The 72,089-nt window shown below is 42.3% G+C and overlaps 2 long non-coding RNA genes across 4 annotated transcripts; both read left to right on the plus strand.

Moving 5' to 3' along the window:
• The first annotated feature begins 2,453 nt into the window (after positions 1-2,453).
• LOC140456916 (uncharacterized) lies at positions 2,454-25,066 on the plus strand. 2 transcript variants are annotated; one of them, XR_011953203.1, is made up of 6 exons: positions 2,454-2,573; positions 5,888-5,970; positions 11,642-11,722; positions 15,439-15,543; positions 22,935-23,060; positions 24,892-25,066. It is a non-coding gene; the product is annotated as an uncharacterized lncRNA (long non-coding RNA). The 2 variants fall into 2 exon arrangements; XR_011953202.1 differs by lacking the exon at positions 22,935-23,060.
• A 13,696-nt stretch (positions 25,067-38,762) lies between these two features.
• LOC140456917 (uncharacterized) lies at positions 38,763-58,453 on the plus strand. Of its 2 annotated transcripts, XR_011953205.1 has the most exons (4): positions 38,763-38,838; positions 40,542-41,106; positions 57,833-57,902; positions 58,326-58,453. It is a non-coding gene; the product is annotated as an uncharacterized lncRNA (long non-coding RNA). The 2 variants fall into 2 exon arrangements; XR_011953204.1 differs by lacking the exon at positions 58,326-58,453 and having other exon boundaries at positions 57,833-58,179.
• The last annotated feature ends 13,636 nt before the right edge of the window (positions 58,454-72,089 follow it).

The raw sequence follows: 72,089 nt of genomic DNA on the forward strand, positions 1-72,089 counted from the left end.
GAGTGGCAGATGGAGCTTCATTTAGATTAATGGGAGGTGCTGAATTTTGGGAAAGCAACTCTTCGCAGGACTGATACACTTAATGTTAAGGTCCCAGGGAGTGTTTCTGAACAAAGAGACCTTGGAGTGCAGGTTCATTGTTCCTTGAAAGGAGAATTGTGGGTCGATAGGATAGTGAAGAAGGTGTTTGGTATGGTTGTGTTTACTGATCAGTGCATTGAGTAGAGGAGTTGGGAGGTCATGTTGTGGCTGTACAGGACATTGGATAAGCCAGTTTTGGAATATTGCGTGCAATTCTAGTCTCCTCCCTATCGGAATGATGTTGTGTAAATTGAAAGGGTTCAGAAAAGATTTGCAAAGACACTGACAGGATTGGAGGATTTGAGCTAAAGGGAGAGGTGAAATGGGCTGGGGATGTTTTCCCGAGAATGTCTGAGGCCGAGGGGTAACCCATATGGAGGTTTATAAAGCTATGAGAGGCATGGATAGGATTAACAGACAAGATCTTTTCCCTGGGGTGGGATAGTCCAGAACTGGAGGGCCTAGGTTCAGGATGAGAGGGGAAAGATATAAAAGGAACGTAAGGGACAACGTTTTGATGTGGAGGGTGTTGCGTGTATGGAATGACCTGCCAGATGAAGTGGTGGAGACTGATACAATGACTGCATTTAAAAGGCATCTGGATGGGTATACGAACAGGAAGGGTTGAGAGGGATTTGGGCCAAGTGCTGGCAAATATGACAAGATTATGTTAGGATATGTGGGTGGTGTGGATGAGTTGGACCGAAGGCCCTGTTTCTGTGCTGTCCATCTCTCTGACTGTAAATGTTTTGTACTGTCCATTTCCAGCCATACACTTCACTGTTTCCCCTGTTTACCTTGGTCAGTTCCCCTCTCAAACACATGTCAATGGCTTTGGTTGTGATTGTAGGGTGTGTTTTATGGTCACTTTAACAATCCATCATCTCGCTGAATTCCACTACACTACAATTTCCCAGAGGATATCTCAGTGGGACATTACTCCTTCACTCAGCGTCATCACCGAACGGTCGATCTGAGATAGTCACCTCCCTGGCCGTTTGCACAACGTGTTATTCAAAGAAACAATGACAGAAACATTCAAAGAGGAGTTCGGAGAACATCACTTTTGCCGATGTGACTGTCCCAGATTATACAAAGACTGAAGTCTCCCAAAATGATCACAGTGCCTTTGTATTACACAGGAATACATTGGAATGTGTAACAGGGTCTGAGCAATGAAATGCTGTTAGGCAGCCTCTAAACTGTTATCCTGCTTGTGTTTTTGACACGTGTTACCCAGAATCTCCATTCGGACTGATTCAGCTTCATCATCTGAGGCCAAATGCTTTCTCTGTTATGCCTTTGTTCCCCATTACTGTCAGGGTTACCCATCCTGCACTCCCTGAGACCCCTCAAGGAGGTGTGCAATAAAATATTCATGTTCCACCTTTTGTTCACCCTGTCACCACTGAATCTCATTTATCTCTGTGCCCCAGTCCATCCACCTTATTGCAGAGACTTTGCCCATTCCAAAAAAGAACATTACAATTGACTCTTTCCACAATTTCTTGTCACAGTCCAATTCACTGATGTACAGTTTCAGCTAAACTCTGTCTCTTCCTGTTCCTTTCTGCTTGTCTTCAGCTACATTGCCATTTCTGTTTGGATTTGGAAAGTTCCTTTCACCTGAACCCTGGCCCTGCATCCTCTCTGTCAGTTTAAAGTCCTTTCCATAAGCTTACCGACATGATTGACCAGGACACTGCTCCCAGCAGTGTTGTGTTTAATTCACTCATGGGATGTTGCTGTCTCTGGCTGGCCAGCATCGCATGCCCACCCACAGCTGCCCTTGAGCTGAGTGCCTTGCTGGATCATTACAGAGATCAGTTTAGAGTCAACCCCATCGCTCTGGGTCTGGATCATATGTAGGCCAGACCCGCTGCCTATAACAGATTTCCATTCGGAAAGAATATTAGGCAGTTAGATGGGTTATACTGGACACCAGCATTAACATCTGGATGAACAGTCAGGTGAGAATAGCACGAGGCCATCACCTGTCCCACTCGTAGCTCACCTGTCACTGAGTACGGATCCCCGTGCACCATGAATCCCAACCCTTTCATCATGACCATTGTGTGATCCTGATACCTTCCTGCACTCTGGTGATATCACTCAGTACCTCTCCATGTGGTATCCCTCCCTGTGTGGGTCTAATTGCTGCCTCTGTCAGTGTCTCTCACTCTTGCAGCTACTCCAGATCCTGACCCAACAGCATTCTCCATTCCAGAGGGACACAGCAGCACAGGCCAGGGATGGAGACTGGGATTTTCCAGATCTCTGTGGGACTCAGTGCCATTCTCCATGTGTAACCCTCACTGCATCAGTCTAATTTCCCATTCTGTCTGTTTCTCTGTCTCCTGTAGGTCATCAGGATGTTCCTGTCTCAGCCGAATTCCTAACTCTTGTCTCATCCATAACCACATCAAAGACGGTTGGTCAGTCAGAGAGACATGAAGAGGGAGGTCTGGAGCCTTCAGTAAATCCTGCAGTCGGTAAGATCACTCACAGTAAACAGCACAGGGAGGGGTTAGTGACCTTCTGTATTCAGACCTGGAAGACAGGACATAGACACAGAGCTGGGGAAGGAAAAGCAACATTCTAGGCTTCATTCACATCATCTTGTGAGGGACCTGCTCAGAGCTGGGGAAGGAAAAGCAACATTCTAGGCTTCATTCACATCATCTTGTGAGGGACCTGCTCTTCACCTCTGCTGTCCTGGTCCTCACTGAGACATCTCTCTCTGACTCTCTCTCTCACCCCCTCACTCTCATTCTTTCTTTCTCACCCTCTCTTTCTCTCTCACCCCCTCACTCACTCTCCACCCAAACTCTCTCTCACCCGACTTCTCTCTCCCTCGCATCCCTCTCTCTCTCATCCCTCTATCACTGGATTGCCCTCTATCTCTCCCTATCAGCTTTGCCTCCTCGATATCTATCTCTCTCTCTCTCTCTCGCTCGCTCTCTCTCTCTCGTCCCCTTCTCGTGCACTCTCTTGCTCTCAGACTCTCTGTCTCATTTCCTTCCCCTCCCTCCCACTCATTTGCACCTCTCTCTCTCTTGCCCCCCCCTCTTGCCCCCCTCGGTCTCGCGCTCTCGCTCGCCCCCCTCTCACTCACTCACCCCTCTCTCTCACCCCCTCGCCCCTCTCTCTCACCCCTCCTCACTCTCAACCCATCTCTCTCTCACCCTCTCTCTCCCTTCCCCTCTTATGCTCTCTTCCCCCTCTCTCACTCACCCCTCTCTCCCCTTTTCTCACCCCCTTGCTCTCATTCCCCCTCTCAACAGTTTGTATTTCTATTATCATGCTTATAATTTCACAAAAATCCTATTGAGAACTTTAGACCTCAGGCCAGAGATGGAGATATTAGGTCATTGCCAAAGCATTTCCAAAAAGCAGGTTTTGAGGGATGTCTTAAAGGTGGAAAGCAGACCTGTGAGGTTTTGGCTGCGAATTTCAGACCATGCTGCTTCAGCAAGTGTACAAACAGCCACACAGATGAACTAATGAATTAACAAATGGTTTGGAGTCTCGAAGAAAATGGGTTGTCCAGGTCTCAAAGTGTGTGTGGTGCAGGGAGTTAGGGACTATGACAGCCAGGAATTAAATCAAGTGTGAGAATTTTAAATTGAGGGATATTGGCCAGGTGCTGGCAGGTGAGACTAGATTGGGTTGGGGTATCTGGTCGGCATGGACGGGTTGGACCGAAGGGTCTGTTTCCTTGCTGTACATCTCTATGGCTGTATGCTGTTGATTCTAATTAGGAGCCTTTTGATGAATCAACAAGCAGAGATTTAGACTTTCTTGAGATTACAGGGAGATTGAATGTTGGAAGCTGGCCCTGAGTATGTTTGGATAATGAAGTCTGGAGATAACACACAACGGATGAGAGTTTCAGTATATGAGCTGAGACAAGGGTAGAATCAGCTAGAAATAGTGATCTTGTAGTGGGACTGGGCTGTCACCCTCACCTCACCTCTGGGATTCAGTTAGTTGTCAGGTTGTTAATCAGGGCAATAACACAATCGGGAGCTGGGTGGCCCTGGTGGAGCCTAAAATGAGTGTCACTCAGCTGGCTGTTGCTGAGCAGCTGCTGCTTGGTAGCCCTGTTGATGACATCTTCCATCACTTTACTGTTGGTCGAGTGTGGACTGATAGATGGAAATTGCCTGGGTTGGGTTGCCCTGTGTTTTTGTGTTGAACATCCCTGGGCAATGTTCCACATTGTCGATAGATGCCAGTGCTGGAGTGGTACTTGGCTTGGTGGGTGGCAAGTTCTGGAGCACAAACCATCAGTATTATTGCCAGAATATTGGCAGGGCCCATAGCCTTTGCACTATTTAACCATTTCTTGATGTTATTCAAACTGAATCGAACTGGCTTAAAACTCGCATCTGTGATGTTGGAAACCACTGGAGAAGGCTGAGATGGATCATCCCACTTTGCACTTCTGGCTGAAGATTGCTGCAAATGCTGTCATCTTATCTGGTGAATGGATGTGTGAGGCCCCTCCATCAGTAAGGGTGGGGATATATGTGATGCTTCCTCCAGTGAGTTGTTTAATTGTCCATCACCGTTCACAACTGGGTGTGGCAGAACTGCAGAGCTCCGATCTGTTCCACTGGACGTAGGATCACTTAGCTTTACAGATTGTGCTGGAGTACAGTTCTGCTGCTGTTGATGTCCCACAGTGCCTTCGAGATATCCAGTTTGAGATCCTACATCTCTTCAAAGTCTGTCCCATTTAGAACGGTGATAGTGTCACTCAACACAATGGAGGTTTTTCTCAACTTTAAGGCAAGACTTTGTCTCCAAAAGGAATGTGTGATGGTCGCTCTTACTGATACTGTCATGGACAGATGTATCTGCAGCTGGTCAAATCATAACAATGAGATCAAGTATGTTTTTCCCTCTTGTTGGTTCCCTCACCACCCGCTGCAGACTCAGTTGAGCAGCTATACCCTTTAGGACCTGGCCAGCTCAGTCAGTAATTCTGTTGCAGAGCAAGTCTCGATCATGGACATTGAAATCCTGTACCCAGAGTACATTTGACATCATTTTATTGCCTCAGTGCTTCCTCCAAATGTTGTTCAACATGAAGGAGAACTGATCCATCAGCCAAGGGAGGATGGTATGTGGTAATCAGCAGGAGCCATGAAACCTACTGGTCTCCGGAGCCAATGCTGTGTACTCCCAGGACAAATCCTCCCTGTCTGTACACCACTGTGCCACCACCTCTGCCTGGTCTGTCCTGCCGGTGGGACAGGACGTATCAGAGATTTCAGGAGAAAGTGAAGACTGCAGATGCTGGAGATCAGAGTCAAGAGTCTGGTGCTGGAAAAGCACAACGGTCAGGCAGCATCCGAGGAGCAGGAGAATCGACGTTTCAAGCCTAAGCCCTTCATCAGCCTGACCTGCTGTGCTTTTCCAGCACCACACTCTCGATATCTAGGGATGGTGATGGTGGTGTCTGGTTATCTTTGTAAGGGATGATTCCATGAGTATGACTATGTCAGGCTGTTCCTTGACTAGTCTGTGAGACAGCTCTCCACGTTTTGGCACCAAAAACCATATGTTAGTTAGGAGGACGTTGCACCATCGAGAGGGCTGATTCTGTGGTTGTAATTTCTGGTGCCTTGTTAGTTGCCAACTGGTCCATCCAGTTTCATTCCTGTGTTGAGACTTTGCAGTGATTAGTACAGTGAGTAGCTGGCTGGGCCGCTGTCAGGTTGGCAGGATTTTTTTCGCCATTGACAATGGTTTCATGGAGTTCAGATTTCTAATACGTTATTCTTTTTCTTGAATTCAGATTCCACCATCTGCCAAGATGGGATTCGAATCAGGACTTCAGCCGTTTGTTTTAATATTCTGGATAAAAGCTAAATACATCAGGTTTGTTCACTCATTTTAAATATCACTAACCCTGGTTTTGTTTCTTTCTAAAACACTGTCCATCGTCCTGTCTCCTCCATCCTCCTCTCCAACAACGAGTGAGGAGCACATGGGGTTTCCCTGTCACTAAGACTGAGATAATCCGATCTGCTGTTTCTCTCCCTCCCACTAGCCTACTGAGTCAAACTGCCTCACGTGGTGTTCCTGGTTTTTGTCCTAAACCTACATCTTTCTCCAGTGTCTTGTCAAGCCTTATCAGAGCTCACCTTGACCCTTTACCCTAATCTCGCTAAACTCACTTTCCAACTCTCTTTCCTCTGCTGCCGCCTCATCACTCCCCCTCGCCAATTTATAGATATTGTTCCTTGTTCTGTCTGTTGGTCTTTTCTGGTTATGTCCTTCTCTCCCATTCTGTGAAAAACTAATATTTGACCTCACCGTTGTTGGAAAACCCTGCTCCATCTCCACTCTCCTTTTCCTTTCTGAATTCCTTGCATTTGGTGTCCCTCAATGATCCATCCTTGGTCTCTCCTGTATCTCACGTACATAGTGCCGGGAGGTGATATCATCCAAAAACACTGTGTTAGGTTTGACATGTACACTGACGATGCCCAGCTCGCCCTCCCCATCATCCCTCTCCATTACTCCACTGTTACTCAGTTATCAAACTGCTTATCACATTCCCACTACTCAATTAGCTGCAATTTCCTCCAATGAAACATTGTCAAGGTTAAACCCATTGCCTTACTGCTGAGCCCCTCCCTCCCACTGGGAACTCTGAGGCAGAACGACACTCTCAACAATATTGCTGTTCTATCTGACCCCAAGGTGACCTTCTGATCAGACATCCACACAATCACAGCACCAGGAAATCCAATCTTTTAAAAGTTGCTTTTCTCCACCTCACCCCAGCTCCATTGCTACTGAAACCCCTTACCCGCGTCTGTGTTCCCTTGTAGAACATAGAACATAGAACAATACAGCACAGAACAGGCCCTTCGGCCCACGATGTTGTGCCGAACTTCTAACCTAGATTAAGCACCCATCCATGTACCTATCCAAATGCTGCTTAAAGGTCGCCAATGATTCTGACTCTACCACTCCCATGGGCAGCGCATTCCATGCCCCCACCACTCTCTGGGTAAAGAGCCAACCCCTGACATCTCCCCTATACCTTCCACCCTTCACCTTAAATTTATGTCCCCTTGTAACACTCTGTTGTACCCGGGGAAAAAGTTTCTGACTGTCTACTCTATCTATTCCTCTGATCATCTTATAAACCTCTATCAAGTCACCCCTCATCCTTCGCCGTTCCAACGAGAAAAGGCCGAGAACTCTCAACCTATCCTCGTACGACCTACTCTCCATTCCAGGCAACATCCTGGTAAATCTTCTCTGCACCCTCTCCAAAGCTTCCACATCTTTCCTAAAGTGAGGCGACCAAAACTGCACACAGTACTCCAACTGTGGCCTAACCAAAGTCCTGTACAGCTGCAACATCACTTCACGACTCTTGAATTCAATCCCTCTGCTAATGAACGATAATACTCCATAGGCCTTCTTACAAACTCTATCCACCTGAGTGGCAACATTCAAAGATCTATGTACATAGACCCCAAGATCCCTCTGTTCCTCCACCTGACTAAGAACCCTACCATTAACCCTGTATTCCGCATTCTTATTTGTTCTTCCGAAATGGACAACCTCACACTTGGCAGGGTTGAACTCCATCTGCCACTCCTCAGCCCAGCTCTGCATCATATCTAAGTCCCTCTGCAGCCCTCCTCACTGTCCACAACTCCACCTATCTTTGTATCATCTGCAAATTTACTGACCCACCCTTCGACTCCCTCATCTAAGTCATTAATAAAAATTACAAACAGCAGAGGACCCAGAACTGAACCCTGCGGAACTCCACTTGTAACTGGGCTCCAGGCTGAATATTTACCATCTACCACCACTCTCTGCCTTCGACCGGTTAGCCAGTTTTCTATCCAATTGGCCAAATTTCCCTCTATCCCATGCCTCCTGACTTTCCGCATAAGCCTACCATGGGGAACCTTATCATGGGGCGGCACGGTGGCACAGTGGTTAGCACTGCTGCCTCACAGCACCAGAGACCTGGTGCTGGGTTCAATTCCTGCCTCAGGCGACTGACTGTGTGGAGTTTGCACATTCTCCCCGTGTCTGCATGGGTTTCTTCCGAGTGCTCCGGTTTCCTCCCACAGTCCAAAGATGTGCAGGTCAGGTGAATTGGCCATGCTAAATTGCCTGTAGTGTTAGGTATGGGGTAGATGTAGGGGTATGGGTGGGTTGCGCTTCGGCGGGGCGGTGTGGACTTGTTGGGCCGAAGGGCCTGTTTCCACACTGTAAGTAATCTAATCTAATCTAATCTAAATGCCTTACTAAAATCCATGTACACTACATCCACTGCTCTACCCTCATCCACATGCTTGGTCACCTCCTCGAAGAATTCAATAAGACTTGTAACGCAAGACCTACCCTTCACAAATCCGTGCTGGCTGTCCCTAATCAAGCAGTGTCTTTCCAGATACTCGTAAATCCTATCCCTCAGTACCCTTTCCATTACTTTGCCTACCACAGAAGTAAGACTAACTGGCCTGTAATTCCCGGGGTTATCCCTCTTCCCTTTTTTGAACAGGGGCACAACATTCGCTACTCTCCAGTCCCCTGGTACCACCCCCGTTGCCAGTGAAGACGAGAAGATCATTGCCAACGGTACTGCAATTTCCTCTCTTGCTTCCCACATAATCCTAGGATATATCCCGTCAGGGCCGGGGGACTTGTCTATCCTCAAGTTGTTCAAAATGTCCAACACATCTTCCTTCCTAACAGGTATCTCTTCTAGCTTATCAGTCTGTTTCACACTCTCCTCTTCAACAATACAGTCCCTCTCGTTCGTAAATACTGAAGAGAAGTACTTGTTCAAGACCTCTCCTATCTCTTCCGACTCAATACACAGTCTCCCACTACTGTCCTTGATCGGACCTACCCTCGTTCTCGTCATTCTCAGGTTTCTCACATACGCATAGAATGCCTTGGGGTTATCCTTGATCCTATCCACCAAGGATTTTTCATGCCCTCTCTTAGCTCTCCTAATCCCTTTCTTCAGGTCCCTTCTGGCTATCCTGTATCCCTCCACTGCTCTGTCTGAACTTTGTTTCCTCAACCTTATGTAAGCCTCCTTCTTCCTCTTTACTAGACATTCAACCTCCCTCGTCAACCAAGGCTCCCTCACACGACCATTTCTTTCCTGCCTGATAGGTACATACATATCAAGGACACGTCGTATCTGCTCCTTGAAAAAGTTCCACATTTCCACCACATCCTTCCCTGACAGCCTATGCTCCCAACGTATGCTTCTCAAATCCTGTCTTACAGCATCGTAATTTCCCTTCCACCAATTGTAAAATCTTCCTTGTTGTGCGCACCTATCTCTCTCCATAACTTGAATCCAAGACAGAACTCTTGATTCTGTAACTCAGAATCTTGTTTCAGACTCCCCTCTCAGTATTTACCCTCGGACACATCCTCTCAGTATTTATCTTGTCAAACCCCTTAAGAATCCCATCTGTCTCAATGAGATCACCTCTCTTTCTCCAAAATCCAGTGAGTAGAGTCCCAACCTTTTCAGCCTTTATTTAAATGATAATCCCTCCAAACCAGGGATCATCTCATTGAATCTTCCCTGAAATGCCTCCAATAAAGTGACACATTTCCTTCTCTAAAGGGACCAAATCTGCTCTCATTCCTGCAGATATGGTGGTCTCACCAGCACAGCCACACGTTACTCTCAGGTAGAGACGCCAAACTCTAATACTGAAAACCTTTGAAACAAAACATTCGATTCCCCTTCCTGATTCCCTATTGTAACTGTGTGGTAGCTTTCTGTGTTTCCTGAACAATTACCCCTGGTCCCTTTGTGGTTCAGCTTTCTACAGTTTCCACCATTTAAATAGTACTTTGTTCTTTTATTATCTCCTCCAAAATGAGCAACTTCCCATTTTCACGAGTTACACCCCATCTGGCAACTTGTTACCCCCTTCTCCTGTGCATCTCTCTCTCTTCATAATTCTCTTAGACCTTTACAGTTATGCCTTTTCTAGGAGATATTCCTCTCCTCCCCCCCCCCCCCCCATCCCATTCTTACAAACATTTACTGGGGGCCCTGGGCAGTGGGGAGCAGAAAGAGTTGCTATCTTTTTAGGGATACGCTTTGGAGTGATTGAGAGGATCTTCCTACCCATTGGTCAGGATGGAGACAACTTGCCCATCGTTAGGCATTAGCCTTTCACACCCATGTCTTATTGATGAGGCAGAGCGGCAGCACGGAAGGAAAGAAAAGAAAGTCATTCTTGTTCCCCATATCTCACTGACCCTTGGATCATTTTCTCCAATGTGTCAAAGAACAGCTGTGTTCAGTCACATGAGATCTCAAGTTGGAATCTCCTAGAAACCCACAGATTTCCCCCTGAGTTGACTGCTGATGTCCTCAAGGGTAATATGTACAGTAATCCTGGGCCACAAGGAGGGGATGGTGTGAGTTTCTAACTTGAACTGATAGTGACAGATTTTATAAACTTGTATTAAGGGATATTACAGGTGGACATTCAGATGGTAATCTCAGTAAATATTCTGCTAAACTCTGATTGAATTACTCAGTATATCAGGATCTGGATATTCACATTGTGTGTGTGAGTATTGTGTTCCAGATCAATCCCATTTGCTGCTTAAATATTCTCCTTTGAATCATCGCATTCTCTCAAAAGGTCTCCCCAAACCTTCAATGTGTCCTGTAATCCTTTTATGCTGACCTGATGAGTGTAAGGTTTATTATTCGAATGTGTAATTTTTGTATAAGGATGTTTCAGAGAGGGAGCAGAATATTCTTAAAGGGGAGAATAACCATTTTGAGGGGAGGCTGTTGTTTATTGTTGTCAATGACATAGGAATAGAAGAGTTCACATTATTGGATCATTGGAATCTCTTGTGGGGTAGAATTGACCTCCATCAGAAGGTTGGATTGCACTGGCACTGGAAGGGAACAGTTGCTAGTGCTATTCAGGAGGCATTAAACCAGTGAAGGAATGTGGGTAAACCCAGAGAGAGAGAGTGAGGGAAGAGCTCAGTCCGACGCTGGTACAGTTCAGACGTCAAACAGTCAAGGCAGACAAGGGCAAGGCACAGAATGAGCAGCTACACTGCATTTATTTCAATGCAGGAGGCCCGATAGGTCAGGCAGAGGAGCTCCGGGGGATGGTTTTGAACATCGCACTGGGGTATTATAGCAATTACAGAAGCATGACTTAATGATGGATAGGACCAGCAGCTTAATGTTTCACTGTATAGATGCTATAACAAAGATAGAAAGGGTGCAACAGAGCAGGGGGAGAGGTATTTTTGATAAGGGATAACATCACAGCTGGGCTTCAAGAGGGTATTCCTGGGAGTACATCCAGGCAGGTTATACAGGTGGAACTGAGAAATAAGAAAGGGATGATCTCCTTATTGGGATGCTAATGTTGACCCCCCCCCCCACTTCCCCAATAGTCAGCAGGGAGTTGAGAATCAAATTTACGAAGAGATCACTTATCTGTAAGAACAGTATGGTTGGGTACAAGACTTGACCTTCTTTGTTATTCATTCACAGGATGAGGGTGTCACTGGCTGGGCCCAAAGGGCAGTAAAGAGTCATTGCTGTGGGTCTGGAGTCACATGTAGGCCAGACCAGGTAAGGATGGCAGATTCCTTCCCTGAAGGATATTGGTGAATCTGATGAGGTTATTTTTTGCAATAATCAACAATGGATTCATGGTCTTTAATAGATTCTTAATTCCAAATTTTTATTGAATTCACATTCCACTGTCTGCCGTGACGGGATCCAAACCCTGGGCCCCAGAACGTTATCTGGGTGTCTGGGTTATCCATCTAGTGATAATCTCACTAGGCCATTTGGCAGGGTGAGTGACTGAGGTATCCGTGGGGCAGCACATCAGCACCAAAGATCCCATGGTCTCTGCGGAAGATAGAAAGGGCTGGGGAGGGAGATATATCCCTGGTGGTGGGGTCTGACTGTAGGTAGCAGACATTGCAGAGGTTAATGGAGATTAGTGGGTGGCAGGTGAGGAGTGGGGGATTATATTCTTATTGTGGTTGGAGGGGTGGGGGGAAGGCGGAGGTACAGGAAGTGGAGGATATGCGTTGGAGTGCATTGTTGATCAAATGGGAGGTAAATGCGGTCCTTGAAAGAGGAAACCTTTCTGGGATGTCCTGGAGTGGAATTGCTTCTCCTGGGAGCAGATATGGCAGAGGCGGAGGAATTGGGAGTACAGGATCACGTTTTTACAGGAATATACTCGAGGGTAATCAGGAGAGCAAAAAGGGGACTTGAAATATCTCTAGGAAATAGTTTAAGGAGAATCCAAAGAGATTCTACAAATACATTAAGGATAAAATAATAACCAGACACAGAATAGGACCCCTTAACGATCAACAAGGCCATCTATGGAACAACAGGAGGTGGGAGAAATACTATGCTATTCTATTCTGGAGAGTTTGGAGAAATAAATAGTGATAACTTGAAAAGTGTCTATATTACAGAGTAGGAAGTACTGGAAGTCTTAAACAGTAGCAAGGTGGATAAATCCCTGGGACCTGATCAGGTGTATCCCAGAAATTTGTGGAAAGCTAGGAAGGTGATGGCAGTGCCCCTCCCTGAGGTATTTATATCATTGTTTGTGACAGGTGAGGTGCTGGAAGATGGGTGCCATTATTTAAAAAAGGTGGTAAGGAAAGGCCAGGGAACAAGAGAACAGTCAACCTAACGTCAGTGGTAGGTAAGTTGTTGGAAGGGATTCTGAGGGACTGGATTTACATGTATTTGGAAAGAAGAGGATTGATTAGGGATAGTCAACATGACTTTGTGTGTGGGAAATTCTCTCTCTCTGACTTGATTGAGGTTTTTTTGAAGATGTGACAAAGATGATTGATGAAGGCAGACTGTGGACGTTGTCTATATTGACACTGAACGATGTTCCACAAAGCAGACTGGTTAGCAAGGTTAGATAACATGAACTGTTGGGAGAACCAGACATTTGGATACAAAACTGGCTTGAAGGTAGGAGGCAGAGGGTGGTGATGGAGGGTTGCTTTGCGGACTGGAGGCCTATGAGCAGCAGTGTGCTGCAGGAATGGATATTGGGTCCTTAAATAAGTGAATTGGATGTGAATATATGAGATATGGGCATTGGGTTTACAGAAGACACCAAAATTGGAGTTGTATTGGACAATGAAGAAGGTTAGTTCAGAATGCAACAGTATCTTGACCAGATGGGCCATTGGAGCAAGGAATGGAAGACTGGATTCAATTTAGACAAATGTAAGCTGTTGGATTTTGGAAAGGCAAATCAGAGCAGGACTTGTACACTTCATGGTAAAGTACTTGGGAATGTTGCTGAACATAGAGACCATGGAGTGCAGGTTCATTGTTCCTTGAAAGTAGAGTCGCAGGTCGGCAGACTAGTGAAGGTGGTGTTTGGTATGCTTATATTTATTGGTCAATGCATTGAGTACAGAAGCTGGGACGTCAAATTGTGGTTGGACAGGACATTGATTAAGCCATTTCAGGAATTATGTTTTAAGTTTGAAATTCCCTGTTCTGGAAAGGATATTGTGAATCTTGAAAGAGTTCAGACAAGATTTACAAAGACGATGCTCGGGTTAGAGGATTGGGGCTGCAGGGAGAGGGTGAATAGGCTAGGGGTAATTTCCCTGGAGAGTCAAAGACTGAGAGGTGACTTCATGGAGATTTATAAAATCATGAAGGGCATGGATAAGGTGAACAGCCAGGGTCTTTTCCCCCAAGTTATGTGGGTTCAAAACAAGATCACATGGGCTTATGTTGAGAGGGCAAAGATTTAAAATGGATCTAAGGGGCAAAGTTTTCAAGCTGTGTGTGGTGTATGTGTGGAATGAGCTGCCAGATGAAGTAGTGGAGGCTGATACATTTACAACATTTGAAAGGCATCCGATTGGGTACGTGAATAGGAAGAGTTTCCAATGATACGGACCAATAGCTGGCAAATGGGGTTCCATTTGTTGAGGATTCCTCGTTGTCATGGACCAATTGGACCAAAGGTCTGTTTCTGTGCTGTACATCTCTATGACACTAATAAATGAAAATAAGATGTGTTCCTCTTTTGTGGAGAGCTAACAGAAGCACAGATAATTGTCCTTGGAGCTGAGAAGGTTAAGCAGTGATTTTGACCAGGTGCAAATTTGTTTCTAGGATATCTAATCTGCAGGGAGAGGGGAATTGTTAACAATGTCACAATTTTAGTAACTATTTTCAGGTAACTGGCAAATAATGTGAATATGTGAACATTATTTTATTCAGTAAGTTCTGAGTATCTGGAACAGTCTGAATGGCAGCTGGAGACAGACTCAGCAGTTATTCATAAACAGATTTGGAATTTTACTTTTTAAGGGAAGATTTGGGGGTCTATGGGCAAATGGGAAGGGAATTGGGACAGATTTGCAGCATCTCCAGAGGGAGAGGGTACATCCCAAATGGGCCGAATAGCCCCAGCCCCTGTGCTCTGTGATACTGCCCCATTGACTGTGAATTTTGAAGCTCATCCCAGGGCAGAGAGAGGGAGGATCCCACCACTCACCTCACAATGGGCCCCGATGATTGATGTCAGCGCAGGCCAATGGGGCAGAGGGTAGTACTAGAGGACCCGGTCGTACCAGTTTGTCCTCCAACCAATCGGAGTGAATGAGGGCATCCTCAAGGCTGGAACTAAAGAAAGGCACATATCGCAGAGATTTGAGAAACTGGAGGACATGAGATAGGGAGCGTTCTGTGGCTGGTGAGGAATTCTATAAATAAGGAAGAGTTGTGAGGCTGGATGAAGTGACAGTGATCGGGAGAGTTGAGGATGGAGGAATTTAGAGTTAGTGAGGATTAGAGTCATAATGTTATACAGCAAGGAAACAGGCCCTGTGGTCCAACCAGTCCATGCCAACCATAATTCCAAACTGAACTAATTGTACCTGCCTCCGCTTGGTCCACATCCATCCAAATATTTAAGGTCTTTTAAATATTGTAATTGTATTCACAGCTACCACTTTCTCTGGAAGTTCATTCCAGTGTGTAAATTTTTTTTAAAAAACCCTAATGTCTTTCCCCTCAAATCTTTCTCATTTCTTCTCAAAACGAATGCACCCGAGTTTTGAATCTCCCTCTCCCCCAGCTATTCACCTTATCTACACTCTTTCTGATTTTGTAAACCTCAGTTAAGGTCACCCCTTAACTCGTGCACGCCAGTGAAAAAAATTCCCAGCCTATCCAGCCTCTCCTTAGAACACAATCCCTCCATTCATGGCAACATGCTGGTAAATCTCTTCTGAACCTGCTCCAATTTAATAATATCCTTCTTATAACAGCACAACCAGAACTGGACAGAGTATTCCAGAAGAGGCCTCCCCAACGTCCTGTACATCCTCAACATAACGTCCCAACTCCTGGACTCAAAGGTCTGAACAATGAAGGTAGGTGTGCTAAGCAAAGCACCTTCTTCACCACCCTGTCTACATGTAACACAAACTTCAAAGACGTGAAGCTCTCAGTCTCTTTGTTCCCACATCACTGCTCAAGGCCCTACTTTTATTGAGTGTAAGTCCTACCCTCGTTTGTTTTGTCAGGATGTTATATTTTGCTTTTATTCCAATCCAAAAAATTTTCGAATATAATTAAAAGGGAAATCAGGAGGGAAAAAAGGGGCGTGAGATAGCTTTGGCGCATCGGGTTAAGGATAATCCAAAGGGCTTTTGTAAATACATGAGGAACAAAAGGCTAACTAGGGAGAAAATAGAGACCCTCAAAGATCAGCAAGGCAGCCATTGTGTGGAGCTGCAGGCGATGGGCGAGATAGGAAACAAGTATTTTGCATCAGTGTTTACTGTGAAGAAGTATATGGGAGATATAGAATGTGGGGAAATAAATGGTGACATCTTGAAAAATGTCCATATTACAGAGGAGGAGGAGGAGGTGCTTAATGAGTGGCTAAGGAGCTGGTGCAGGGGAAAAGGATTCACGTTTTTTGGATCGTTGTGATCTCCTGGAGTAGAGTTGACCTTCATAAGAAGGATGGATTGTACCTGAATTGGAAGGTGTCTAATATCGAGGCAGGGAGACTTGCTGGTGATACTCGGGAGGCATTAAACCAGTGAGGGAGTGGGTGTAAACCCAAGAAGATAGTGAGTAAAGAGATATGTCTGTGGCTGGTACAGTTCAGAAGTCAAATAGTCAAGGCAGGCAAGGGCAAGGCACAGAATGAAGTCGGACTGAGCAGTTGCACTGCATTTACTTCAATAGAAGAGGCCTGACAGGGAAAGCAGATGAGCTCAGGGTATGGTTTTGAACATGGCACTGGGATATTATAGCAATTACAGAGGCATCACTCAGGGATGGATAGGACTGGCAGCTTAATGTTCCAGGGTATGGATGCTATAGGAAGAATAGAAAGGGGGAGAAGGAAGGAGGGGGAGTGGCATTTTTGATTCGAGACAGCATTATGTTTTTGCTTAGGGAGGATATTCCTGGGAGTACGCCCAGTGAAGGTATTTAGGTGGAACTGGGAAATAAGAAAGGGGTGATCACCTTATTGGGGATTTCTGCATGGATCTCGTCTGGGTCCTCTGGTTTCCTCCCACAGTCCAAAGATGTGTAGGGTAGGTTGGATTATCCAGGCTGAATTGCCCACAGTGTTGTGGGATGTGCACGTTGGGGGGATTATGCAGGCTGAATTACCCATAATGTTCAGGGATGTGTAGGTTGGGTGGCCTTGGGAAATGCAATGTTATAGGGGGAAGTTTGGAGGCTCTCAGGGTCAGTAGTAATATGATGGGCTGAATGACCTGAAAACACAGTTTGGAATTCTGACATTTCTACTAGTTTTAAAATATAGAACATAGAACATAGAAGAATACAGCACAGTAAAGGCCCTTCAGCCCTCGATGTTGCGCCGATCAAAGCCCACCTAACCTACACTAACCCACTATCCTCCATATACCTATCCAATGCCCGTTTAAATACCCATAAAGAGGGAGAGTCCACTACTGCTACTGGCAGGGCATTCCATGAACTTACGACTCGCTGAGTGAAGAACCTACCCCTAACATCAGTCCTATATCTACCCCCCCTTAATTTAAAGCTATGCCCCCTTGTAATAGCTGACTCCATACGTGGAAAAAGGTTCTCACTGTCAACCCTATCTAACCCCCTAATCATCTTGTACACCTCTATCAAATCACCCCTAAACCTTCTTTTCTCCAATGAAAACAACCCCAAGTGCCTCAGCCTTTCCTCATAGGATTTTCCTACCATACCAGGCAACATCCTGGTAAACTTCCTCTGCACCCGTTCCAGTGCCTCCACATCCTTCCTACAGTATGGCGACCAAAACTGCACACAATATTCCAGATGCGGCCGCACCAGAGTCTTATACAACTGCAGCATGACCTCAGGACTCCGGAACTCAATTCCTCTACCAATAAAAGCCAGTACGCCATATGCCTTCTTCACTGCACTATTTACCTGGGTGGCAACTTTCAGAGATCTGTGTACATGGACACCAAGATCCCTCTGCTCTTCCACACTACCAAGTAGTCTACCATTAGCCCAGTAATCCATCTTTTTATTACTCTTACCAAAGTGAATCACTTCACACTTAGCTACATTGAACTCCATTTGCCACCTTTCTGCCCAGCTCTGCAGCTTCTCTATATCCCGCTGTAACCTGCCATATCCTTCCTCACTGTCTACAACTCCTCCGACTTTCGTATCATCCGCAAACTTGCTCACCCAACCTTCTAACCCTTCCTCCAAGGTCATTTATAAAAATGACAAACAGCAATGGTCCCAAAACAGATCCTTGCAGAACACCGCTAGTGACGGCACTCCAAGATGAACCTTTGCCATCAACTACTACCCTCTGTCTTCTTCCAGAGAGCCAATTCCTAATCCAAACCTCCAACTCACCCTCAATGCCATATCTCTGTATTTTCTGCAGTAGCCTACCATGGGGGACCTTATCAAACGCCTTACTAAAATCCATATATACCACATCTACCGCTTTCCCCTCATCTACCTCCTTAGTCACCTTCTCAAAGAATTCAATAAGGTTTGTGAGGCACGACCTGCCCTTCACAAAACCATGCTGACTATCCTTGATCATATCATTCTTATCCAGATGTGCATAAATCCTATCCCTTACAATTCTCTCTAAGACTTTGCCCACAACAGAAGTGAGACTCACTGGCCTATAGTTACTAGGATTATCCCTACTCCCCTTCTTGAACAAGGGAACCACGTTTGCTAGCCTCCAGTCCTCTGGCACTACTCCTGTCGACAAAGAGGACACAAAAATCAAGGCCAATGGCTCTGCAATCTCCTCCCTTGCTTCCCAGAGAATCCTAGGATAAATGCCATCAGGCCCAGGGGACTTATCTATTTTCACCCTTGCCAGAATTTCCAACACCTCTTCTCTACATTTCTCAAAGCCATCCATTCTACTTATTCGTGCCTCAGTATTCATATCGACAACAATGTCCTGTTCCTGAGTGAATACTGACGAAAAGTATTCATTCAGCACCTCCCCAATCTCTTCAGCCTCCACACGCAACTTCCCATTACTATCCTTGATTGGACCTATTCCTTCCCTAGTCATTCTTTTATTCCTAACATACCTATAGAAAGCCTTAGGGTTTTCCCTCATCCTACCAACTAAGGACCTTTCATGTCCCCTCCTCGCTGCTCTTAGCTCTCTCTTCAGGTCCTTCCGGGCTACCTTATAACTCTCAATTGCCCCTATTGAACCTTCACGCCTCATCTTTACAAAGGCCGCCCTCTTCCATTTAACAAGGGATTCCAACTCCTTATTAAACCACGGCTCCCTCACACGACCCTTTCCTCCCTGCCTGATAGGTACGTATTTATCAAGGACACTCAATAGTTGCTCCTTGAACAAGTTCCACATATCAATTACGCTCTTGCCTTGGAATCTACTTTTCCAATCCACACATCCTAAGTCATGCCTCAACGCATCATAATTTCCCTGCCCCCAGCTATAACTCTTGCCCTGTAGTACACACTTATCCCTCTCCATCACTGGAGTAAAAATCACCGAATTGTGGTCACTGTCCCCAAAGTGCTCACCTACCTCTAGTTCTAATACCTGGCCTGGTTCGTTACCCAGAACCAAATCCAGTATGGCCTCACCTCGTGTTGGCTTATCTACATATTGTGTCAGGAAACTCTCCTGCACACATTGCACAAACACTGACCCATCTAACGAACTTGAGCTATAGCTTTCCCAATCAATATCAGGAAAGTTAAAGTCTCCCATAACAATCACCCTATTACTGTCACTCTTCTCCTGAATCATCTTCGCAATCCTTTCTTCAACGATTCTAGGACTATTAGGAGGCCTGTAAAAGACTCCTAACAGGGTGACCTCACCTCTCCTATTCCTAACCTCAACCCAAACTACCTCAGATGGCAAATCTTCGTCCATCTTCCTTTCCACCGCTGTAATACTATCTTTGACAAGCAAAGCCACACCCCCCCCTCTTTTGCCCCCACCTCTGACCCGACTAAAACATTTAAACCCTGGAACCTGCAACAGCCAATCCTGTCCCTGATCTAGCCACGTCTCCGTAATAGCCACAATATCGAAGTCCCAGGTACCAACCCACGCTGCGAGTTCACCTACCTTATTTCGTATACTTCTGGCATTAAAGTATACACACTTCAAGCCACTCTTCTGTTTACAGGCACCCTCCTTTAAGATTGATGCCATATTCCTAACCTCCCTACACTCCAGGTCCTGCACCCTAAAGCTACAGTCTGGGTTCCCATGCCCCTGCAGAGTTAGTTTAACCCCCCCACCAAGAGCACTAGCAAACCTCCCCCCAAGGATACTGGTGCCCCTCAGGTTCAGGTGCAGACCATACTGTTTATAGAGGTCCCACCTTCCCCAGAAAGAACCCCAGTTATCCAAGTACCGAAATCCCTCCCTCCTGCACCATCCCTGTAGCCACGCATTTAACTCTTCTCTCTCCCTATTCCTCGACTCTCTCTCACGTGGCACGGGTAACAAACCAGAGACAACAACTCTGTTCGTTCTAACTCTGAGCTTCCAACCTAGCTCCCTAAAAGCCTATCTAACATCCTCAGCACTCCTCCTACCTATGTCATTGGTGCCAATATGGACCACGACTTCAGGCTGCTCCCCCTCCCCCTTAAGGACCCGGAAAACACGATCAGAGACATCACGTACCCTTGCACCTGGGAGGCAACATACCAAACGTGAGTCTCTCTCGTTCCCACAAAACCGCCTATCTGTGCCCCGAACTATCGAGTCCCCAATTATTATTGCTCTGCTCTTCTCCACCCTTCCCTTCTGAGTAGCGGGGACAGGCTCCGTGCCAGAGGCCTGAGCCCCGTTACTTACCCCTGGTAAGTCGTCCCCCCCACAAGTATCCAAAACGGTATACTTGTTCTTGAGGGGAACGACCACAGGGGGTCCCTGCACTGGCTGCTTCCTCCCAGTCCCCCTCACTGTCACCCATCTATCTGCCATCTTTGGAGTTACTACTTCCCTATAGCTCCGATCTATGACCCCCTCTGCCTCCCGAATGATCCGAAGTTCATCCAACTCCAGCTCCAGTTCCCTAACACGGTCTTGGAGGAGCTGGAGATGGGTGCACTTCCTGCAAGTGTAATCAGCAGGGACGTCCATGGCATCCCTCACCTCATACATGTTGCAGGAGGAACATTGCACTGCCTTCACTGCCATCCCTCTAAAGCTAACCTTTATTTTGCACAAAAAACTGGGTCTAAAGAATACAACAAGCAAAATTCGGCACTTGCCTCCTTACCACAACGGATCTTATTATTAGGTTAGAGGAGGAGGGCGGGTGGGAGGCACTACCTCCGTAGTGCCTCGGGTTCTTCAGCTGTTACAGAAAATAATACACCAGATCTAAACGTTAAGGTTCTGAATTGGACAAAGGCCAATTTTGATGGCACAAGGCAAGAACTTTCATCTATCCCCTCAAGCCTGCTCTGCCATTCAATAAGATCAGGCCTGAGCTTTTCATGGTCTCAGCTCCACATTCCTGCTCTCTCACCATAACCCTTAATTCTTTTCCTGTTCACAAATCTACCTTTTCCCTTAAAGGCATTCAAGTTGATAACGTCAAATGCTGCACTCGGCAGGGAATTCCACAGATGCACAACCCTTTAGCTGAAGAAGCTCCTCCTGAACTCAGTCCTAAACCTGCTCCCCCTTATTTTAAGGTTATGCTCTAGTTTGACCCGCCCCCAGAGGAAATAGCCTCCCTGCTCCAAGCTTATCCACTCCCTTCATAATTTTATTTTTTCCTCTCCAACCTCCTATTCTTCTAAATTACAATGACTGTCAAACCAGTTTTCTCAATCTCTCCACATATACCAATTCTCTCAACTCCCAACTCAAACTAGTGAACCTCCTCTGTACTCCCTCCAGTGCCAGTACATCCTTGCTAATGTAAGGGGACCAAACCTGTACACAGTACTCCAGGTGTGGCCTCCCCAGCACCCTGTACAGCTACAGCAGAACCATCCCTCTAGCAATGAAGGACAATATTCCCTTCACTGCCTTAATTACCTGCTGCACCTGCAAACCAACTTCCTGTGATTCATGCACAAGGACACCCAGCTCCCTGTGCACAGCAGCCTGCTGCATGTTTTCACCATTTCATCAGTTAGCTGTTAGTCTGACCAAAATGGATGACCTCACATATCCCAACATTGTCATCCATCTGCCAGACCCTTACCTACTCACTTAACCTATCTGTATCCCTGTGCAGACTGACAGTGGCCTCTGCAGACATTGCTCTACCTCATCTTTGTATCAAATATGAACTCTGACACCGTACACTTGGTCCTCAACTCCAAAACATTTGTGTAAATTGCAAACAGTTGTAGTGCCAACACTAATCCAAACACCCATTTATCCCCATTCTTTATTTTTTGTTGGTTAACCGATCCTGTATCAATGATAATACATTACCCATAATTAGATTAGATTAGATTAGATTACTTACAGTGTGGAAACAGGCCCTTCGGCCCAACAAGTCCAAACCGCCCCGCCGAAGCGTAACCCACCCATACCCCTACATCTATATCTACACCTTACCTAACACTATGGGCAATTTAGCATAGCCAATTCACCTGGCCTGCACATCTTTGGACTGTGGGAGGAAACCGGAGCACCCGGAGGAAACCCATGCAGACACGGGGAGAATGTGCAAACTCCACACAGTCAGTCGCCTGAGGCGGGAATTGAACCCGGGTCTCAGGCTGTGCATCTTTACCTTATACAGCAGCCTTTTGTGTGGCAACTTATCGAATACCTTCTGGAAATCCAGATACACCACATCCACCAAGTCCACTTTGTCCAATGCGCTCATTGTATCCTCAAATAATACCAGTAAAACCTTAAACGTGACCTGCCTTTCATGAATCCATGCTGTTTTTGCAAAATGAGACAATTTCTACCCAGATAACTCACCACTACTTCCTTAAGAGATTCAAGCATTTTCTCCCCTCAGAAGTTAAGCTAACCGGTCCTTTTTGAAAAATAGTGGCACCACATTTGCAGCTTCCAGTCTTTCAAAACCATCCCAGAATCCAACAAATTTTAAGTGAATTATCACAAGTCTATTTGTTATTCACCACCCCCTCCAACCACTACCCCCGCCATCTACTTTACTCCCTGGGATGCAATCCATTAGAGCCAGGAGACCCATCTACCTTTAGGCTGTTAACTTTCCCAATATTACCTCTTTACTGGGAATGATTGCATCTCTGTCCTCATCTGCCATTGCTTCCATAGGCCTGCGACAACAAGAGTACAAAGACAGTATGTTCCTGTTAAGGCCAAGGCTGGAAGGTGTAGGGAATGCTGTCTATCGGAAGAAATTGAGGGCCTGGTCAAGAAAATGAAGGAGGCATATGGCAGGTACAGAGAGCTGTTTTTGTGTGAATCCCTAGAGGAGTATGGGGCAGTAGGAGGAGACTCGAGGTAAACCATGAGGGCAAAAAGGGGACATGAGATAGCTTTAGGAAATAGGTTTAAGGAGAATCCAAAGTGATTGTACAAAAACATTCAGGACAAATGAGTAAGCAGGCAGAGAATAGGTACCCACAAAAATCATCAAGGCTGTCTGTGGAACCGCAGGAGGTGAGAGCGATTCTGTATGAGCGGAGAGGTTTTACAAACAAACTGTGCACATCGGAAAACACGTCCCAGTCTCTTGTTTTTAGTAAACGGTGAATTGCCTCAGTGTGGCTGCAGGCATGGGTGCGCGCCGCCATCTTTATTTGGGGCAAAAATTCACTGGACACGTGTGGAGCCACCAGCTTTGTAGGGGGCAAGGTGCAGCCAGGTGCATGTGCAGCCTTTCTCTGGTACAGAGTCATTGGGCAGGATTTACACAGAGCACATTCAAACTCTGAGAAATGGATGTTTATCTCGGGATTTGTTTCATCATTCATTTAAATGATTTGGTATCATAAATGAGTTTGCAGGTCATACAAAATTGGAGGTATTGTGGATAATGAAGAAGGTTACCTCAGATTACAATAAGATATTGATCAGATGGGGTTTCATTTAGAGAAATGTGAGGTGCTGCATTTTGGAAAAGCAAATCAGGGCATGACTTATACACTGAATGGCAAGGCCCTGAAGACGTTTGCGCCACAAAGAGACCTTGGACTGCAGGATCATAGTCCTTGCAAGTCAAGTTGCAGGTAGATAGGATGATGAAGAAGGTGTTCAGTATATTTTCTTTCTTTCGTTAGAGCATTGAGTATAGGATGTGGGAGGTCATGTTGCTGTACAGGACATTCGTTAGGCCACTTTTGGAATATTGTGTGCAGTTCTGGCCTGCCTCCTATCAGAAGGGTGCTGTGAAACTTGAAAGGTTTCAAAAAGGACTTACAAGGATGTTGTTAGGGTTGGAGGATTTGAGCTACAGGGTGAGGCGTAAAAGGCTGGGGCTGTTTTCCGCTGAGTGGTGATGTTATGGAGGTTTATACAATCATGAGGGGCATGGATAGAGTAAATGAACAAGGTGTTTTCCCTGGAGTGGTAGTGTCCAGAAGTACCGGGCATTGCTTTAGGGTGAACAGATAAAATTTCAAAGGGCCCTAAAGGACAACTCTTTCATGCAGTGGGTGGAATGAGTTGCAGAGGAAGTGGTAGAGGCTAGTACAATTAAAACATGTTAAAGGCATCTAAATAGACACATGATATGATTAGGAAGCATTTACAGGGATATGGGCCAAGTGCTGGCTAATGGGAATAGACTAGGTTCGGATACCTGTTTGGCATGGATGAGTTAGACCGAAGGGTCTGTGTCGGTGCAATACATCTCTATGACTGTGGGATCATAACAGCTTATACAGCTCTGCTTCATCTCTGGGCTCCCTCATGACCACTTTGTCAATGTCTAGCTTCCTCAATCTCGAACAATGGGTGTATTTTTGGTCTGTTTGGTATTTTAATAATATAAAATACCAAAGGGTGTATATTTGGTCTGTTTGGTATAAAAATAATAACTATTATTTTTACAAACATTTCTGTAAGTTAATTTTTCACTGCCACCCAGCCCCTGACCATGTGCTGCTTATCAATATTTTCTGGAAAATGTTTAACAATCAAGAATTCCTTTTTCTAATAAGCAAGTGTATCTTCCTTCCATTTCTGGCTATCTCATTCTGCACTATTTTCATTCCCTGTAATCCGTTTTGAACTCCTTGAAACATCAACTGTGTTTCTCCGTCCACAGATCCCAGTGATTAATGCCAAAGCCCTGTTGCCTGTGGAGAGGGTGATGTTTGACTTTCTTGTACAGCTGCAGTTTGTGTGGTGAAGGTGCTCCCACAATGTGGTTGGGTAAGAGACATTACAGAGTATTCATTCAGCAACAGTAAAGATCTGAAGGTAATGTCCAAATCAACAACAGTTTGTATTTTTATTATCATGCTTATAATTCCACAAAAATATTATTGAGAATTTTAAACATAAGGCCAGAGCTGGTGATATTAGGTCAGGTGACCAAAACCATTGCCAAATAAGCAGGTTTTGAGGAATGTCTTAAAGGAGGAAAGCAGACCTGTGAGGTTTTAGCTGCAAATTTCAGACCTTGTTGCTTTGGCAACTGTAAAAGCAGCCACGCAGGTGAAGTAATGAATTAACAGATCATTGGGAGTCTCGAACAGAATGGGTTGTCGAGGTCTCAAAGGTTGTCTGATGCAGCGAGCTAGGGATGATCACAACCAGGAATTAAATCAAGAGTGAGAATTTTAAATTGAGGGATGTGGGCCGGATGCTGGCAGGTGAGACTAGATTGGGTTGGGATATCTGGTCAGCATGGATGGGTTGGATTGAAGGGTCTGTTTCCATGCTGTACATCTCTGTGGATCTATGTTGTTGATTATGAATAGGAGCCTTTTGATGGATCAACAAGTTTTGGTACGAGGGAGTACTTGGGCAGCAGAGATTTAGTTTTTCTTGAGATTACAGGGAGGTTGAATGTGGGAAGCTGGCCAGGAATATGTTTGGATAATGAAGTCTGGAGATAACACAGAGATGGATGAAAGTGTATAAGCTGAGACAAGGGTGGAATCAGCTAGAATTAGTGATCTTGGAGTGGGACTGGGCTGTCACCCTCACCTCACCTCTGGGATTCAGTTAGTTGTCAGGTTGTGAATCAGGGCGGTTACACAATCGGGAGCTGAGTGGCCCTGGTGGAGCCTAAAATGAGTGTCACTGAGCTGGCTGTTGCTGAGCAGCTGCTGCTTGGTAGCCCTGTTGATAACATCTTCCATTACGTTACTGCTGATCGAGTGTGGACTGACAGAGGGAAATTGGCTGGGTTGGATTGCCCTGTGTTTTTGTGTTGAACGTTCCTGGGCAATGTTCCACATTGTCGGTAGATGCCAGTGCAGGAGCGGTACGTGACTTGGTGGGTGGTAAGTTCTGGAGCACAAGCTATCAGTATTATTGCAGAATATTGGCAGGGCCCGTAGCCTTTGCGCTACTTAACCATTTCCTGATGTTATTCAAACTCAACCGAACTGGCTTAAAACTCACATCTGTGATGTTAGAAACCACTGGAGAAGGCTAAGATGGATCATCCCATTTTGCACTTCTGGCTGCAGATTGCTGCAAATGCTGTTCTCTTATCTGGTGCATGGGTGTGTGAGGCCCCTCCATCAGTAAGGGTGGGGATATCTGTGATACTTCCTCCAGTGAGTTGTTTAATTGTCCATCACCGTTCACAACTGGTTGTGGCAGAACTGCAGAGAGCCGATCTGTTCCACTGGATGGAGGATCACTTAACTCTGTTGCTTGCTGCTGATGCTGTTTGAAATGCAGATGGTCCTGTTTGGTAGCTTCACCAGGTTGGCACTTCGTGTTTAAATCTGCCTGGTGCTGCTCTTGGCATGCCCTCCTTTCCTGTCCATTGTGATGGGTGAGAGCAGGATTTACAAACCCATGAGATTACAGATCGTGCTGGAGTACAGTTCTGCTGCTGTTGATGTCCCACAGTGCCTCATAGATACCCAGTTTGAGATCCTACATCTCTTCGAAGTCTGTCCCATTTCGAACGGTGATAGTGCCACTCAACACAATGGAGGTTTTTCTCAAATTTGGAGACTTGTGTCTCCAAAACGAATGTGTGATGGTCGCTCTTACCGATACTGTCATGGACAGATGTATCTGAAGCTGGTCAATTCATAACAATGAGATCAAGTATGTTTTTCCCTCTTGGATCCCTCACGACCCCCTGCAGACTCAGTTGAGCAGCTATGTCCTTCAGGACATGGCCAGCTCAGTCAGTAATTCTGTTGCAGAGTTAGTCTCGATTGTGAACATTGAAATCCTGTACCCAGAGGACCTTTGACACCTTTTTACTTCCTCAGTGCTTCCTTCAGATGTTGTTCAACATGAAGGAGAACTGATCCATCAGCCAAGGGAGGACGGTACGTGGTAATCAGCAGGAGCCATGAGACTTCCTGGTCTCTGGGGTCAATGCTGAGTACTCCCAGGGCAAATCCTCCATGTCTGTGCCACGACCTCTGCCTGGTCTGTCCTGCCGGTGGGGCAGGACATATCCAGAGATTTCAGGAGAAAGTGAAGACTGCAGATGCTGGAGATCAGAGTCAAGAGTCTGGTGCTGGAAAAGCACAGCAGGTCAGGCTGATGAAGAACTTAGTCTCGAAACATCGATTCTCCTTCTCCTCAGATGCTGCCTGACCTGTTGCGCTTTTCCATCACCACAATCTCAATATCTTGGGATGGTGATAGTGATGGTGGTGTCTGGTGGTGTCTAAGTCTGTAAGGGTTGATTTCATGAGTATGAGTATGTCAGGCTGTTCCTTGATTGGTCTGTGAGACAGCTCGGCACATTTTGGCACCAAAATCCAGATGTTAGTGAGGAGGACGTTGCACCATCGAGAGGGCTGATTCTGTGGTTGTATTTTCTGGTGCCTTCTTAGATGCTGAGTGGTCCAACCAGTTTCATTCCTTTGTTGAGACTTTGCAGTGATTAATACAGAGAGTAGCTGGCTGGGCCACTGTCAGGTTGACAGGGTTTTTTCTGCCATTGACAATGATTCCATGGAGATCAGGAGTTTCCTAATTCCAGTTATTTTTTCTTAAATTCAGATTCCACTGTCTGCCAAGATGGGATTCGAACCAGGACTTCAGTCATTTGTTTAATATTTTGGTTAAAATTTAAAGACATTAGGTTTGTTCACTCACTTTAAATATCACTTACCCAGGTTTTGTTTCTTTGTGAAACACTGTTCATCATCGTGTCTCCTCCATCCTTCTCTCCAACAACAAGAGTTTGGAGCACATGGAGTTTCTCTGTCACTAAGACTGAGATAATCTGATCTGCTGCTTCCCTCCCTCCCACTAGCCCACGGAGCCAAACTGCCTCACGTGGTGTTCCCGGTTTTTGTCCAAACCTACATCTTTCTCCAATCTCATCTCATGTCCAGCCTTATCAGAACTCACCTTGACCCTTTACCCTAATCTCACTAAACCATAGACTTTCCAACTCTCTTTCCTCCTCCACCTCATCAGTCCCCCTCACCGATTCACAGACATTGTTCCTTGTTCTATCTTTTCTGGTTATGTCCTTCTCTCCCATTCTGTGAAAAACTGATATTTGACCTCACCGTTGTTGGAAAATCCTGCTCCATCTCCACTCTCCCTTTTGTTTCTGAATTCCTTGCATTTGATGTCCCTCATGGATCTATCCTTGGCCCCTCCTGTATCTCACCTACATACTGCCAGGAGGTGACATTGTGCAAAAGTACCATGTTGGGTTTCACATGTACACTGACGATGCCCAGCTCTCCCTCCCCATCATCCTCTCCATTACTCCACTGTTACTCAGTTAACGAATTGCTTACCAAATTCCCACTACTCGATTAGGTGCAGTTTCCTCCAATGAAACATTGCAATGTTTAAACCCGTTGCCTTCCAAATTCCTTTCCTTTCCTGCTGAACCTCCCCCTCTCACTGGGAACTATGCAGCAGAACTAGACTATTCACAATACTGCTGTTATATCTGACGCGAAGCTGACCTTCTGATTAGACATTGACACAATCCCAAACACCAGGAATTCCAATCTCTAAACCGTTGCTTATCTCCTCTTCACCCTAGCTCCATTGCTACTGAAACCCCTTACCCATGTCTGTGTTGCCTTAAACTTGATGAATCCAAAGCAGAACCCTTCATTCTGTGACTGGCTCAGAATCTGGTTTCAGACTCCCCTCTCAGTATTTACCCTCAGAGACATCAGTATTTATTCTGTCAAACCCCTTAAGAATCTGGTGGTGTGGTCTGATTGTAGGTGGTGGAAAGGCAGAGGATGATGTGTAGTATCTGGGTGGAAGGTAAGGACTGGGGGGGGAGGGGGGAGGTGTTCTATCCTTGTTGCAGTTGGAGGTGTGGGTTTCAAAGGCAGAGGTGCGGGAAGTGGAGGGGATATAGTGGATGGTGTTGACCACATGGGAGGGGAAATTGCAGTCCTTGAAATACGGGGCAATTTGGAATATTCTGGCTTCACTGGAACACAGCAGTAAGCATGAGACAGAGATGTTGGCCAGGGAACAGGTTCATGTGTTAAAGTGGCAGGCAGCTGGAAGATCAGGGTCTGTTTTTGCAGCAGAATGTAGATCATCTGTCGCCATTTTTGGCACCTCCACTGAGATGCTGCCAGACACAGCTTCCTGTCCCCTCCATTAACAGCTATGCACCCTCCCAGCCAGATCGTAATCCACTCCTTTGTCTTTCCAAATGTTCTGGTCTCTCTTTGGGTTCTGTCCCTGCCTATTATTGACTCTTTAACCCCTATCTCCTGCAGTACAAAGATCTGCAGGTTAGTTGAATTGGCCAAGCTAAATTTCCCATGATATTCAGGGATGTGTAGGTTAGGTGCATTAGTCAGGAGAAATGTAGAGTAATAGGGTAGGGGAATGGGTCTGGGTGGGATACTCTTCGGAGGGACGCTGTGGACTTTTTGGGCCGAATGGCCTGTTTCCACAATGTCAGGATTCTAATTTTCCCAGCTCCCATCGGATCTGAGGAAGGGCCACTGGACAGATTTCTGTTCCCAGATGCTGCCAGACCTGCTGAGCTTTCCCAGCACCTTCTGCTTGTTGTTCCTGATTGACACCATCCATACACCTTCTGGGTTTAATTCAGACAGGGGGAGGATCCCACCACTGACCTCACAATGGGGTCCAGCTGATTGATGGAAGCTTCGGACCAATAGGAAAGATTGGTGGGACCGGTGGACGAAGTGGAACCAGCTGGTCACCCAAACAATGGGAGTGAATAAGGGGTGTGGCCAGTGGGATGACACGTCACCAGTAACTCTGCTGATGCAGTGCCACGTGAGTTGGCCGTTGGTGAATGTGGGAGACGCAAACAGGGAAGGGGAGAGTGGCCTCAGAGACAGGGAGATAATGAGTCACTTTAGACTGGGAAGTTTTAATTACACTCTGTGCGGTTCGTAAGTCTGAATTAGAAACTCTTAATCCCGCGTTTGCAGCAGATGGGAAAATGGCTGCGGACATCAGGCATTGACAGTTCCTGGGATATGGCTGCCATCGTTATTGGGAGCAAGGTACAGTGAGGCACATGTGCATGTTCCCTTCCTAGGATGGGGGGGGGGAGAAGGTTTGAAGAGAGGCATTTACACATCAAGCACATACCAAGAGAAAAGTATGTCTTTATATTCTTCCTGCACTGACTGTGAGTTTTGTTTTGTGAGTTCATTTCATAGGATATTAAATCAGAATAATTGAGGTGGGGATCTCAAAAGCAAGTTATTAGAGTCAATGGAGTCATTAGGATCTGAATGTCATTGGCATTTTACTGTGGAAGGAGAAAGGTTTGTCTATTCTGTTTGTGGGAAGATATCTCCAATATTTTTGTTAAGCAGAAAGATGTACAAATTCGTGATTGGATTACCCTTTGGGTCTGTGCTCTGTTCTGGGCCCTGCAGCTGAGGAAGAAGATATTTGCCTGAGAGGGAGCCCAGATTTATCCAAATGACACCTCGTCTCTTTGTAAGAACTCTCAGATTTAGACCCAATCACCCACTTCATGATGTTAACCTGTAAACTTCATATTTTCAATTACCTGCAAACTTCGCTTTAAAAATCCTTTTGGACTCAAATTCCAGTACCTTTTCAGGTGGAATGTTCCAGCTTCTGACAACTGTCTGTTCATTCAGAAACTGCTGAGGTCCATGTTGACTCTGGGGTTACAAAGGGCTGAATTGAAAGGTGAGGTGCTGTCCCTGAGCTCCCATTGAGATGCATTGGAACAGTCCAGGAGGCTGAGGGCAGTGTAGGTGTGAGCAGACAATGAAAATGACAGGGCTGCACTGTGAGGGCTGTTTGGCTCAATGAGAGTGTTTTGGAGTTGGGTGTAAACAGAGGGAGGTGCGACAGGGAGAAGGTGAAGCTGAAAATCAGTTTGAGTTCAGGCCGCTCAGAAATTCACATGGTCCCAATGTGAACAGCCAGTTTTTAAGTGATACCTGCGGAGTATTTGTTAAGAGTTTTTAAAGTATTTTTCCTGACGGCAGTTGAGAGTTAACCACATTGCTGTGGGTCTGGAGTCACATGTAGGCCAGACCAGGTGAGGATAACCGTTTCCTTCCCTACAGGACATTAGTGAACCAGATGGGTTTCTAACAATCAACAATAGTTTCATGGTCATCATTCACCTTTTCATTCTAGATTGTATTGAATTCCGATGCTGCCATCAGCCATGTTGGGATTCTAACCCTAATCCTCGGATTTTCGAGCAGTAAGACTGTGCCTTTGTTTTGGTCTGTAGATGAAGGCGGAGAGATGGCCTGTTGCAGAGTGGCGTGCTGTTCCTGTCGGGTGTGGGAGATTAGGGAGAGTTTCAATGTCCCTGATGATGATGTCTGCAGGAAGTGTGATTGCAAATCCTATTGGATCGCATGGATTGGTGGAGGAGTGATTTAAGGCAATGAGGAATTGAGAGGAGCCGGGGGGGTGTGATAGGTGGCAGTCTCAGGAATGCAGGATACTGCAGATACAGTCAGGTAGATGGGTCACTGCCAGGAAAGCTAGGAGGGGTAGGTCGGTACTGCAGGAGTCTCCTGTGGCTATCTCCATCTCAGACAAGTATACTGTTTTGGAAAATGTAGGTGGTAATAGACTTTCAGGGGAATGTAACACTGACAGCCAAGTTACTGGTACTGAGACTGGCTTCTAACATAATGTGAGGTATATCCAGTTCCACACGATCAATGGTGATAGGGGACTCTCTAGTCAGGGGCACAGTCTGCTGTTTCTGCAGCTGACAGTGAGACATCAGAATGGGGTGATGCTGCCCTTGTGCCAGTGTCAAGGATGTCTCACAGAGGGAGCAGAATATTCTCAAAAGGGAAAATAGCCAGTGGGAGGATATTGTACATTGGTACCAATGGCATAGGTAGGGGAAAGCATGGGGTCCTGAAGAGCAGGGAGATTTGCTAGTGCTACTGGGGAGGCATTAAATCAGTGAGGGAGTCAGGGTAATCCTAAAGAGATAGTGAGAAAAGAGGTGAGTCTGAGGCTGGTACTGTTCACCAGTCAGACTGTCAAGGCAGGCAAGAGCAAGTCACAGAATGAGGTGGGACGGACCAGTTGCACTGCATTTATTTCAGTGCAAGAGACCTGACAGGTCAGGCAGGTGGGCTCAGGGTATGGTTTTGAACATGGCACTGGGATATTACAGCAATTACAGGGACATCACTCAGGGATGGATAGGACTAGCAGCTTAATGTTCCAGGATATAGATGCTATAGCAAGGATTGAAGGGGGCCAACAGAGCAGGGAGAGAGGTGTTTTTGATTAGTGATAACATTATGGCTGGGCTTCGGGAGGATATTCCTGGGAGTACATCCAGGCAAGTTATTTGTGTGGTACTGAGAAATAAGAAAAGGATGACCATCTTACTGGGATTGTATTATAGACTCTCTCCCAATAGTCAGCAGGGAATTGAGACACAATTTTACCAGGAGACCTTCGTTATCTGTAAGAATAATATGGATGCAATGATAAGTGGTTTTAACTTTACCAACATGGCCTATGAGTGCTGTAGTGTTAAGGGCTTGGATGGAAAGGTATTTGTTCAGTGTGTACGAGAACATTTCAGATTCAGTTTGTAGGATGTACCTACTAGAGAAGGAACAAAACCTGACCTGTTTTCTTTATTCATTCTCAGGATGAGGCTGTCACTGGCTCGACCAGCATTTATTGCTGCGTTTACCCAGAGGGCAGGTAAGAGTCAACCACGTTTCTATAGGTCTGGAGTCCCATGCAGACCAGACCAGGTAAGGATGGCATTTTCCTTCCCTAGAGGTCGTGAGTGGACCACATTGGTTTTTCCAACAATTGACAATGGATTCCTTGTCGTCACTAGATTATTTTTTCCCAGATATTTATTGAATTCACATTCCAAAATCTGCTGTGATGCGATTCAAACCAGGGTCCCCAGAACGTTATCTGGGTCTCTGGATTAACTGTCTAGCAATAATTTTACTCCGTCATCACTGCTTCTTAGAAAATGAGGCAGGGTGAGTGACTGAGGTATCAGTGGGGCAGCGCATTAACACCAAAGATCCCACAGAATTGTCGCTCAGTGGTTAGCGCTGCTTCCTCAGCACCAGGGACCTGGGTTTGTTTCCAGCCTCAGGTGACTGCCTGTGTTCAAGTTGACACATTCTCCCCAGTGTTTGTGAGGGTTTCCTTCGGGTGTTCCAGTTTGCTCCCACAGTCCAAAGATGTGTAGGTTAGTTGGATGAACCATGTTAAATTTCCCATAGTGTCTAGATGCAGTATATGAGGTTTTGGGATGTGCAGGCCTGATGTGAAAAGATCCTTTTGGGGTTTTGGACAGAGGTCAGATGGAGGTGTGGCCGCACGTTTTACATCTCCCACGGCGGTAAGGGAGGGTCAAGGGTGTGGAGCATGGGTTGGTGGGAGGGTGTGGACCGAACATGGGAGGTGCAGCAGGAATGGTCTCTGCAGAAGGTAGATAGGGGTGGAGAGGGAAATATGTCTCTGGTGGTGGGGTCTGACTTTAGGTAGCAGAAATAACAGAGGTTAATGCGCTGTATCTGGAGGTTAGTGGGGTTGAAGGTGAAGACCGCAGGGTTATTTCCTTTATTGTGGCTGGAGGGGTGGGGTAAAGGCGGAGGTGCGGGAAGTGGAGGGTATGTGTTGGAGGGCATTGTTGATTAAGTCAGAGGAAAATTACAGTCCTTGAAGTCGGCCTTTCTGGGATGTCCTGGAGTAGGATCCAAAGAGATTAAACAAATATATCACAGACAAAAGATTAACTGGACCAGAGAATAGGACCCCTTAAAGGTCAACAAGGCTGTCTATGGAACCACAGGGGGTGTGAAAGATATGCAAATATTTCACTTCATTTTTACTGGAGAAGTATATGGAAGTTCGAGAGTTTGGAGAAATAAACAGTGATAACTTGAAAAATGTCCATGTTACAGAGGAGGTGGTATTGGATGTCTTAAATCGCATCAAGGTGGATAAAGCCCTGGAACCTGATCAGGTGTATCCTGGAACTTTCTGGAAATCTAGGGAAGTGATTGTTGGGCCTCTCCTGAGGTATTTGTATCATTCATAGTGACAGGTGAGGTGCCATTATTTTTAAAAGGTGGTAAGGAGAGGCCATGGAACAAGAGAACAGTGAGCCTGAAGTCAGTGGCAGGCACGTTGTTGGAAGGGATTCTGAGGGACAGGATATCCATGTGTTTGGAAAGGTAAGGAATGATCAGGGAGAGTCAATGTGGCTTTGTACATGCACAATTGGGTCTCACTAACTTGAGTGAGTGTTTTGAAGTGACAAAGAAAATTGATTAAGCCAGGCGGTGAATGTTGTTTATATGGACATTCAACAAGGTTCCACAAAGCAGACTGGTTCGCAGGGTTAGATAACATGGAATGCAGGGAGAACAAGCCATTACAAAACTGCCTTGAAGGTAGGAGACAGAGGATGATGATGGAGGGTTGCTTTGCGGACTGCAGGCCTGTGAGCAGCAATGTGCTGCAAGGATGGATATTGGGCCCTGAAATAAATGACTTGGATGTGAATATATGAGGTATGGTCAGTAGGTTTACAGAAGACACCAAAATTGGAGATGTAGTGGATAGTGAAGAAGGTTAGGTCAGAATACAACAGGATCTTGATCAGATGGGCCATTGGAGCAAGGAATGGCAGACGGAGTTCAATTTAGATAAATGTGAGCTGTTGTATTTTGGAAAGGCAAATCAGGGCAGGACTTATACACTTAATGGTAAAGTCCTGGGGAACATTGCTGAACAAAGGGACCTTGGAATGGCAGGTTCATAGTTCCTTGAAAGTAGAGTCACAGGTAGGTAGGGGGGTGAATGCAGCATTTGGTACGCTCCCCGTTATTGGTCAATGCATTGAATGCAGCTGTTGTAACGTCATATTGTGGCTGTACAGGGCGCTGATTACAGCTCTTCTGGAATTCTGTTTTCAATTCCAATCTCCCTGTTCTTGGAATAATGTTGAGAAAGTTGAAAGGGTTCAGAAAACATTTCCAGGGACTTTGCCAGGATTGGACGGTTTGAGCTATTGGGATAGGCTGAATAGGCTGGGAGTATTTTCCCTGGAGGGTTGGAGACTGAGAGGTGATCTTATAAAATCATGAAGGGCATGGATAAGGTGAGCAGTCAGGGACTTTTTCCCAAGTTCGGTGGGTCCAGAACTAGAGGGTACAGGCTTAAGGTGAGAGGGAAAAGATTTAAAAGGGATCTAAGGGGCATCTTGTTCATGTTGAGGGCATTGCAAGTATGGAATGAACTGCCAGAGGAAGGGGTGGAGGCTAGTACGATTGCAGCATTTAAAAGGCATCTGATTGGGTACATGAAGAGGAAGGATTTAGAGGGATAAGGGTGAACCGCTGGCAAATGGGACTCCATTAACACTCTCCGTTATTGGTCAATGCATTGAATACAGAAGCTGGGATGTCATATTGTGGCTGGACAGGACATTGATTAAGCCACTTCTGGAATTCTGTTTTCAGTTTGAATTTTCCTGTTCTGGGAAGGATGTTGTGAAACTTGAAAAGGTTTGGACAAGATTTACAAAAACGTTGCCAGGATTGGAGTATTTGGCCTACAGGGAGAGGCTGAATGAGCTGGGGTTATTTTCTCTGGAGAGTCAAAGACTGAGAGGTGACTTCATGGAGATTTATAAAATCACGAGGGGTGTGAATAAGGTGAGCAGCCGGGGTCCTATTTCCTCAGGTTAGGTGGGTCCAAAACTAGAGCACCTGGGTTTAAGTTGAGAGGGGAAACATTTAAAAGGGATCGAAATGGCAACGTTTTCAAGCTGAGTGTGGTGTGTGTATGGGAGGGGCTACCAGATGAAGTAGTGGAGGCTGATAAAATCACAACATCTAAAAGGCTTCCAATTGGGTACATGAGTAGGAAGGGTTTTGATGGATACAGGCCAATAGCTGGTAAATGGGAATCCATTAGTTTAGGACTCCTTGTTGGCACGGACAAATTGGACCGAAGGTCTGTTTCTTTGATCTTAATAAATTAAGATGCATTCCTCTCTTTTGTGGAGAGCTAGCTGAAGCACAGATAATTATCCTTGGAGCTGAGAAGGTGAAGCAGTGATTTCGATCTGGTGCAGATTTGGTTCCAAGGTCTTGAATTTGCAGAGAGAGAGAGAGAGGAATTGTTCACACTGTCACAATTTTTAGGAACTACTTTCAAGTAATTGGCAAATAATACAAGGTGAAGATGTGAACACTATTTTATTCAGTAAGTTCTGAGCATCTGGAACAGTCTGAACGACACAGATTCAGCAGGTATTCTGAAACAGACTTAGAATTTTACTTTTTAAGGAAAGATTTGAGGGGCTTTGGGCACATGGGAGGGGACTTGGGACAGATTTGCAGCATCTTCAGAGGGAGAGAATACAGCCCCAATGGGCTGAATAGTCCCCAGGCCCTGTGCTCTGTGATACTGCCCCATTCACTGTGAATGATGAAGCTCATCCCAGGGCAGAGAGAGGGATTAGCCCTCCACTCTCATCACAATGGTGCCCGGCTGATTGACGGCAGCTCCAGACCAATGGGAGGAGAATCTGTGTGGTCCTGCAGCCAATGGGATTGAATGAGGGGTGTGGCCAGCAAGACAACACCTGTCCATGAGCTGTGCATGTGCAGTGTCACTGTTTGGGGTTGGGAGAGACAGCAGAGACTGGGACAGAGGCTGTGGGACCTGAATTACAAACTCCCGGTAAATTAGAACCAAAAGAACTGAGGAAGATGTAAATCAGAAACAACGGGATTGTTGTAAAGGAGTTCATTCTCGATCATGGATTGTAATCCATTGGCATTGTCCCGTCGGTTCCAGCCCCGCGGGGCAACACTGGAAATATGAGGAATGTAATGTAGGTTTCAGTTATTAAACTGTAAAAAGTGCAGAACAATTTACAAGGATGTTGCCAGGGCTCAGGGGTCTGAGTTATAGGGAGAGGTTGGACAAGTGAGGATTTTATGTTAAAAGAAGAGGAGACTGAGGGGGTTCTTTTCTAGAAGGGTATAAGACCATGAGAGGCATGGATAAGGTGAATGCACTCAGTCTTTTTCCCAGGAACTCGAGGATTAGACGGCTTGATTGGATCAGTTTAAGGTTAGAGGAGAAAGAATAAAAGGGAAGCTGAGGGGCAACTGTTTTACACAGAGGGTGGTATGTATATGGAATGAGCTGCCAGTGGAAGTGGTTCAGGCAGGAACACTCACAACAGGTAAAAGACATTTGGACAAATACATGGATAGGAAAGGGTCAGAAGCAAATGAGCCAAGTGCAGGGAAATGGAGTTAGCGTGGATGGACTTTCTGATTGGCATGGGCCAGTTTGGGCCAAAGGGCCTGTCTCTGCTGTAGGATTCTACAACTCCTAAGTGCATTTGCTATTTCTCCCACTAACTCTGGTATCCTGGGATGTATTCCATCAGGGCAATGAGACTTATCTACCTTTAGCTCCATTAGCTTGCCCAGCTCTAACTCTTTCACGATAATGGTTATTATCTAGGTCTTCACCTTCCTCAGTTTCCTTATCAATTACTGGCATGTTCTTCGTATCCTCCACTGTGAAGACTGACTGCTGTGTGCTCATATTCCTGAACCCTGCTGGATAGGAATAACTGGGCACAGAACTCTGAGAGGTCTTCTTTGAGTCTTTATTGATGAAATATGGCAGTTGTATGAATAGTGTACATACAAAACACCTCCAGGCAGCATCAGGTAACTCCCCACCTGTCTGATGTACAGCTCCCATTCTTATACCTTTGTGGTTTGGGACTTTGAATAGAGACTGTCTCTCAGTATTATCTCCATGGCAACGGCAGTTAGAAAGTCTAGTTCAGTTCAGCACTTTGTGGTTAAACCACACACCCCTCCCCCACGCCCCTGTGGCTCCCTCAAGTATCTGACAGGCACTTCAGTTTCAGTGGGGCTGTCTATCAGGATTCTGATATGGAGGAGCCGGTGGTGGGGGGAACAAAGTTAAAAACCACACATCACCAGGTTATAGTCCAACAGGTTTATTTGGAAGTACAAGCTTTTGGGGTGTGCTGTGGTTTTTAACTTGATCAGGATTATCTCTATGGTAACAGTTAAGTGATTCAACAATTACAGAGGCCATATGTTCCCCACACAATAGGTTCCCCTCTAGCAGGGTAAACTACTATTCTGGCCCTGGGGATAGCTACTCATCACTTTTCTCCCCCAATCCCATCTCGCTTTCTGTTGATCTTTGAAGTTTTCCTAATCTCCATGGTCTTTGCCAATCTGTGTGCATTCTATTTCAGTTTGATAAACTCCCTTATTTCCTGAGCCACCCACAGCAGATTACTCCTTTTCCTACCGTCCTTCCTTTTCCCTGATATATACTTTTGCTGAGAATTTCAAAAAATTGCTTTGATATTCCCCCAATGTGCGTCAACTTTCCCACCATAAAGTCTTTGCTTCCAGTCTACATTAGCCAACTCCTGCCTCATCCTATTGTATTCTCCTTTTGTTTTAAGCACTGGATCGTGGGAGTGGATCTCATCTTTCAGCTTTCCATCTGTGTTCTAAGTTCAACCAGACTTCTCAGAATTCTTTTATCAGATTACGAGGTGAGACGATCTTTCCTGGGTGTTTTGGTTTTCATTGTCAGAGACCTTGTCTTTGTAATAAAGTGCAGGATAGATATTCACAACAGAGTATTCTGGACACTGCGAACGTACAACACAATCTAAAACCATAAATCACTGTCTCCCTTCAGTTTAAAATTGCAAAATCATTATCTCCTACACGCTTCCTCACTATCTAAGATTGGAATGCTAATCCACCTGACTATCTGTCATTTTCCGAAAATCTCCTTTGGTGAAGGAGGTGAATTTTGGATTCAGCTTTCCAGTTATTACCGTAAGAAGATAAGTACTGGGCACAGGAGAACCAGCCCCACCATGTAATACAGTGATGATTGAGCTCACCTCGGTCTCAGCTGGATTTTCCCACCTGCTCTCTCTCTCACCCTTCAACTCATTGCAAATTCAGCATCTGTATCTCTTCATTACATTTGCTCATTGTCCTGGCATCCACCGCATTTTGAATAGGAAATTCCACAGATTCACAACACATTGAGACAAGGACCTTCTTCCACATGAGAATAGAATAGAGTCCCTATAGTGCAGAAACAGGGTATTCATCCATCGAGTCCACACCAACCCTATGATGAACATCCCATTCAGACCCACCCATTCCCTGTAACATTGCATTTCCCATGGCTAATTGTCTAACCGACACGTGCATGGACACTGTCAGCAATTTAGCATGGGCAGTCCACCCAAACTGCACATCTTTGGACTGTGTGAGGAAACTGGAGAACTGCACGAAACCATGCAGACATGGGGAGAATGTGTAAACTCCACACAGTCGCCTAAGGTCCCTGACGCTGTGAGGCAGCAGTGCTAGCCACTGAGCCACCTCTGCTTAAAACCTACTGTGCCTTATTAACCTCCCTATCCCCCAATTGGCTGAATCTATGATCCTTACGTCAGAAATCAGGTTGTCTAAGCTGATGTCTCAGGAAATCCCAGTGACAGCCCACATGTCCCATGTGTCTGAATGGGGATCCTATAGAGAACATCCTCCATCCCACAGTTTTCATTCACGTTCCAGAGACAGGGCTCCAGTGGCTGCATGAGGACTGCAACTCCCAAATTCCGAGGCAGGGACCACACGTCTGTGGGCAAACCTGGCACTGCACAAGTACAGAATGTGGATGGGTTTTGGAGCATGTGCTTTGGGGTAACTAGTGGAAAGTATTTCATATTCTGTCTGGAGGAGGAACGTATTTGCTTGTAGTATTGATCTGTTGGAGGGTCAAAGTGTCACCACACCCACATGGGACCAAGTTCCATTCCTAACTTGTCATAACACTGGAATCGACCAATGAGAAACAAGGAAGGATCTGACCCATTCTCCCAGACTGAAGGTTCCTCTTCTGTCCAGGATCTGCCACCTCCCTTTCTGTTTCCTTTTGTTTCATTCTGCTGTTACATTATTGACTTGCAGCAACTGAAGGGAAAGGAAGTGAACCCAGAAAGGGTGCAGACTTTAACTAGGGACGGCAAGTGGTGGCATAGACCTGTTTATCAGTAACTCCATGAGAATGGGGAGGGTGTACATTAGTAGGTAGTAGAGTTAGAATGGTGGGAGAGAGTAAGTGGGCTGGAAGGTTACAGCTTTGGGGGAAGAAAGGGGGAAAAGATATTCCAGAGAAACTAGAATTGTCTGCTCTGAATTTCTTATCTGTACATATTCCTTTATACAGGGTGCTAGGTGGTGAAGATTTGCAGACTGAACTCTCAACATCATTTGCCGATCATGATAAAGTTAACCAGAATTAGAAGAACCAAAGATGGAGAATCACTGGGCCAGAATCCTGCAACTCTCTCTCCCTCCCATCATTGTCGGTCTATCTGCGCCAAATGGACGGCGAATGGTTCAAGACAGCAGCTCCCGACCATCTTCTCAAGGGTAACGAGAGATGGGGAATAAATGCTGGCTGAGCCAGTGATGCCCATATCCTGGTAATGGGTTCTATCTCTAGTTGCTGAAACCCAATTGATGTGACTGCAGGATGATGAGGGATACTGAGTGTATCCTCCAGGAGGCAGCACCATCACATTACCCCTGCCTACACCCACACAACAACGTCACTGGAACAAAAGGCAGTGAAGCCCAAGGAGGACTGAAATATAGTTCTTCAAGGTAAAGTCATGAAAGGGGATTGGAACAGAGCAGGAACAGGAGACTGAGCTGGATGGTCAGCTGTTTCCCATTGAATGGTGGAGCAGGATTGAAAGGCTGAATGGTCTCCTGCTGCTATCTCCCAGGTATGTATATAACCATGGAAGAAGGAGGCAGGGATGCTCCAGGAGATTGCACCTCCACAACAGTTTTCAGTGAGGGATGGTTTGATGGATTTTATTTAACATTTATCTTTAACACAAGGTTTATGAATTTGGTTTTAAAATATTGTAGCTATTTATTCCTCAATAAATAAAACTAAAAGAAATGAAACTAATAGTTTTTAAAATTTTCAAACGCCCTGTAAAACAAAATCCTGTCTATTCCCGGACACCATCTCTTTCCAGTTACTCAAACTCCAGGGAAATATTCCCTCCCTGTCTGAACCTTTGGTTTGATTTAACTGCTTTTTAGTTCTCCTTCTTTGAGCTGTGAAGTGTTCATTTTCCCCCATTTCTCCGACCCAGACGTGTTATCACACACAGCTGAGCAACCTTCCCACGTTCATCATTTCACCATTTTAGGTTTTGTTAATATATAATCACAAGCAGTAAACCACCCGTGTAACCAATTGAATATTTACAAACAAAGTCCATGACGGGCAAAGCAAACGATTACAAATGACAGATTGGGAAGGGACCAAATCAAAGTAGAGTTAGGGGTGAGGGGGCAGCAGTGGAGATAAAGCACTGTATCCCCTGCGATGCCCACCTCTATCTAAAGGCATCAAGAGCATTGATACATACCACATGCTCCTCTCCAAGGACACGCTGCTTTATCCTCAATCATCGAATAGCATCCCAACTGTGTGGCAGGAGAGCATTGGCCCATCAAACCACACCAACCATCCAAAGAGCATCCCACCTGGAGCACTCCACCTCTGTAACACTGCATTTCCCATGGCTGATCCACTGAGTCTGCACAATCCTGGAGACTGTGGACAAGTCCACACCGACCGCTGAAGCGCAACCCACCCATACCCCTACATTTACCCCTTACCTAACACTATGGGCACACACAGAAACACAAAAGGCAGCATGTGTACCTGAGTTGAATGAACCTGGACTTGTGATTGTTGTCACATTTTCCTAACTAGTTAGAATTACAGAATCCCTTAGGTGCACAAAGAGACTATTCGGTCCATCGAGTCTGCAATGATCTGCTGTCCCACCCTACCTCCATAAACCCACATTTAGCATGGCTAACCCAACCCACCTTCCCTCCACACTACAGGCCATGTTAGCACGGCCAATCCATCAAACTGGCACATCTGTGGGAGAGTCACATATTATGTCTAAGTGCTCAGGATTGTGGATGAAGGCTCACAAATACTTGACTCTGACGCAAATCCTCTTTCTTTTTCAAAATAAAATCTGGGGGAAACTGCAGCCAGAAAGATTTCCGATTATCTCATGAGGAAGAGAATTAAAAACTCGTGCCCCTGACCCAGGGGCGCAGTGAAGTCACAGAGATCTGGGAACCATCAGAAATGTAACAGGTTGTGAGCAAGGTGGGAGTGAGACAAGGACAAAAAGACAGTCTGTCACACGGGGGAAGGCAGGAGAGATTGAATTGCAGAAATGGTAGTCCCTCAAGGCCATGGGGAATGGAGTTAGGGCTGGGAAAGAAACCAGGAAACAAGGTGAGCAGCTGTGAAAGAAATACATTGAAAAAACAGATTATAACCACATAGAGGGCAGAGTACACAGTCTGAAATTGTTGTTCTCATTGGTGAGTACAGAACGCTGTAAAGCCTGGGTCATTCTATTATAGCCAACACATGCAGGATCGGCCAAGTGGCCTCGATCTGTGCTGTAACTTTCTGATAAATTTATTCTGACATTTGGAATTCAGGTCGGATGATGTTCATAAATTCTCAAATTGGACTTGAGTTTAATATTCTGGAGAAATGTCAAATCAATCACAATGATCCCATTCTGCAGACTTTAGTCCGCAGCCCTGCATGTTCCAGCATCTCAGTTACATCCATGTCCTTTTATTCTAATGTGATGCTGGTTGCTCCCTCTGCCACCCCATCAGTGAGTTCCTGCTCCCCACCATCTCCGAGTGAAATGAATTCTCCCCTCCTCTTCTTTGTGAGAATTAGTTTCAATCTAAATCCTCCAGTTTCTGACCTCTCAGTTAATGAATAGCTCCTTCCTAACCACCCGATCTGGATTCCTCAGCATTTTATCACTTCAATTAAATCTCAGCTCATCCTCCTCGGAAATCATCCCCCAGTCTATCCAACCTTTCCTCAGAGCAGAAATGTTCCAATTGTAGAAACATTCTGATCAATCTCCTCTGTACCCTCTGGTGTGATCACATTAACCCTGGAATAAGGGGATCAGTAGTGTGTGCAGTACTTTAACCGCAGTCAAACGAGTGTTCCTGACATTTCCCATGTCACCTCCGTGTTCTTGTGGTTGTCGCTCACACAAGAAGTGTCCTGTTTTTCCCACTTGGAACTGGATGTGCACTCCATGGGGCTGGGATTCCCTACCATGTGTCTATTTGTTAACTAAACCTAAATTGACTTCAGATTAAAACAAGATTATCAGCTACCTACCAATCAACTTCTTCCGTTACACCCAAGTTACCTTACTTTTTAAAAATCTCTTTAAAATTACTACTATCTAAACACAACAGGCTTTAAGTTGCTGATCAAGTATTCAGATGTCTCCACTGTTACAATCACTTGAAGATTATCTTTACCTTCAGCTACATTTGGTGAATTGAACACTGATTGTAAATATATGAATGACAAACGGACTTGAGTTTGATGATCATTAATCCAGTCTGACATTCTTCTTGGTTAATATCTTGAAGAGAACTGTCCTCAGAACTCCAGCTGTGCTCTGACTTCATTCACAACTGGATTTGGTTGGACTGCAGATCTTAGATCTGTTCTGTTGTTTCCCGGATTGCTTCACTCTGTCTATCACTTGCTGCTTATGCTGTTTGTCACACAAGTAGTCCTCTTTGGGAACTTCATCAGGGTAACTCCTCATTTTTAGGTATTCATGCTGCTGTTCCTGGCATGCCCTCCTGAGTTCTCTCAGTTGAATGAGGATTGATCCTCTGGTTTGATGGTAAGAGGTAAATTGGGGAATATGCTGGGCCGTGATTCTGTAAGTTTTGTTGGAGTACAATTCTACTGCTGTTGTTGGAAGGAAATGGCTAAACTCTTACACTGTTGGCCCCATATACTACATGCAGTATCATGAACACTGATAGGCCAAGACATGAAATACGAGCAGCACTGTACAATGATGCAGGATCACAACTGCAGTAAGGAGAGTTTAAGATCCAACTTGACATAGGAGTAGGGAAAGAAGCAGCTGATCAGATTGTCTTATTCATAGTCACAAAGAGACTCTGTGAGATTATTGTACTGTTGGGGGTGAGGATGGAGGAGGTTGGGGAGATGGAGAGCCCTTCAAAAGAAACTAATCTGCCTGAGAGTTGTGAGAAAGAATTGATTGCCATGCATTTAACAGAAAGCTAATTGAAACTGTTTTTATCCCCAAAAGATAACAAGACAATAGAAATAAACCCTAGAATACATGGTTCAGAGATGGGTGTCAATAGCCAATTAACATCCAACTCCTGCAATCATTGAGCAAACGTATGTGTGATTACCCAGTTCTAATGAACTAGAAAATCCCTGTTCACTCTGTGCGGATGGACAGCGATGTGGGGAAGTATTGGTCTAGTGGTATTGTCGTGAGACAGTTAATCTAAAACCCCAGATAGTGTTCTGGAGACCTGGGTTCAAAGCCTGCTGCAGCAGATGGGGGGGATTTGAATTCAATTAAAAAAACTCTGGAATTTAAGAATCTAATGATGACCATTAATCGATTGTCAGAAAAGCCTATCTGGATCACTAATGGCCTTTCAGGAAGGAAGCTGCCATCCTTCCCTGGTGTGACCTACATTGTGACCTCAGACCCACAGCAATGTGGTTAACTCTTACCTGCCCTCTGGGCAATTAGGGATGGGCAGTAAATGCTGCCGGGCCAGCGACACCCTCATCCTGTGAATGAACAAAGGAAAATAAAAGTCTCTACCCAGTGTGAATCTGTACATGTTCAACAATGTTAACATTTCCAAAGCTAAGATCTCAATGTGCACAACTTTATGAGCTGCCAAAACCATTGATCATTACTTCGTGTGAATAAGAGAGAAAAAAAATCCTTCAACTGTGGCTATCAGTAAATTGACTGGTGTCTCAGCAGGGTGGATGCCTGAGTGAATCCCTCCTCCCCCCCGCCCCCCCCCCCCCCGCAAACACACACACACTCACACAAACACACAGCAGGTGAACAGCTTCTCCCCAGTCTGACTGGTTTGTCCAGTTTCCAGGTGGGATGGGTAAAGAATTCCCTTCTGGCATTCCCCACATTTCCAGCGTCGATCCCTAGTGTGGCTAAACTGATGTTTTGCCATTTCAGATAAGCTAGCAGACTGTTACACACACCGTTAGCCCCCCCCCCCCCCCCCCCCCCCCCACCCCCAAGAACCCAGTATAACGCAGTAAACATTACCTCCTGCTGTGGAGGGACAGCCTGTATTGGTCTGTGTAGGAACACTGAGCAGATTTACCTCAATGACAACTTAATCGGTGACCAGAGCAAGTTAAGCAAGTCCAAATATAATGCATTATAGCACAGAAAGAGGCCCATCAAATCCAAGCTGGCTCTCTGTAGCAGAATCCCATATTCTCATTCCCCCTACATACCCCAAACTCTGCAAGTTTAGTTCCCTCAGAACTGATCTAATTGTTTTTATCAATCATTGATCTTCTCTACTTGCACCACTGTAATAGGCAGCATGTTCTGCATATTTCCAGCCAAGACAGTCAGCAGAAACACTTGATCATCTCCCGCTGTCTCAAAACCTTACATCTGACCTTAACTCTTGTGCCATCACCTATCAAACACACATATTTTTGTCTGCTATATCTAGGTCTGTTATAATCTTATGCGGCTTTTTCAAAAATAAATTTAACTTGTTTATTTCAAAGAAAGTAGCAATCTCTTCAAATCAATCCAGTGACTGTATTTTCCTCATCAGTGAACCATTCCAGTAAGTCTGTACCCCACATCCTGAAGATCACTCATATCCTTCCTTGTTAATGTCTGTTTTGTTCCACAAATCCAGGCGACACAAGTTTTCTGTACAACAGCAGTAGCTTTATTATTGGACAGCTGGAAAGAATTTCAAAGCATCTCTAAAGTAACCGAGTGTCTACTTGTACAGACTCATCTTCACGAATCTCTGCCTTACCCACAGAGACAGTATATTTAATAAGAATTAGACAAAGGCATATCAGTCACATGGGCGATTGCCATTACATAGTTTAAAGCTGGTAATTATGAATTTACAAAGCTTGATGAATGCCAATGTCCTGTGATAATGTGTGATGGATTACAGAAACTGATTATCGTATTGTCCATGATTGTGTGTTGATGGGAAGAGATGAAGGCAGAAGGGTTCTTCCTTCAGTAAATGGGAGATTCACTTACCTATGCTAATATGGAGGGGAGGTAAGACAATGGGAGCAGGAGGCAGTTTAACAGGGTTGTGCCCAGGGCTCTCCGTCTTGTCTGGAAAGGGCAAATTGCTCTATCTGGGGTTATGGTGGAATCCACATGTGTGGCTCCAAGAGGTTCTATTTCGAAGATACAGTCTGCCTCACCCCTACTGAGGTGTTCAGTCTGTATTGGAAGAGTACAGGCCTTGTACTCTTACATTACGGCAGGAAGACCTTTGGCAGGAGAATGTTTAACCCTTGAGTCGCCAATGCATTCTGAAAAAGAAGCAAAGTATGGAACAGGCCCCTCTGTGGTATTTTAACTTCCTCATCCTGACCAGGAATCTGTTGACCACAATTGGATGCAATGATTGACTATGACCTAACTAGAACTTTGTCAATGGTCAGCATCTTTTCCATGAGTATGTTATCATTCCCTGCATTAATGAAGCCCAGCATCCTATAAGTTTAGTCAATACACTTTATGTTTTCTCTCCTTTAAGGATTTGTACACATTATCCCCCATTCCTGCTGTCCTGCTCTCTATGTCTGTGCCATTCAAATATATATTCCCTTTCGACATTGCTTCTCTCAAAATGCATCAACTTACTGTGTGTTCTAAAGAAGAGACATATTATACTCAAAATATTATCTCTCGCTCCACACATTCTCCCCTCTGGAAAACAGAACAGTACAGCACCGGAATAATCGGCCCACCATGTCTGTGTGGATCATGATTCCATCTGCCTGTATATGATCCGTATCCCTGCCAACCCATACCTGCTTATCTGTCTGTCCAAATGCCTCTTAAACATTGTGATTGTTTCTGCTTTTACCATCTCTCAGGCAAGTACATTCTCGTCACTGACCACCTTCTGCATAAGAAACTTGTCTGACACAACCCCTTTAAACTTACACAGATGTTGTTGGAAATGCTCAGCAGGTCATGCAGCATCTGTGAAGGAAAATCCATTAAAGTTTCGGGTCCGGTCCCCCTTCCTCAGAAATGTTATCTAATTTCTCTTCACAGATGCTGCTAGAACTGCTGAGCTTTTTCAGAAACTTCTGTTTTTCTTTCTGGTTTACACCATCTGCTGTTCTTTCGGTTTTCATTTCCTTTAAACTTGCCCCCTCTCCCCTTAAATCTATGGCCTGTGGAATTGGTACTTTCCACTTGGAAAACGATTCAGATTATTCACTCTCTCTGTGCCTCTCGGATCACTCCACAGCCACTGACTTTCCAAAGACAACAATCCAAGATTTTCCAACCTCTCCCAATCCAAGCAACATCCTGGTAAACCCATTTCCACCCTCTCCAAAGCCTCCACATCCTCCTTATAATGCAGTGCCCAACACAGCCCACAATCCCCCAAAGGTGGCCTAATGACAGTTTTATATTCACTCCCCTGACAGAAGAAGGCAAGTCTGCCATCCACCTCCTTCACCACATTCAGGGAGCTGTGAACTTGCACCTGAAGATCCCTCTGTATATCAATGCTGCTCAGGGCACTTCCTTTTAGTGTATACATTCTTCTTACAATGAGCCGCCCAAAACGCATCACATCACACTTGTCTGAATTAAAATCTATCTGCAATTTCTCCGCATAACCTTCCAACTGATCTCGTCCTTGATGTTTCCTTTGACAACATTCTTCACGATTCACAACTTCTTCACTTTGTGCCATCTACAAACTTGCTAATTAAATCTTTTACATTTTCAGGCTAATCATTTATATATATTACAAACAACAGTTGTCCCAGCTCTGACCCTTGTGGAACAGAGGCACTGCTCACAGACCTCCAGCCACCAACATACCCCTGCACAACTGTTACTGGGAGAAGTATCAAAGAGGAGCCTTGAGTTCTGTGCTGAGCAGCACGACCAATGTTTATTCAGAGCTCCTTCTCTGGAATTCTGTGGATCCCCCAGCCATGTCCAGCATTTGGATGTGTTTCTTTCATACATTCCACTCATATTTCCCCCCCTGACCCGATCTCCTGGGTTCGGGATGTCAGCTCGGATATTTATGAACTCCCTTTCCCAGTCTCTGATTCTCTGTCCGTCTGCAACTTCCCCTCTCAGCTCATGCAGTTGCTTTGTCAGTTCTTTCACAAATTGTTTAACCCTATCCTTGCCATTGTACATCTCCTGCCCTCCCACTACCATACCCTCTGGCAGCTGAATAGTCCATCCGGTCACTAATTCAAAGGGGGATTGCTCAGTTCCCTTTGCTGGGGTTTGTGGGGATTGTGGGGAGTACACTAACCCATCCCTGCCTGTCTCTGTCAGGGCCTTAGTCAGACTAGCTTTCAGTGTCTGCTTCATTCCTTCTCCTGTCCCTGAGCTCTGGGGGTGGTATGTGAGATGGTATTTCTGCTCAGTACCAAACAAGCCACAGAGCTGCTTAACTTCGATTCCTGTCGCATGTGTCCCTTGGTCAGAACCTGCAGGGGAATGTTTCCACCCACTGAGTAAACCTGTTTATTAAGACCCAGCAGGATTTCCTTCCCTGGGATTGGGATGGGGGTGTATGTAAAATCCATCTGTAATTGTTCCCGTGAGCCCCAGGGTCCCTGCTGCTGCCTCCATTTTATCTTGATTGTTTTCCCTGGCTCACACTGTGTACAGACTACACCCCTTCGACAAAACCTTCTTGTTCCAGAACACCCCTGTAAGTGATCATCCAATATTGCATTTTATCCTGCTTAATATGGGCCATCCCATGATATGTTTTTCATAATGTTTGTCTGAAACAGTGGCACTGCTGGATGTCCTATTACTGCCCCACCCTTTTCCCATTCCTGTTTCTCCTGCTGTGGGACTGTTTCTGCAAATGTCTTTAAACTTTCCTTTCTCGCTTCTGTAGCTCCTGCCACTGCATCCTCCTCAAATGTCTGCACTGTTTCAGTAAGTATGCTCACCCATGCTCACCAATTACCCCGTTGGTGTGGCGTTTCTACTTTCATGTGAGCTCTAATCTTCATTATTGCTGCTTCACTGGGAAAGTTAGCTGCTTCCACTAACTCTCTGCCCTGTTCTTTATGCTCAATGTGGCCCACAGACAGGGTGATGTACCTTCACCCAGCCCAGTCATGAACTATACCAAAGGCATGCTGACTGTCCGTGTACATTTTGCCTCCCTCACCCCTGGTTAATGTCCGCGCTTCTGCCAGGGCTCCTGATGGTTCTCTATTTCTGGATAATTCCAAAACAAAATTCCCACAATAATTAAACAATCCTAAAGTTTGCCTGATGTGGGTAGATATTTTTATAACCATAGTTTTTGTTCCCGATGGGACTGTCCCCCCTCCCTTCCTGATTTGATCTCCCCAATATGATGTCCCAGTTCCGTCTCTCCCTACCTTCCCAGTTGCACTCTCTGTGCGTTAATTTTCAGCCTGGCCTGGCTAACCTGATCCAATACTCTGTATAATATCTGGATATTTTCTTTCTCACTGCTTGAGGTGATGAGGTCTTGGTAAGATCAGTGTGACTAAATCCATCAAACACACATCGGTGGGATATACTGGAATATTGCGGGATCCCTGAGGTAATATATCCTGGCGGACTGTTCTTCTCGGTCAGTAAACACCACTCTCTTCTGCCATTTAATGTCCACAGGTATGGACCAAGACTATTTCCAGTTTCTGTCAATCTATCACTGTCACAATTACTGCCTCTTCAGCCCCAGCTTTGATGAGATCCCGTTTGTGTGGGGAGTGAGAGGGCCCTCAATCTCTACAGGGTCGATAGATAACAACCCACTTTCCTGTTTGAGTTACGCACACCGCTGAGTGGGTCTGAGCTATAACCCACCAGATTCTCTGACTCTCCCAGTCTCCCTGCAATGTAGCTACTCCGGAGAGGTTGCCTCTCCTTTTCCTTCTGTCCCAGTCCTGGCTGGAGCATCCCCATGTTTAAATTCGGGTGTTGACGTCAATAGTTGCCATTTTAGAATAAATAGGAGCAACTCCCAGAATGGTCCCTTCTTGAGTTTCACACCTCCATATCTGAATATATTTTGTCATACTCCTGGTCGACATCGGGGCAGGTTTGCTTCATCCACCTTCCCAGGTTCCCTCTCCGACTGCTCTCATTTTAGTAATTTAGGGGGTGAAGGGTAAATGCTTATCGGTAACTGACAAAGATGCTCCGGTGTTAGAGTCATGCAAGTGTTGGCCCCTTAACAGCTCGTCAATGAATATTCATGGAATATGCATATACCTACATGAACACAGGCCACTTACAATATGAACAACCTCCCTCTCTGTGCCTCCGTTCCTTGTCTCTGTGCCCTTTCCTGCTTCCCTTGTAACATTGTGGGTCTGATTACCTTCCCTGTACTGCAGCTATTCCCCTGTGTTTCTGTGTTTGCCTCAGTTCTCATGGACCAATTCAGAATGTGGTTAGAATTATCTCCCACTGAGAGTCCCATATTTATAATTACAGTTAAATAGGGTCCCATGTCATCTTTTAAATACATCAAACACATCATTAAATTCATCATCACAGTTTGGGGTTTGGTGATCCCCGTGGTTGTTACACACTTCAGGCTTCCTCTCTGTATGATCCTCGATATTACCCTTGGCTCCCTGAGTCACCAAGGTTATTTTAGCCCATTCAGCCTGTCCCCTCCCCAGTGTGTCCCTGTAATATCTGTAAATGCCTGGAGCCACTGATCAGCTGTACTCTGGGGGGAACCGGCTCACACCCCATCCTCTCATTGCAGGTACAGTTTCTGCTGTACACTTCAGGGCATCTTAGGCCGAGGGAGGGTCCGTGCATCATCTTCGGTGAGACTGTGTACCTCTACTAATTCATCCATATTGTCCCAATAAGGCCCGTTATTACCATTTCTCTATCAGGCTGGGTGTTCATTCACCAACATCTGTTATTCAGCGGGTGAACGGTTCAGGTTTGGTTTCTGTCAGTTCCCTTTGTTGCTCCCTACTGTCTAAGTTGAGCTTTGATGCCCAGTGGTGCCACAGACACGGCCTTCTGGACCTTATAGGGCGGTGGGTCATCCCAACCATTGCTGTCCCTCTGTCCATACGTGGGTGCTTCACCATCTAACCCGTTCCAGTCAGTGTCACCATCCTCACTGCCTTCTGAGGAGAGCGGGGCACTAGGTACCTCCCCCACTGTAACTACCACCTGGCCTTTTGGCTTTAAGGCCTCACGTCTGAGAGCCACCACCTTCACTTGTTCCTGTTTCCCATAATAATGTAACACATCCTGTCATTCCTGGAATAAAACAGAGCAAAATGTGAATTTGGTTTTACTTGAAATATTAATAATTTGACATTCACTTTACATATTTATAGAGGTGAAAATTCTACTTTGATTATTTAAGTGAATTTAACGTGATCATACAATGAAAATAACAGATAATCAACGACAATGAATGAACTGAATAATATGTGATATTTTGTACAAGTTCTTGCAATGAAAATTCAATTTTATTTAATGTTTGTCACCCATTACACCATGGGCATTGTTTTTAGGGAATAAAGTAATGGAAGGGTATCAGAGAAAATAAATAGACTTTAATTTTAGCTTCACTGCAATAATGAACCAAAACAATATTTGGAAATATGGTTGAACTACATAACAAAGTTTCCAGTGTCATTACTGACATGAAAACTATCTTAGTTTGCAAGTTGTTTTGCTCTAAGAATAATTGGAAATTAATTGTGATTTGGAATACACCATTTAAAATATATTTTGAAGAGAATAATCAGATACATTTTTTGGAGGAAATTAGGAATGGAAATAAATACATATTTATTGATATTAATAGTTTTAAAATGTTGAGAAGTTTACTGGGATTATTTTAATTGAGAGAGGCTGCATGATTATAAATACTAATTCGCCATTTTCTTTGCACTGTTGGTTTCACTAGAATCTGTTGTGGTCTAAGCTCTTGTTGTGTGCAATGGTCTGTCACTAATAGCTTAATTAACCTGCGAGTTCCTGATCAGGTTTCCTTTGTCTGTAAGTCAGTCTGTAAGTGAGCAACACACCTCCTTTTGTGAGGAGAAATAAGTGGCAGTTCACACTGAGAATTGTTTCTAGCACACACCATCAGCAGGAAAGAGTTTTTTCTAAAGATTTCCAATCTCTATCTACAAATCTGATTTGTCAGTTTGTGGGGGATTCAGCCCCTTTGTTCTGAGCTGTTTTCATACAAGCAGTTGGTTCATTCTGGCTTTGCCAAGAATGTTGTTTACTTTTCCCTTTTACTGTGATTCTGCAGGTTCGCATATTCTGTGAGTCAATAATGTTCAGTAACTGAACATTGATTTTTTTCTCTAACAGAGCAGTGGCCTTGTTTTCAATTAAGTATTCACTTTCCATTTCCTGGTTGTATTGAATGTTCCAGAACCAGACTCTGAGCAATGTTTTCATTCACTTGTGTTGGATTCACTGCCAGCCACATGGTCAGTCAGTTTCAGCAGTTTGAATTCAATAATCATCTAGAATTATGAGTCTATTGATGAAATTATTCTCGATTGTCAGGAAAAACCCATCTCGGTCACTGATGTCCTTTAGGGAAGGAAGCTGCCATCCTTACCTGATCTAGTCTACATGTGACCCCTGACCCACAGCAATGTGGTTGACTCTTACCTGCCCTCTGGGTAATAACTGCTGCCCATAGCCGGTGGCACCTACATCCAGTGAAGGAATTTTCAACAAAGCTCTTAGTCCTGTGTCATGTGAGAAAGAAGCAGTTTCAGCCCCTCAAGTCCACTCCATCATTCAATAAGGCCAGGCCTGATCTGTTAGTGATTTGTGTTCCATCTTCCCCCAACATCCCTTAACAAGAACCTATCAACCAGTGTCTTAAAAATATTCATTGAGCCCACCTTCTGGGGCAGAGAGTTCCAAAGTTGCACAGCCCTCTGAGAGGAAATAAATCTCCTCATCTCTGTCCTGAAAGGGTGAATCTAATTTTAAAGCAGTTCTCTCGAGTTCACGTATGACCCACAGGAGGAAACATCCTTTCCACGTCCTCCTTAACAAACCATTCAGGATCTTAGACACTTCAGTCATTTCACCCCTCACTCTCCCAAACTCCGGCTGAAACAAATCCAGCCTGTCCAAACGATCCACATTTTATTACTGTCACGCCGGGTTGAAATGTTGTGTTGTGTTTATTATGCAGTGAATGTGTTGTTCCACTGTGTGGGGTCTAAGAGTCAACGTAGCCATACTAGCTTTCCTGTCTCACTGTGTTCCATATATCTTACATCACTGTGGTGATCCAATCCCTCCCTACCTCATATAACCAAAAAGAATGGCAGAGAGAGATCAAGAAAAGTTGTTAGAAAATTTGTTGTTGCCTAAAAGGTACTTGGTCTGTTTGTAGAGATTGCATTGTAATTGAAGTAACCAGTTAATGAAAAGTTACTGACAAAATATTTGAAGCGGAGTTGCTGCTGGTGATGGAAATGCTGCTGGTTGGTATAAGAGAGGGCTGGGGGGAATACTGTACTGAGGAGAAAGTGGAGCAAGGTAACCTTTTATCATTGTCAATAAGAAGAGGTAGAGATTGTAGCTAGGACAGAGTTGGAGCTATTTTGATCTTGCAGACATTATTTTAATATTTATTTGATGTTATTTGGTTGTCACTGGCTGGGCCCAGCATTTCTTGCCTGTCCCTAGTTACCCTTGAGAAATTGGTGCTGAGATGTCTTCTTGAACCGCTGCAGTCTACCTGCTGTGGGTTGACCCACGATGCCATTGGGGTGGGGATTTCCAGGACATTCACCCACCGACAGTGAAGGAATGGCCATATATTCCCAAGTCAGGGTGCGTTAGTACCTTGGAGGGGAACTTGAAGGTAGTTGTATTTCCATCTAGCTGCTGCCTTTGTCCTTCGAGATGGAAGTGGCCATGTGTTCCTTGAGTGTTGTTAGGGTGGCACTAATCCAGGCAAGTGGGGAGTATTCCATCACACTCCTGACTTGTGCCTGGTAGCTGTTGGGTAAGCTTTCAGGAGCCAGGAGTTGAATTACTCTTGTAGCCACTGTGTTTGTGTAGTGAGACCAATTCAGTTTCTGATCAATGATTATCCCCAGGATAATGTTGATAGTGGGTGTTCAGTGATGGTAACAGCATTGAATGTCAAGTGATGGGGGTTAGGTCATTTCTTATACGTGATGGTCACAGCCTGCATTTGTGTGGGATGTATGTTACTTGCCCCTTGTCAGCCCAAACCTGGATATTGTCCAGATCTTGTTGTTCTTGGGGTTGGACTGCTTCAGTACCTGAGGAGTTAATTGGTTATCAATGTTCAATAATTACAAAATTATGCAAATTCCTTTTTCTATCAAATGTCATGGACTGTATCTTGTGGTCACTCTGATATTAAATTTCGTTATCTCCTTATTTTCTTCCTAATTCAGACACAAATGTTTGAACATCGATCAGGATAAAATTAAATAATTTAAAAACAAACGTTTCTACATGTAAACTAATTAAATGAAATACATTACTTCTGTATTGTCTGCATTTTGAGCAAAAATCATTTCTTTTCAATAATTACTGAATGACTCATTTATTGTCCTCAATCCATCAATCCAGCTGTTAGATTTTAGTCTTCAATTTACCGAGCTTAATGATGTCTAATCAACATTAGAGCAAAGTGCTTTTAAAATGTTGAGTCAACTTATTTGTTCTGATTCCAACATTTATTATGAATTCATTATCTTTATAATAATTACAGAATAATTTGTTTGTCTTTCTAACATGTATAGTCAGATCCATATTTTAATTTAATGCATTGTAACAATACTATTGTTTTCAGGTCAAGTATCCCACAATGGAACCAATGATTTTGCACCCAACATGCTTTGAAAACTGACTTTTGCTCGTTTGAATAATCACAGTAATCTCAGCCTTATAAATTCAGAGAACTGTAATTACTTTTCACTGCAATGATTGCTGTTCATGTCTACACATTGCACAGTCACATAGCAACATTAAATATCTCCTTCTTTGAAGTGCACTGATATATTTTCAAAAATCTATGTGTTGCTAATGTGTAACTATTGTTCAGTTCAGTAAGGGGTATAAATGTGTAATAATAGCTCAGTACATGAACTGATGTGAATATATTGCAGTGTACAAACTCACAATCATTGTGAAAATCAATTTTTATTTTAACCATGGAAACACAGTTGAATTAATTCAATTCTATTTCACTTTAATGCTCGCATTCATTGTATTTCTAATCACAATAAGAGTGAACTATTTCATGTGACACAATTATTTAAAATTCATGTCACTTTTTTATGGAGACAAAACAGAATTAATACCCGTTTTTGCTTTCCTTTACCTATCACAGTCAAGTTTGAATTGTAGAAAGTTAGACTGATACAGCACGGAAACAGGTCATTCAGCCCAACTTGGCATTCCGGCCAGGTTTCCGAAACTAAACTAGTCCCATTTTCCTGTGTTTGTCCCATATCCCTCTGGATGTTTTCTATCCATGTAACTGTCCAAAAGTCTTTTAGATGTTGTAATCGTACCAGCCGCTGCCTTTCCTGTCACATCTCATCTCAGTATGCCAAACACGCATTGTGAAAAGAGTTGCCCCTCCGATGCCTTTTAAAACTTTCCCCCTTACCTTAATAACATTCATACTTTAATCAGTGACCTGAAGCAAATAAATTCAATATATTGTGACCATTATAATCAACAACAGATACAAGTTGAGAAAATGTTGGATTGAAAAGTAATTCAATTGACACTTAGATATTTTCTAATCAACTCTGAGGTGCTTTGACACATCTCTGTTTAAGGTAGGAATTGAATGCCTACCTCATGGTCTATTAGTACAGACTTTACCAGAACCCTCCATAATGTTCCCATGCAGAAAGGGCAGGACTATAATCATATACTTACTGTGGTTACTCACAGGGAAAACTGCTCAGATATTTATCGTGATAATTGGACTAGGATTGTATTAGACAGCTCCAGTGTGTAATGGATAAAAAGAATTCCTAATTTCTAATAATGATGGAACGAAGCGGCAATGATCTTAAATAAATATAATTCTCATGATAATCAAATAATTCAATATGTTTGAAGCAGTTATTCATATACATAAATTAACATTTACCTGCTTTGTAACGCACATGATTTGGAAATAAAGCATTCGCCATTCAACGTGATACTCAGCGAAAGACAACTTTCCTCAGTTTCACAAAATTGTGATTTCTATGAATTCAAGGTTTATTATAAAAGAATTGATCAAACATTTGTTAATCAGGTTTGTGTACACAAGAAAAACATGAAATTTAAATAATGTTTAATGTGAAAAATAGTTAGCTCTTTTGTAATAATCAGAAATATAGAAATGTTAGCATTGAAGTGAAATACAATCAGTACAAGAACGCAAAAAACTGTGGATGCTGGAACTCAGAAACAAAATCAGTAATTGCTGGAAAATAACACAGCAGGTCTGGCAGCATCTGTGGGAAGCATTCAGTGTTAATACTTTGGGTCCAGTGACCCTTCCTCAGAATGTATTTTTGCTCACAGCCAATTCAATCCAACTAAGCTTCCGCACTGAAAATTATTTTGCTAAGATTAAGAGATTATAGAGTGCAATATTGTTTGTCAGTTGATGTATTGAGTCATTGTTCCACATCGACAGCTGGATATATTGCATTTAAACAATGATTACCAGTTAGACATTAGCAATAATTAGTTTTAAAATGGCTGCAACCAAATTTAAGGTTGATAAGAAAATCCTTATTGCAATGTAATTGTGCAGTATATCTGAAAAAACTGAAATATTGAAGTGAAAAATAATTAGCCATCTCTTAATTGATAAGGCTAATTAATAATCTTTCCATTAATATGAGAATTCAAATGAAAGAGAATGAGATAGTTACTATGAGTGTTGGGTGAGAAAACTCTGGTTGATTGCAGGTGTGTTGACCTGAAAAGAATGTTAATATTTCATTATGACACTGGCACAAAGAAATAATGGATTCAACTAAAATGTGAATCTCATGATGGTGTGAGAATTGAAATGACAATTAAATAATAATTAATGTTAGAACTCAACACTTAAAATGATTCAATATATTCAAAGCAGTTTGTACTGGATATTCATTAAGATCAGTAAACTGAGAATTAAAATATTGGGTTAATTTAAAACAAAAATCACAACTTCAGAGATTATTCATCAGAATTGTTTTGTCATTGAAAAAAAACACATTTATTCAAGAAATTTCCCTCATTTTCTGTCTTTTTTCCACAGGGATCTGTACTGGAACCCTTCTGGTTACGATACAAATATATAGAAGTGACATGAATTAAAACCTAATTGGGTGAGTTAATAAGCTTGCAGATGATACAAAGTTCAGTGCAGTTGTGAATAATGTAGAAGGTTGTCAAAGAATGCAACAGGAAAAAGATAAACTGCAGCTATGGGCAGAGAAATTAAAGGTAAAGCTTAATCCATACAAGTGTGAGGTGTCACACTTTGGGAGCTCAAATATTAAGGAAAAGTAGATAGTTAATGGCAGGACCCTGAACAGCTTTGTTGTTCAAAGGGATCTTGGCATTCAAGACCATGGCTCCCTGAAAGTGTCCATGCAAGTAGATAGGGTGGTAAGGAAGGCAAATGGCATGCTTGCCTTTATTGGTCAGGGAACTGGTTACAAGAGTCAGGGTATCATTTTGCAACTTTGTAAGACTTTGGTTCAGGCATACTTAAAGTATTGTATTCACTTCTGTTCGCCACATTTCAGGAAGGGTATGGAGGCTTTGGAGATGGCACAGAGGGCGTTTACCCGGATGCTGCCTGGATTTGGAGAGGCTGCTTTTTTGTGGCGTGGCGGTGGCTGAGGGGAAGAATTGATTGAAGTCTATGCAATCAGGAGATACATAGGTAAGGTTGTCAGTCAGGAAGTTTCTTCCCAGAGTTGAAACGTCAAAACTATGAGGCATGCATTTAACGTTGTGGGGGGAAGTTCGAGGGGCATGTGAGGGGCATTTACTTTTTACACAGGGAGTGGTAGGTGTCTGGAATGAACTTCAAGGTTTGGTGGTGGAGGCAGATACATTAAGGCTATTTAATGTTCATTTCGATAATTTGGATGGATATGGATCAAGGATAGGCAGAAGGGATGAGTTTCTTTTGCATTATATTCAGCACAACGTTACGGGCCAATGGACCCATTCCTGTGCTGCACAGATCTTTGAGAGTAAACTAATACCTCACTCATATGACATTTAATCTAATCAATATTTAGCCACTGGTGTCAGAAATAGTAAGAAAATAAGTAGAGAACGAACTTGACTATAATCTAAACATAGAGTCAATGACATTTACAGAGGTAATTTTTTGATTTTTTTTAAATTATAAGATTAATAACTTTGGAGATGTGTTGAAAATGTTTGCAGTTACTGATGTGCTGAGCCAAAATTACCCTTTTTGAATTGAAGATTGGACTACAAACCTGTTAGAAAACTTGAAAATATTCAGTAAGGTGTGATGCACATCATAATTTAATCCATTGATTATTACTGCCAATACTACAATAAAAAAAAATTCAGCTCTACACCAAAAAGCATAAATTTTCCATCCAATGCTCATTGGAAATATTGGAATACTACTCATTTCAACAATCAAAGTAATCACAGCCCCATCGATTAAGAGATATATAACGACATTTCACCAATAATTACTATTTATTTCGACATATTGCTCGTTCAAACGGCAATGTGAAGTTTCTCATTAATATTCAGTTCACTGACAGCATATTAATAATTTAGTTATTGCTAATATCTAACCATTGATCAATCCAGTCAGGGATAGAAAAGTGGAAATATGGCTCAGTACATCAACTGATGGAAAGATATTGCAGTGTTCACTCTGCCAATTATTGTGAATATCGATGTATATTTTGATTTGATTTGATTATATTTTTCTTCAACACAAAGATTTATTGCAATCTGATCACAGTAAGATTATTTAACTTTGTGACTTTTTTTGTAAACAAAAAAATAGAACTTACAGGTGTTTGCTCTTTCCTTTATCAATCAGAATACATTTGGAATTGTTGCAAGTTATACATTTGTGGAAGGAAGAGAAGATGTCTGCAGCTGAATAGTTACAGTGAATGACCTTTCCTTCCGATTCCGTCCGACTGCTAAACATTCTCATTATCTTTTTCTTGATAAGAAAAACTGCTTTAAACGTATTCAGCAGTTGTATTTTTTATGAATTTACAATAAGCTCATGATATGCCGATTTATCTTTCTTCCCATTATTCTGATATTAATTTGAAAGTAAGAGCATATGTGCTTAGTACCACTATTATAGTGAATTACTATTTCATTCTCAGTCAATTACACAGAAACAGTCTAATTAATTCCCAGCCCAAATATCGGAATGAACACTGGTTAGTTTTCATTTGAGTAATCCCAATTGATTATAATCCCAACCTTCCTTGTTGGGACGATAATGAAAGGCACTTGTGTAGCTCTAGTAGTGTCTCTCCTAAGAGACCAGATAACCAGATGCAGAACCATAGCCTTGAAAGCTAGTCCTTCCAAATAAACATGTTGGACGATAACCTGGTGTCATGTGATTTTTAACTTTGTCCACCCTAGTCCAATACCGAGATCTCCACATTATTGTTGCACAAAGGTAGTCTCGTAATTTTTAAAAGAAAATATTACTTTAATTAAGATCTTTAACACACGATTATTAATCCCTTCCTATATTCTTAAAATATAGTTGTAGTTGAAAAAGAATGCTCACTGAACACAGCACACACAGCTACACAAATGTCTTCATGGTCATCTAATTACTGCTCCAGAGAAAAACCTGAGTAAGTATCTTATTGTTTCTGAGAACAAAAACCACAATAAACATTTGGTGAGCTGTTCCATCCAATAAATGCACTTGATTTCTTACATTTCACTTCAGTAATTGCACACGACATATTTCGCTAAAACCAATAACAATGCTTTATTACAAATGAGCGAGGACGCTAACGTCAGCATACATAGCAGATTTCCAATCCAGTTGAAGTATCGCAAAATAAAATGTTGTATTTTGGCTCAGTACAACCTGTAGGTGAAAACATTTTGAGCTTGCACCTTTAAAATCTTTACCTGCTTATTCAGAGAAAATAATGAAAGATGGCACTGTCAATTTATTTTGACTTTCACTCATGAAAATACTCATGTGAATCGCTTCTCATTTTCTTCCGAGTTCTGATGCAAATGTCGAAATATTTACGATAATAAAACTTTAGGAATAATAAGAGTGTTCTTTGCAAGAACGACATGAAGATGTTCCAGGTCCTTGAATTCCTGTTGAGTAGAATACCCCTCATTAGCGTCTTATTGTCTCGCCCCGATGTTTTTTGTGACTGGTGACTGATGTGTTTTCAAATCATGTACACTGCAGAAGGATTTTTTAATTTTCAATTTGTTATGAGCAAAAAAACTGCTTTGAACATGTTGATTTACTTTTTTTACTCCAAAGTTATTTATCAATGTACAATCATCACAAAATTATGGAAGTTCCTTGTATCTTACGTTCACTGTCATACGTACTTTCACTATCTACTTATTAACTTCCTACTTCTGACAGGAATATCGAAACATTGGTCATGATCAAAAGTATATAAATTAAAAGTACGTCTCAAGAAGCAATCCAATGGATGGAAACAAGTCATTCTTGTAATCCTGCATGTTTGACCCAAAAACAATTATGCTAAATAATAACTGATTTGCTCATTTTTGTGAATCCATAAAGCTAGCCATGATATTGTATTCCTCAGTTTATCGACCTTAATGAATATCCAATAATCATCACAGCAAAGTGCTTTTAGAATATTAAATCAATTTATTTTTTCAGATTATAATGTTATTTTTCCAGTCACTGCCATTACGATAATTGCACAATTATTGGAGTTAATCTTTCTAACAAATATAGTGAGAATCGCATTTTAATTGCATCAACTGTTTCTGAGTACGAACCCTACAATATAAAAATCAATTTACTGTTCAGCTGAACGATCCCATAATGGAACCAATGACTTCCCATTCAATGCCTCATTATAAATATTTGATGATTGCTCATTTGAATGATCACGCTAATCTCAGCCTGAAGTGTTCAGAAAACTGTAATTACTTTTCATTAGAATAATTCCTGGTCGTTTCTCCACATTGTTCAGTGAAATAATCAACAAAGATTTCTCAGTATTCTTAAATTAACTGATAGAATTTGGACAATCCAATTGCTGCTATTATCTAATCATTGTTCAGTATAGTTCAGGGTATATCTGTGGAATTATGGCTCATGCATGATATAATGTAAAGATTTGCAGTGTGTGTTGTAAATATCTATTTTTGTTTTAACCCTAGCAAAAGTTGAATTGATTTAATTATGTTTCGCTTACATGTTAACATTTACTGTATTTATAAACACAATACAAGTTAATCATTTTTCATGGAACAAAATCATTTAAAATTCTTGTGACGTTTTGAAGTACAACAAAAGATATTTGCATCTCTATTGTTTCCTGAAATAGTCACAGTACATTTTGAACTTTGGGAATTTGAACATTTCTGGAAAGAAGAGAAGTTGTCTTCAGATGAATAGTCGCATTGTGTGACTAATTCATTTATTTTCCTATTCATTTATGTTGCAAAAGCATTTTAATTTTCTTTTTATTCTGTGAAAACTTGCTTTGACCATATGGAACTATTTTATTGATTTTTGTTCATCAGTGTACAATGATCAAATGATTAGGCATTTTTTCCTATCATGGATCTTCATGAGATTCATACTTAATTAAAGTCATTATTGCTTTGTTACATCATTACTGTAAATTATTAATTCATTTTGTCAATTCATTACACACAGGAAATATGTAATTAATTCCCTTTAACATCTGATTCGTTTTCATTTGTGTTGCCACAGTAAGCATGTGACTATGGTCCTACCCTTCCGGGGTGGGGACATTATGAAAGGTCCTTGTGGAGCTCTGACAGTGTCTCTACGACAAGATCAGGAGGAATGATTTCAATTCCCACCTTCAGCAGAGATGTGTCAGAGCAGCTCCAAATATTCATGAGAAAATACCTGAGCATAGATTGAACTGCTTTTCAAAACAACATGAAATATACTTCAATCTGCTGTGCATTTCAATCATCACCATATCTACTACTTATTTTCTTCAGGTCACTAATAAAACGATGCATCTAATTCTGCTGGTTCGACATTCCTTGGAAAAGTAGTTGAGAATGTTGAAATCTTAAAGTTGGAAGAGTCTAAGAAAAATGATACTCACTGTTTTTATTCTGTTTGAAAGAACCTAGTTCAGACATTTCAAGCACATAAATCCTTATTCTCCAGTGTTATAAAGATGACAAAATAAACAGTCGAAATTACTCTTCAGCAAAATAACCAAATGCAACTTCATATTATTCATTGTTCAGTTGATCACCTACAATTGTAACTAAATATTGCAATTCATCTAAATATTGTTATGTGCTTTGAACAAATTAAATTTCGTATAACTATTCATTCTTGTATTGTCAGGAATTTGTTTTTATTTTGCATAATTCATAAGATTGATATGCTTTCAAAATATCGACGTGTTCATTTGAACATTTAATTTGTCTCTCTCTCACTTATCTCACTTCATGCATGATAGCTTCAATGCATTTTGCTAATGAACTCTACGAAACTTAAAAATATTGTTGACTTTACTTCTTTTGTGTGCAAGAAAACAATGTAGGTACACCCATCTGTGCTTTAGCTCAAATAACGCTAAATTTTAAATTATTGAAAAGACTACACTGGGGGAAAAAGAACGATTCTTCATCTCAAATATCACATTAAATGACACTTTTTCAAATCATGTGACCTCTAAAATGATTTGTATTTTAATTTCATTATAAGAAAAAAAACTGCTTTGGAAATGTTAGAATCTGTTTCTTTTGCTTCCAGCATTAGTTGTCAATGAACAATAATCACGTAATTATCAGTCATTTTGTGCAAAATAATTTTCTGTACCAAATATCATTTATTTGACCTTTTGTTCACAATTGTACTCACTTTCCCGGTCTAATTATTTTCTTCCTTATTCTGACATAGATGTCTAAACATTTATCATGATAAAAATTTAAAAAAAATGACTCAACAAAAAAACCCAATGTTGAACTGTGTCAATTGTTGCTGAGTATTTTTTATAATTATTAAAGAGACTTTTTATATATTAATTTTCTGTTTGTCAATCTTAATTATGACGCAATCAATGTCAGAGCAACGTGCTTTCAAAATATTAAGTTAATTTATCTATCAATATTCTAGAAACAATTAACAATTACAATAATTACACAGCACTTTGTGCTTGTTACGACGTCTAAGTTAATGTGTTATTAATATTTTTTATATTTCTTATTGTGAATGCTACAGTATAAAATCCTGTTTGGTCGGGCCAATACACCCAGAAAAGACCAATAACTGCCCTTGCAACATCCTTTGTAAATATCTGACTTTTGCTCATTTGAAAGATCACAGTCATTCATATTCAGAGAACACCAGTTACTTTACACTGCAATATTTCTCTTCATTTCTGCACATTACTCAGTGGAATAGTAAGATGAGATACCTCATTATTCTTAAATTCATTAATAGTAGTTTTAAAATCAATTTGTTGCTAATATCAAATAATTGTTCAATTTGGCAAAGGATGTAAGTGTGGAATTATGGTTCCATGTAATACCTATTGCAAGGACTTAGCAATATAGAATCTCCCAATCATTGTGAATATTGCTTTTCATTTTAAACTTGGAAACACTTCTGAAATGATTTGATTGTAATTCACTTCAATGTTAACATTTATTGTGCTTCTAATCACAATAATAGTTGAATATTTTTCTTGTGCACAATTATTTAAATTCCGATGAATTTTTTTGAAGTACAGAAAAAAAAATTGAGATCTTTCTTGTTTCATTAAACACTCACGGGAAATGGTGACTTCTTAGAAACCAGACATTTTCAGAAACAATGAAAGTTGTCTTCAGCTGAATAGTCCCATTGACTGACCAAGTCATCATTTTGTTCCAATTTATGTTTAGAACAAACAAAATTTATGTTGCATTTTATAAAATGAGAAACTATTATGAACATGTAGAATGATTGTATTCATTTTTTTTTATCAATTTACAGTAATCACACAATTCTGTCAAGTTGTCATTCCACAAATTATCATAAAATCATATTTAAGTAAGACATCTGTTAACGCCCATCATTATTGTAAATTACTATTTAATTTTAAGTACAATATACATAGGATCCATCCATTTAATTCCAATCTAATTATCACAAGAAACATCTGATTATTTTTCACTTGAGTAACCACAGTGAGCATGTGATTATCGACCTGCCCAGCCTGGTTGGGAACATTATGAAGGAATGTTGTGCAGCTCTGATAGTGTCTCTGTTACCAGACCAGGAGGTATAGTTTCAATTCCCACCTTGCACAGAGTTGTGCCAGAGCAGCTCTGAATGTTGATTAGAAAATATCTAAGAATCAATTGAATTGCCTTTCAATTTAATATTACATATGCTTCCATCTGTTGTTCATTCCAATAATCACAGTATTTGCTATTTATTTTTTTCAGGTCACTAATAACAGAATGTATCGAATTCCACTCAATCAATATTCGTTGGAAAATATTTGAGAATGTTGCAGTCATACAGATGAAATATACAAAGTAATGATATTAATTTATTTTCTTTTGTTCTGAAGAGCTGAGTTCAAACAGTATATAGAACTTGATGCTCCAGTGCTATAAAAATGAGGAGAAAAAATTAATTTCTTGTTCACTCAAATAAACAAATGCCAAATCCTTTTATTTATCAATTTTTAATTATTGATCTGTTTATGAATTGTGTGAAATTTGTTTTTCGTTTTCCACTCACCTATTTATATTGAATGTCAGATCGAACTGCTGTGAAAATATCCAAGTGCATTCATTTGAAATTTGACTTTGCATATTTATCACTGTGGGATATAGGTAAAGCAGTGTTACTTCTGCAATCATAATTGTTTATTCAAGGTAAATGAACTCGCACTAGTGTATAATTGTTTCAGCCAAGAGCTGAGTTAACAAGAATGAAAACTATATGAAGGAAATACATAATTGCTTTTGTATTAGCTAAAATGTGCATACAAGAATGAAATGCGCCTGCAAATAATGGTAGATGTTATAGCCAAATAGTTAAGGTGCTGTGAGGGGAGGGGTGTAGGTTAAGCTAGATATGCCTGTACAAATAGTTACAAGCATCTGTTTCCCGCTTCAGCAGGAACAAAAAAAAAACCATCAAAAGGTCATAAGGCTCCATGTAAATAAAGAATAAAAGGAAATTATGCTTTGGTTAGCACGGAAACAGATGGCAGTGAAGAAGGATAAATAACAATAAGATCACAGAGGGAGGTGGTCAAACGGTCTTGTGAGGCCAGAGATAAACATTTTGTCAGGGACAAGGCTGGATGAGTTCAGAGATAAACAGCCGGTTTAGATCAGAAATAGATGTAAACAGGGGAGGAGCAATAGGAGGAAGGAAGAGAAACGAATTACATAAATATTGTGTACTCATTAAATTCAGTGTGTGTGTGTGCCTTGTAGACAGTGGACACCACACCCCTATTGCAACAGCATAATAAACGATACTACTGATTCAGGTCTTGTTCCGGACTGAAGTTATTGAAGTGACTGAACTTCATTTCTCACAATCACTTATCTCATTTATTGTATGATGTCTGAAGTGTGTTTTGCTCAGCAATTCTATCAACTATTTAAAAAGTCTAATCTTAAATAAGATCCTTAACACCCAATTATCAATCTATTCCTAATTCATGTAAATATCTCAATTTACTTGAAGTCAATGTTCACACAAAACAGTGCGCATAAAGCGACACAAAGATATTCATCATCAGCTGATTACTGTTCAGTGGAATAACCTGAGTATCTTATTGTTCCTGTGACTAATGACAACAGTAAGCATTTGTTTACTCGTCCATGCAGTAAGTGCATTTGATATCTAATATTTCAGTTCAGTCGTTAATGAAAATTTTTGTTGTTTAAACCAATAATTCTAATTTATCATGGATATTGACTGTAATACAATAACACTGGAAACATTTTTAAAAAATATTCTAACAATCTTTAAGCTCCTCTTCTGTTGTGTGTGTGCAAGAGACAATTCAAATTATCATAATTTTTGTTGCAAATTCAACAAACGCTACATTTTGAATTTATGAACTTCTTACAGTTTTGCAAAAAGGTTAGTCTTCACTGTATGTCACATTAAAAGACTGCTTTTTCCAATCATGCATGCTCCAAAATGATTATTGCTTTCATTGCATTGTATGAAAAGAAGTGTTGAATTTTTTTGTTGTTTCAATTCCAACATTATTCATCATTGTACAATAATGATGAAATTATTACAATCGGTTTATATACCACACTGCAGTGACTTCATTGTTTGTTTATTTTCATGCTCATTTTCATGATCTATTAATTCTCTTCCTAATTCTGACACTTTGATTATAATATTAATCAACATACCATCTCTACAAGGAATCCAGTGGAAAGAAATTCACAATTTCTATATTGCATATATTTTTGAGTTCAGAAAAGAATTTTGTTCAATGATCACTGAATGTCTCATTTTTTTCTTTAATACGTAAAGCTAGCTACTATGTTTTATTCCTTAGTTTACTGATCTTAGTAAATACTCAATCGACATCACAGCAAAGTGCTTTTGAAATAGTGAATCATGTTAATTCTTCATATGTATTGCAGTGTACAATCTCTCATTCACTGTAACAATCAATATTTATTTTACCTGTTGAAACATAGTTGTACTAACGCAAATATATTTCACTTCAATGCTAACACTTAAGAGTTAAGCATTTTTCATGTAACAAAATCCAATGAAAAAGCATCAGCATCTCTTTATTGTTTCATTCATCAATGAAAATAAATATTGAATTTTTGGAAGTTGAACATTTTTAGAAAGAAGGAATGTTGTCTTCAGTTGAATATTCGCATTTAATGACTTCTTCACAGTATCTGCTGTTTATTGTCTTCGGGTTCCCAAGAAAAGAAATTAACAAGTTCTGCTGGTTCTAAATTCCTGAAAAATATTTGAGAATGTTGCGGTCTTAAAGATGAAAAGCTAAGTGATTGTAAGTGATCAGTTTTTTGTTCGAAAGAGCTTGATTCAAACATTTCGGACATTCACATTGTTATTCTGCCGTGTTACAAGGGGGGATAACAAGTCGCTTTCTTCGTCTGTAAAGTAAACATATGACACTTCCAATTATTCATTAGTCAGCTCATTACCTACATTTGTTCTTAAAAATTGCAATTCATCTAAATATTGGAATGACCTTTGATCAAAGTAAATTTCTAATTATTTTTCATTCATGAATTGTTGGAGTTTTTTTTTGTTTTCCATTCATCTATTCGTATTGAATGTAAATTTTACATGCTTTGACAATAGCGGAGGGTGTTTATTTGAAATTTGACTGTGCATATCTCTAACTGATTTTACTTATTGCATATAGTTGCACAGTCGCTCAGTCATTAGCAATGCTGCCTCACAGTGCCAGGGATCTCGGTTTGATCCCATCCTCGGTGACTGTCTTTGTGTACTTTACACATTCTCCCCAAGTCTATGTAACTTTGCTGTGGTTTCCTCCAACAATCCAAAGACGTGCAGGTTAGGTAAGCTGACCATGTGTATGTTAGTCAGCAGTAAATGTAGAGGAATATGGTTGGGAAAGTGTTTGGATGGGTTACTCTTTGGAGGGTCATTTTTTTTCAACGAAATGACCGGTTACCACACTGTGCTAACAGGGATTCTACAATAGTTTAATTGCGTTTCTCTAAGCAGTTCTAACTTTTTAAAAGTTGACTTTAGTTAATACCTTTAACACTTGATTATCAGTGTTCCTAAATCTTGTAAAATATCTCAATATTTTTTAAATCATTGCTCACACAAAACACTAAACACGAGGCCACACAAAGGTCTTCATGACCATCTAATTACTGTTCAGTGGAATAATCAGAGTAACTATCTGATTGTTCCTGAGATCAATCCCCACTGCCACAGTAAGGATCTGGTTATTATTCCCTCCAATAAATGCAGTAGTTGTCCTCTGGTATTTCAGTTCAATAATTACACACAATACTGCTTGTTCAAAGCAGTGGTTATTCTTTATTATGAATGGCAAAGGATTCTAACGGAAGAGGTGTTCATATGTCCTAATGTGTTCCATGATCACAAACAATTTTCAGTCCAAGTATTGCACAGAAAAGTGTAAATTTGGTTTTGTTCAACTGCCGAGGGTAACATTGTCAGTTCATGTCCATTACAAATATTTGGAGAAAGTGAGGAAAGCAGATGCTGGAGATCAGAATCAAGAATGTGGTGCTGGAATAGCACAGAATGTCAGGCAGCATCTGAGGAGCAGGAGAAACCACGTTTCAGGAATAAGCCTTCATCGGGAATCTCCAGCTCCATGGATGCTTCCTGGTCTGCTGTGCTTTTCCACCACCACACTTTCGACATAAAAAATATTTGCTTATTTGGAGCAAATACTCTCTATTTCGTCTGTAATTTAAATTTACTGTGCTTTCTATTCACTCAAGTTCTCATTTTAATAGCTCTTCATTTTCTTCTTAATCTGATACAAATCTCAAAACTCCGGGCACAATAAAAGCGATATGAATTAATAAATTAGTATCTGGACAAGAGAACCAATGAACAGCTACGTAGACCTCTTGAACAACAAAGATATTAGAATGAAAAAGCAATGCCTTCCAAAAAAACCTCTGTTCGTCTGTATCCTTTTTCAATTCATTAATCCTGCAAATAGCTTATAATTGTCAGTTGATCTCTCTTAATGACTATCTAATCAATGTCCTTGTAAACCAGTGATAAAATTGAAACATTTTATTTGTTAAAATGCAAAGATTCATACTCAATTCGTTATTACAATACTAAGTGAACCATATTTTCTCTGTCCGCTAAGGTCAAGTGACCAGTGGCCCATAACTGAACATTCTAAATATTCCTACAGCTGGGGAAAGCAGAGCTAAAAAGATCAAACGAAAGGAAACAGTAGACAAAGTAACCAGCTCCAGAAAACAGTGGAAAGCCCGGTCAAAGAGCTCACAAAGGTTCGGGAGATCCTGTAACAACCAGCCCAAGAGCTGTGTTTTGGAGAGGTTGAAGCAGACTTCCTGGCACCTTGACTTCCAGCCAGTGGCTGAGCATCAGACACCTCACTTGAGAATGACGACAAGTGAAGGGTGTTTGCACGAAACACATTGAATGCTTAGAATCCAGAATTTTGATAAAATGTTGTGAAACATTTCCCAGATCATGGAAATCAGCTCAACATTATTGAAATCAAAGTACTTGTAATGGTCTTCAAGACCACCTCATTACTGTTCGGTGAAAAACACTTTGTACGTGCCTTATTGTTCTCAGGATGAATAATCATAGCAAACATCACAGTCTCACCAGATCCAAACATATGTAAGATACACCTTATTATAATTTACACACTACATCTTTCCTAGATCCATGATGACACCTTATTACTTATGAGTGGGGATACTACGTGTAACATGTATCGAGATGAAGCAAGTCCTGAATATATGATTTTTATTCTGATAGATTTCCAATCCAAAAATTATGATAAAAATGATACATTTGTGATACAAATGTGGTTCATTACATTGTCAACAGATCCCCATTAAACGTATTTATCCGTTTATTCAGAGACAATATTGAAACAAATACGTTGATAAATGCTGTTGACTGTATGCTTCTGTGAAAATAAATCTTCCTTATTGACTTATGTTCATTATAATTCTGACTCAAATGTCTAAATATTGATGATATGAAAAATTGCATGAATTAAATACAATGCAGAATTTGTTCTTATTATATATTCTATTTCTCCAGAAGAAAAGTAGAGAAACCAAGTATAGAAATCCTGAAGATCTGAGAATATTTAATGACAAACCATTTCTGATCAACGTTTACTGAATATCTAATGTCTTTCCATGTCATCATGCCAGAATTTGCATTCTCAGCTGACGGATTAAGAAATATCTAGCTAACATCAGAGCAAATCCATTTGGAAATATTGAATCATTTACTTTGCCAAATTTCTAAAATTAATTATCAATTCATTGCCATTCCAAAAATCACACAGTAGTTCAGTTTAGGTTTTGTAACAAACATCGTCAAATTCACATTTTAATTTAATCTGTATTAATTAATTTAATTAATTAATTTAATCCATTATTTCTTAGTGTCAATATTAAAAGAAGAATAATAGTTCTCTTATTCCAGGATAACACAAACATAAACTAATTAATGATTCCCTATCCAACACTCACAGATAATATCTGTTCCGTTCTCATTTGAACGTTCACAGAAATCATTGGATTAATATTCTGCCTTTCATATTAAGAGACGTCTGATTATTTTACACTCCAATAAATGCTCTTCATTTTTACACATGATGGGCAGCTATATGAGATTTCTAATCATTTTTAAGTTTGCTATGAAATGTTTTTAAGATTAATTGTTGCTTATATCTAATATTTAAGAATTGATCAAATCCAGTATATCAAGCTTTAAGTGTGAAATTCAGGCTCAGTAACGTAAACATATTGCATTGTACAGAAACCAATGATAGCGAATGGTGATTTTTATTTCAATACTTGAATCTTAGTTGATTTGCTATTCTGGGCATGGCCTACCCCCACCTGGAATAGAATGGTCCATATTGGCTCATACAAAATGGCTGACAATCAAAAATAGGTAGCCTACCTTAGAACTAAAACACAAGGTGTCAGGGGGTGATAAACTAGATTAACATTCTGTTCCAGCCTTAAATTAAAAGAAATCACACTACCACTGGACCTACTCCAAAGCCAGGACTACTGCATTCCTGACATTTCTTGATAAGAGCATGCTGACATGCAGACAAATGACCAATCCTGATCTTCATAAATGAAAGGATAATTGTCCCGGTAAATGAATAAACAGCAGCTCTAGGGTGCAGCCCAGTTAACTCACTAAGCAGCTATCATGACAACAGAAGAGTTCATTTGTCAGATATGGTTATTATTTTACAGTTTCTCAGAATATTAAACATAGGTTCTAATTACAGATTATTGAGTATAATAGGGGAAATTTGCAACATAAGTTTGATACATACAATCAATGCCTCATAAAAACATTTTAGAAAAGCATTTAGATTGAGATTTGAAGTTAGCTAATTTTAGGAATTAACTTCACGGTATGATGTTGACTGCTCATTAATTATAAAGTCCTGACAGAAAGAGTAGCTGTGTAGTTTTACACAATATAACGAACTTTATAACACAAGTCATATTACTAATCTTATAGCAGTAAGCTAGAATTGACTGTTTTTTCTATTTCTTTG

The sequence above is a fragment of the Chiloscyllium punctatum genome, chromosome 31, assembly GCF_047496795.1.
Source record: "Chiloscyllium punctatum isolate Juve2018m chromosome 31, sChiPun1.3, whole genome shotgun sequence".
Taxonomy (NCBI): domain Eukaryota; kingdom Metazoa; phylum Chordata; class Chondrichthyes; order Orectolobiformes; family Hemiscylliidae; genus Chiloscyllium; species Chiloscyllium punctatum.